The sequence below is a fragment of the Brachionichthys hirsutus genome, unplaced genomic scaffold (assembly GCF_040956055.1).
Source record: "Brachionichthys hirsutus isolate HB-005 unplaced genomic scaffold, CSIRO-AGI_Bhir_v1 contig_328, whole genome shotgun sequence".
In the NCBI taxonomy this organism is placed as follows: Eukaryota; Metazoa; Chordata; class Actinopteri; order Lophiiformes; family Brachionichthyidae; genus Brachionichthys; species Brachionichthys hirsutus.
In genome coordinates this window covers 86,299-152,042 of record NW_027180446.1, presented here as the reverse complement: position 1 = coordinate 152,042, position 65,744 = coordinate 86,299, and the positions used below count along the sequence as shown (strand labels likewise).

General features: G+C 42.0%; 4 protein-coding genes and 2 non-coding genes across 6 annotated transcripts; all 6 read left to right on the top strand.

Moving 5' to 3' along the window:
• Positions 1–1,732: 1,732 nt before the first annotated feature.
• LOC137914963 (transcription factor Sox-7-like) lies at positions 1,733–3,941 on the top strand. Its single transcript, XM_068758445.1, has 2 exons — positions 1,733–1,964; positions 2,950–3,941. The coding sequence occupies exons 1-2, from the start codon at positions 1,733–1,735 to the stop codon at positions 3,939–3,941; spliced, it is 1,224 nt and encodes a 407-aa protein (XP_068614546.1).
• Positions 3,942–12,883: 8,942 nt separating this feature from the next.
• Positions 12,884–12,966, top strand: trnal-cag (transfer RNA leucine (anticodon CAG)). The gene has a single exon. It is a non-coding gene; the product is annotated as a tRNA-Leu (tRNA).
• Positions 12,967–18,050: 5,084 nt separating this feature from the next.
• Positions 18,051–28,585, top strand: LOC137914969 (retinitis pigmentosa 1-like 1 protein). Its single transcript, XM_068758450.1, has 6 exons — positions 18,051–18,419; positions 20,494–20,659; positions 21,176–21,789; positions 22,708–22,847; positions 26,007–28,473; positions 28,568–28,585. Exons 1-6 carry the CDS (start codon positions 18,051–18,053, stop codon positions 28,583–28,585), a joined length of 3,774 nt encoding a protein of 1,257 aa, XP_068614551.1.
• A 4,422-nt stretch (positions 28,586–33,007) lies between these two features.
• On the top strand, positions 33,008–33,090 carry trnal-cag (transfer RNA leucine (anticodon CAG)). Its single transcript has one exon. It is a non-coding gene; the product is annotated as a tRNA-Leu (tRNA).
• A 5,515-nt stretch (positions 33,091–38,605) lies between these two features.
• LOC137914964 (tyrosine-protein kinase Blk-like) lies at positions 38,606–43,710 on the top strand. Its single transcript, XM_068758446.1, has 12 exons — positions 38,606–38,677; positions 38,811–38,841; positions 39,161–39,254; positions 39,360–39,461; positions 39,553–39,656; positions 39,743–39,892; positions 40,245–40,397; positions 40,494–40,673; positions 41,467–41,543; positions 42,302–42,452; positions 42,777–42,908; positions 43,508–43,710. The coding sequence occupies exons 1-12, from the start codon at positions 38,606–38,608 to the stop codon at positions 43,708–43,710; spliced, it is 1,449 nt and encodes a 482-aa protein (XP_068614547.1).
• An 8,202-nt stretch (positions 43,711–51,912) lies between these two features.
• Positions 51,913–65,037, top strand: LOC137914965 (fibronectin type III domain-containing protein 4-like). Its single transcript, XM_068758447.1, has 6 exons — positions 51,913–51,988; positions 56,817–56,932; positions 57,992–58,196; positions 61,267–61,356; positions 63,304–63,437; positions 64,996–65,037. The coding sequence occupies exons 1-6, from the start codon at positions 51,913–51,915 to the stop codon at positions 65,035–65,037; spliced, it is 663 nt and encodes a 220-aa protein (XP_068614548.1).
• Positions 65,038–65,744: the final 707 nt, after the last annotated feature.

The following is a 65,744-nucleotide window of genomic DNA, read 5'->3' as shown; positions in this document are numbered from 1 at the left end:
AAGGGAGTTTTGTTTCCGTCTCTCTTGGAAACAATTACCTGCAAATGTAATCTTTAATCTGAGATGTTCCACATTACAGGATATGTCACTTCAATTACCGGTAAAGTTTGTCTTCAGTGACCCGCGTCACTGAATAGGCTGTACAACTGTGTGTTTGTGGACAGTCTGCCCACTTACATCGAAATGTATAAAAGCACGACAGAGAAACACGATCTGTGAACTGGATTAAGGCTAATCTCTGTTTGACATCATGAATGGGCATCTCGTCTTTGACCCTGATCTACAGCAGGTTGATGCAGCCCCCCCCCCCCACCCGCACAGATCTATTCATCATCTCAGAGACCCCCCCCCCCACCCCGATTCATGCTGAACTCCGAACTGAACATTTTAAGCTGCCAGTCTACTGCGTCACTCTTGCGCCCCGCCGGCGCGCACCTGAGCGCTGCGGCCCAACATGGCACTGATTGGCCAGCTCCACACAGTGGTGGAGCGAGTTTCACTCACACACACACACACACACACACAGCCGGAGCTGCGTGTTCAGCCTGATGGCGTGGGAGCCACTGATGACAACTTTGGATCCGTGTTGGCTGAAGATGAACTGAGGAAATAAAGTGAATTCACAGAGTCTGGTCAGACTACTCCCTCTAAAAATATTCCAAAGCCAGATGACCTCTGAGCGGTGTGCGTGTGTGTGCGTGTGCGTGTGTGTGTGTGTGTGTGTGCGCGTGCGCCCTTCAGTGTGAGAGTGTGAGCTACTTCATGGCTGCAGACCAAGAGTATCCTGTCAACAGGAACTCCTGGATTTGATACGCACCGGCCTCTGGCCACAGAAGGAAACTGATTTGTTTGCAGTGTGTGCTCAGTGGGTTTATATCTCTGTTCACCCACAGAGTCAAAAATAAAATATAATGAAAAGGTCTTTATCCATTATTATGGCCCGTAATTATTGGTTTTGTTCAACAAAAATGATGTTCATGAAAAATACATCACTAAAACTGGTTTCTGTCCAAAGAACCGGAAGTAACGTGTTTCCATGTGCGTGCCAGCACACAGCGTGTCCGTGTCCAGCCTGTAACTGTCAGCTGTGTAACACAGCAGAGCAGGTTAGATCAGTTTGACACGTCAGGTTTTCCCTGTAGAAAAACGCTTTTGAATTATTATTTTTTTATCTGTTTAATAGTTTTGATCGAACTAAAACTTGGGAGAAGACAGAAAAACAATAATTCAGGGGGACTCATGGTGTTCTGTTCTGGGGCCACTAAAAGTAGCTCCTCCTGAAGAACCCCCCCCCTCTCTCTCTCTCTCTCTCTCTCTCTCTCTCTCTCTCTCTCTCTCTCTCTCTCTCTCTCTCTCTCTCTCTTCCCTTTCACGGGGCTCAACTTGCAATCAAGGAGGAGCCGCCGCCTCCTCCGGGGCTTCTGGAACCTGCTCCTCAAATATAAAGCGCTCCCCTCATCCACCAGGAAAGACTGAATCGTAACATTTGCAGGAGGAGCCGCTGAAACATCTGTGCTTTTCCCTTTCAACCTGCTCTCCGCGCGCACACGCACAGCGTGAGAGACTGGTGAGAGCAGCGTAAACTCTAGTGATCTTGTCAGTGAGTGTAACCGCTGGATTTTAAAGAGCAGTCTACTTTGGGGGGTTTTAATAGCTCAACGTACACTTCGACTAAGAAGCCAACTTTTTGAATACAGGCGCGCGTAAAGTTTGGAGAGAAGAGAGTGCGCAGATGGCAGCCCTCATCAGTGCGTACTCGTCGTGGCCAGAATCCTTTGAGTGTCCTCCAGGAGATGGGGACGTGTCCGACGGACAAGGACCTCACAGGACCCCCACGGACAAGGCACCGGAGCCGCGGATCCGACGGCCCATGAACGCGTTCATGGTGTGGGCCAAAGATGAGCGCAAACGGCTGGCGGTTCAAAATCCAGACCTGCACAATGCCGAGCTCAGCAAAATGTTGGGTGAGATGAAGGAGATTATTATTATTATTATTATTATTATTATTATTATTATTATCCTACAAACTGTCCACTTGTGTTTTACAAAAGTTTGTAACTTGTTTCAAACTCCAGGAAATCTTTATAAAACTTTAAGACAAAATAAAAAACTGAAAAATTATACTTAGTAGTCCAAATCACGCACTCACTCCACAGCCGTTACAGGATTTTCTGAATTTCCATTACTTGAAAGTGAATGTCGCCTCACCGTGAGATTCGTTACTTTATGAGCGCATAAGATGAGAGAAAGGTTCGTTGGATTTGGATTAGTTCTGAATATTAAAATTCAGCACTCTCGCTGCGTGGAAATCACTTTAAAGACAATTTCAGAACAGTATTACTTTAATAGAGATTTTAAAAGCCTCACTTGAATTTTTCCTCTAGTATCTCAGCGACGCTTGTACAATAAAATCAAAATCCTTGTATAAGTACACGTATACTTGTAAATAAAACTTTTCTGATTCTGTTTTCCAACTTGTGCTTATCTTGAAATTTTGCACGTCTTTTAAATCACTGAGTAAGCTGAATACAGTTTTAATAATTGCCGGATGTTTTTTTTTTCATTCGCCCTTTAAAGGTTGGAACACATCTGAGAGAGCAAATCTCAATTGTTAACTTTAAAAATATTCATATGTATTTATCATAATAAGGGAATACTTTTTGTGTTATTGGTTGTAGTCTATTTAAATCACTTTAATTTTGGAAAACAATGTAATGCCACAAATATTGATGTGATTTTAATATGTTTATGTTTAAGAAGATAAAGATTAAAAATCCCTGGGAACATTGATGTGTTTATTTTATAAGGTTTAATAATTTTTAAATGGGAGATGAAGAAAACAGTAAAAAAAAAAAGTGATGAAACTGCAAACTAGTTTTTTGAAGTAATTAAATTTTGAGAAATATATTTTTATTATTTTTAAATATCTCCTTCGCCTTTTTCTTCTAGGCAAGTCGTGGAAGGCTCTGACCCCCCCTCAGAAGAGGCCCTATGTGGAGGAAGCGGAGAGGCTGCGGGTGCAGCACATGCAGGACTACCCTAACTACAAGTATCGGCCTCGCCGGAAGAAACAGCTGAAGCGCATCTGTAAGCGGGTGGACCCTGGCTTCCTCCTGAGCGGCCTGGCCCCCGATCAGAATGCCCTGCCCGACCAGCGTGCCCTCTGTCACCCCCTCGACAAAGATGAGGGCAGCCCTGTCAGCGGCAGGTTTTCCAGAGCCAGCCCTGCCCTGCCGAGCGTCCGAAGTTTCAGAGATCCAGCGGGCTCCAACAGCAGCTTCGACACCTACCCCTACGGCCTGCCCACCCCCCCTGAGATGTCCCCCTTAGACATCGTGGATCACGAGCATGTGCCCCCTTCTTATTATTCAACATCTGGAAGTTCCTCTGTCTCCTGCTCTTCTTCAGCCTCCTGTCCCGACGAGCACCACCAGAATCAGACACACATGGGTAGCCCGCCGCCCTACCACGTTGACTATGCTCAGACCCAAATCCACTGTGGGGGCACACACATAGGTCACATCCCCCACATGTCCCAAACTGGTGGTGGTGGTGGTGGTGGAATGATCCCCGGGCCGCTGCTATCTTACTACAGTACCTCAACTTTCCCCCAGATTCACCATGGGCTCCATCAGGGTCACCTGGGCCAGCTGTCCCCCCCACCAGAGACACAGGGTCACCTGGAGACTCTAGACCAGCTGAGCCAGGCTGAGCTTCTGGGTGAGGTGGACCGCAATGAGTTTGACCAGTACCTGAACTCCACTGGGACCATGTTCCACCCGGATCAGGGCAGCAGCATGACTGTCACAGGACACATCCAGGTAGCGTCCGCAGCCACCGCAGCAGCTACGGCGTGTCCCAGCAGCACCACAGAAACCAGCCTGATTTCCGTGCTGGCAGACGCAACGGCGGCCTACTACAACAACTACGGCATCTCGTAAGCTTCGCCACGGCGTCCACTAAACATATGACTGATAGAGACACCACAAAGTCTAAAAAAGAGTGAAACAAATTTGGAAAATGTTGCACTCAGGTGCTAGGAAGGGAACATTTTTTGTGCTCTCATCTGTAATTTCAAATCTCTTCTTAGCATCTTTGAGTAACTTCCTGCTACCGTGATTTAAACCTGAACTGACTGCAGGGCAATATGATCGTCTGGAGCCGAGGAAAGAACAAAGAGCAGTTTGGAGGAATATGAAGAATGGAAATGGACAACTCAGGGATGCAGACGCAAAGTACTAAAGTATGCCACCTCCAGTTGTCATATAATTTCTAATACGCAGGAAAAATTGTTAAAGACTTGTTGTCCACTTGTAAATGTCGCCCGTCACCGTTGCCGCTGCGGCATGTACAGATGCGCCTTCAAAGCTTATTTAAGTCCTTTAATGTGTTGCATAAAATCTAATTGTAATGCTATTATCGACGATTTCCATTTGAACATTTGTATGATAGTTAGTTTCGGGAGTCTTTCCTCACTAGTTGTAATTGAATGAGGTTTCAGTTGGACATTTGTTTTTTTTGTTTTTATGCAATTTAAAGAAAACGGTGTATAACAAAAGAAAAAAGGCATTTATACTTCTTCTCAAGTACTTAATAATATATAATCATAATATCTACGATGAAAATAATACTGTAACTATAACTGTATGCTGATTTAGGTTTGTGAAAGACAATAATTTAAAATAAAGTTCAATTTTTTATACAAATTCTGTTGCGTGTTGGACAATGTGCTCACAGAGTTCATACCACAATAAAATACTTTCATTTATTATTTTATTTTGACACCTAAACCGAAAACATCTCTCTCTCTCTCTCTCTCTCTCTCACACACACACACAAATTATTTTTTATTTACGCATGTTTCACAAATTGGGTTTGCTTTCAGACGGCCTTCTATTTTGGGCTCTGTCTAGTTACTGTTGTGCGGCCCATTCTGACACCCACTCCCCCCCCCCCGTTTAGTTTTTCCACCCTCCATCAAATCATCCTTCTCCATCAGTCGCCTCTCGCTTTCATCCCCGTTCAGAGGATTAGTGTAAAACAGGCACAGCCGTCTCCGCCCACCTCCATCTCCACCGTCCTTTGTTTTTCTGGAGTCTTATTCTCGGTACCATTCTTAGGCACGCCGGACCCCCTTCCACCCCAGCCCCCTCGCCCCGCGTTCTATCTTGCTGATGCAGACCTTTCGTAATCTGTGCAAAAATAAATAAACGAATAAAACCGGAGACCTCGTTGACTGCCTTACACCCTCCTCATTTTTCCTCCCTCCCCCTTCTCTCCATCTTCCCTCTCACCCTCTCTGTTCTCTTGAATTTTTCTTTTTTGATAAAAGGAATTCAGGGGACTTTTGACAAATCCTGAAGTCTGGCTGGTCTTCCTGCATTTTTGGGGGGGAATGGTTGAGTCGTGCTTCTTGTAAAGAGGATGTGGCGGAGGAGCGGTGTTTCCTGACTGATAAGGGAAAAGCCTCTCTCCATCAGGATGTTTGGGCCTAGATGGGCCCTGCTTTAAAGCACCAGAGAGAGAGGGAAGGGAACTCACTGTCCAGCCAGCGGGAAGAAACACTGCTGTGTTGATTAGCATCTTACGCACCCACCATTTTTCAGGAAAGGCTTTATCATCGTTTCTTGTCGTAAATTGAACAAAGATGCGCCGTTAAAACGCTTGCAGTGAACAAATGCACCGAAAATGAAGTTTGTCTGCACCCACACTCAACCGTGATCGTGTATCTTTGTGTTGTGATTATGATTAAACTTACATGAGTGACAACATTTATCAAGCACCACTGTTCGCAACCCAGCTGACATGCTCATTTCTGTGGGGTTAGATCATTACCCTCTGGGCCTGCAGGGGTTCGAAACCCTACAGAGGGTTCCATTTAAACGCAACCGTATTTTTGGGCAGGTGGTGCCCCAGGCGTGGGGGTGAGAAAGTAGTCTGAGGTGCGGCATCAGCCCAAGAGGTTTCAGGGTCAACTCTGCATGGGTGCTGCTGCTGCAACCTCCCTGGAAAGAGACTCGCTGCACCCAACAACTACATCGACCACCTCAGGGTAGGACGCTGTAGCAGAGACAAGGACATGGACAAGGACTCAGATGTCAAAGCGTCATCACGCGAGACCCCAGATTCTATAATGGAGCAGAGTCAATAACAAGACTATATTCTTCTTTTATATTCGTGCAAAGTTCAACACACAGCAGACTAAAAAAGTTTTCATGATCACTGTGGCAAATATGACATGAATCAATAAACCAGAAATCTACAATTCAGCTAGTGTCACATTAAAAAGTGTCCCCCAAAAGATGTGAAATTAGGTCTCTTGCCAACCAATAATAATCCATCCATCCATTGTCTTGGCCGCTTTATCTGCTTTACAGGTCACAGGTGTTGCTGGAGCCTATCCCAGCTGACTACGGGCGTGAGACAGGGTACCCCCCCCCCCCCGGATGCATCGCCTGCAGATAATCCATAATCCATTCCATTATTTTTAATTTTGTCAAACTATAAATACAAATTCATTCTTCAAGATCATCAGCGTTATTCAAACAGCTAAAACTGCAGATAGAGAACTCAAAAGTAACATTTTCAGCAGTAAATACTAAAAACAGAGTTATAATATAAATGGATTTCCAGTAAAAACCATTCATTCTGGCACTGCTGCTTTTTAATGGCATCAACTTTCATATTTCACCATCTGGTCTTTATACATTAATTAATAGTGGTTAATAAGATGTTAACTTATGTTAGAAGGAACTTGTTTTTTATTGGCATATCAAAATTCGTTGTGTGGCATGTCTATAGATGAGCTCCGGAGGATATTTTGAAGTTGTCTAGATGTGAGGTTATAATCCGTGGAGGTCGACTCGTCAGCGCAACCTTTGGAACCCTCTGGGCTCTGGTGGAACCACGAGATGGCCATTCCTGCCGTTTTAGATATAAAATAAAATAGATAATATAAAATAGATATGCGATCAAATGTATGCATCATGAAACCTTGTGAACTGCGTGAACTGAACACTTGGAGAAATTGTCCATAAATACTCTCCCTCTCAAATCTCTTTCATTTGACTTGTCTAATCATTCATATATTTGCAGGATTATGAGATTTACAATATTTGCAAAAAAATATATAATGATATAGGTTGAACAAAAGACAAAAGAGCCTCTCCTTGTTTTTTTTTCGCTCTGATTGCTGACTGGCTCAGATCCAGTCTCAGGTCAAGCCTGTGGAACGAGTCTGTCAGGTAGTCTGTTATGTTTCCTATTTCCCCTTCTGCCGTCACGTCACTTCCTTGGGCAAACAAACAACTTGGCAGTGTAACTCAACATCAACTGTCAAGGTAGCGACGTAAGGCCCGCTGTGTGCAGATGAGGCGCACAGCTGTGCAAAGGATTATCTCTATGCTGGGACCAAAGTGAGCCGTGATCATTACAAATGTTGCGTCCTCCGGAGGTACGAAGGAGGCTAACTGTCTGGTTGGTTCAGCGTCCATTGTGTAGCTGGATAGGGAGCGCCCAATCACATCGTGCTATTTACTCGGGGTCAAGGGGGAAGGGACTGATTTGTAATAAATGACTGTGGCGTATTAATGTCTGAGACAGAGATGCCCTTTAAACCTTCCTGCTGTGTGAGCAATATTCCTTAATCCACCACTGTAAAACATATTTGTTCCTGCATGGGATTATTTGCAACTGAATGAAACGAGTGATGCTGAGCGAATTATCATGGCAAAAGCAAAACACAGTAAAACCAATTAGAGCCTCCTCATCGCTGCTAATGTAGTGAACTCCACACCAAATTAAACTACTCTGTGTGGATAAAGACACATTTACATCAGCAAATACTAAATGTTGTCGGAGTACATTTCCAGTTGGAGTGCGTAACAGCAGCATAATAACATGTTTACAATTTATACTTGGCCCTAAATCTGGCCAAATATGGAAAGGAAAGGAAAAGGGGGGGAAACACACACATCTCACAGCGAGGGATTAAGGGTGCAGCTATTCTTCATCTCATTGTGGCTCAACAACAGGCAGAGTATGGGGTGGCAGGCAGGCGTGTACGTGGCCGGATGAAGAATGGACCAGACTCGTCGAGGGACAGGTGCCATGTGGCAGAGGATGTGCAGGGATGCAGATGGGGACCTCTGGAAAACTCGGGGGACCATATGAGCAGCCAAGGGCCTCCCACTCGTACCTGTGCCGTGAATGCTGCAGCTGAACAGGATCCGGCACCTGTTCTCAGCAGATACAGGCGAGCGGCGAAAGCACGGAGGGAGGCCAGCACATGGCTGCCAACCCTGGGAAGGAGAAGGCTAGGTTTCCAGTTAGCGGCGCCTGATTATTGGCCTGAGCTTTACCGCAGAGTCGACCAAAAAAAAAGATTGAGATACGTGCTGTCCTCCAAAACAATTTGCATTTCTGTAAACTCCTCACTTTAACAAGAGCTTTCTTGTGGATTAAAATGTTTTATGTAAGGCTGAAGTAAAACTTAAAAAAAAGAAATCAAAAGGTGTTAAATATCAGCACATTTGGATGAATTAAATGAGCAGTTTATGTCCTATTTTTACAGGATAGTCTCTGTCTAACAGCACTGATTTTCTTTTGACTGCAGCAGGTTCTTCTGAGGATAATGCAACTACGTGTCTCATTGTGGAGGAGCACATTCCTATTGTGCTTCCTAATTGCGATGAGGCTGTTCCATGAGCTAGAACAGCCTTAACTGTTCAGTGTGTGACATGTTGTTAGGTAATGGGAGGAGCCATTACACAATTAAATTTACATTTTAATTGAGATGATTATGACTTTTAAATCCAATGTTTTCATCCTTTGACAGCTGTATTTCTTTAGGACTGATGTGAGATGTGTAATTGCAACGAATTAGGTTAATTCCTAAACTGTTAGAAAGCCGGTCATCTTTTGAGGTGTTGCTATTTTCTTTTCTTTATGTTTAAAACACTAATTTAGGCTATGTCCACACATTTAGTGAATTTGGATAATGCCTTTAACCCTTTAAAGCCTGCACCATGAAGGAATCGTCAGAACACTCAATTTTTTGGAAAATAAGGTCTTAATGGAATCTTCTGACAAATTTGTAAAGAAATTGTATGTGTGTATCAAATATGATATGACAATCAATGGTTAAAGCGCTGCCTGTCTTTGATCTCAAGTCAGTCTCGATCTCTTCCATTTTATCGGGCCCTCATGCTGCCCTCGTGGTTCTTGCCCCATCATCCTGCACCAACATCGTTTACTCAGCGTGCATCCTGAACAGCAGACGCACTAATGATTCAGATGAGTGATGCTATAAGTTCAGTGGTGTTGCTGGTCCTCTTTTAACAGCTGCTGGGGAGAACAGACAAAGCAAAGCACCAGAGCAGCTGATGACAGCTCATGGGACACACCGAGAACCATTACGTTTGCAGTTTCAGCAATCAGATCCAGAATCCAGGATCTCTTCTGGATCATCATCAAAAGGTTCTAAAGTGTTCTTGGTATCTTTATACACCAACCATGAAAATTAAAAGTGAATCGGAGTTGATGTGTATTTGTAACTGATTTTTGAATCCGCAAATGGGATTTTCAATGTTAAAATTGAATATTTTTTACTGCCTTCATTTTGGATCCGATTGAGATGAAATTCAGTGGTGAGATAGAGGCCCCCATCCTACATGACTGTGTCAAATTCCATTAACATTGTTCAATAATCAAGCAATAATCGCTGGTGATTACATAACCTCCTCCTGTAATAATAGCTGTCTAAATCACTAATTATTAAAAAGTATACCATTATTTGCTTGATAAAATATGAGTTATGTAATTATTCAGTTTATCATACATGAAACAAATGTAACTCTTAAAGTCAGTCATGGTTAAAAAATAATCTGCTGTCAAAACGTAGTAGCTATGATTGAAAATTTATTATCATCAGCAGTTGAAGTTTTCAGACCTAAAATCACATTATTATCATTGATCTTATTAGCGCATTTTTGCTTTACCTGCAGTTTTGTTTTTCACATTTTTAAATTTACTTTACTTTTCCTAGGTATCATTTGTGTCCACAAACAATAGATAAATAAACATCTTGTGTCTGTGATGAATGAAATATCAATAGTGGGTAAAATATGTTCCTTTGACAAGATGTTGTGATTTTTTTTAAACTGATATTCAGAAAAAAAAAGTTTTACACATACACAGAAAAAAAGCAAAGATAAACATATGTAACATTATAAAATAAATATTTAATCATTTAAATTGATTCAAAATAATCTGATATTTACATGGAGAAAGGTAAAAGATTTAATACATTTATATATATATTCAGTTGTGTACAAAATGGCATGTTTTCCCTCAGTTGTCCCACATGTAAAAATGAAGGAAGAAAGGATGTATTTTTTCAGTGAACTTCAGCGGAAAAAAATGCATCAGTATCATGAAACTGTTGTCATAAAATAGGTGCAGTTAATCCTCTAATCTCCTAAACTGTAGATAACATCTTGTAATGTCTGACTATTTGTCATCACATATGTATAAGATGCTGCATTCTATTATAAAAATAGAATAACACTAACATGACTGGCAAGCAAACTAAATATAGAGTCAAATGAAATGTAACAGCATTAACTAAATAAATTAAGCACCAATATTAAATTGGTGCTATGAATTGATCCATGTTAAATCAATCGGTGCCAAATTTTAAAGAGTTTAGAAGAGATTAAAAGAGTTAAAAACAGAATAAAATGACACTAAAGGTTTGAAAATATATGTGAGTGCCTGTAAAACATAAAATCACAAAATCAGCAATGCAAATTCCTACTTACAGGATCAATGGCTTGACATGTGAGCGCTTATTCAGAGCTGAAGTGCGTCAGTCATGACACGCAGCATTTCCGTTGCCTTGATGTTCACTGTTTCTGTGTAAGAGCTCTCCTGACCGGCCTTGTCAGCGAGCCGACCCTGCCATCATTTCCATGCCCCCTACCATTCCTCCAACCTTACCTTACGGGGTCAATATGCGGATTGTTGTTGTTGTCTGCGTTTTAAGGAATCCCTTCCTGCTGGATGTTCGCTTCTGTTTCCTTAAAGACTCAACATCAAAAACGAGAGCCGTGGAAATGACTCACACGGCGGTCCCCAGAGTCCAGGCACTTCAACTATAAGCACCATGCTGACAGCTTAAAAACAGGATATGAGCTGGATATACGTCTATGTTTATTGCAGATGGTGGATACTTCAGAGCAGTCATAGATGAAAGCTCTGATAAGCTAATCAAACAAGAACAGTCACGTATCCACTGTGGGTACAGTGTGTGGAGAAGCTGACTGATCGCACCAAACATCTCAACTCAGAGCGTCAGTCCTGTTCTTTTCAACCACCATCCAAAAGACTGATAACAGACTGGATTATTTTCACATTGAGGCTGACTGGACTCTTCAAACAGCTTTCAACTTCAGAAATAGCGCCATTTCATCATCCATCCATCATTACACCCCAGACAAGACGCCATGCTCATTGCGGGGCACTTCCTCATATGTGGGCAAATTAAGTTATATCAAGCTATTTTGTAGAGTTACAACTTGCTATGGACACACTGTAACCACACTTGACTGTGTACTGCAGTAAATTGTGCTTCTGCTAAATATTACACCGTTTGCACTTTCACAAGGAGCGTTCCCCAGATGTTGGTGTTTGAATGCAAAAACCTATAAAACTCATTTCTTACAACAGCCAATGACCTTGTAGGCTAACTTATGGCATTACAAGATGACCAGTTTCTGCTTTGGTGCAGGATAATTGCACCACATCAAATTATACTACTATACTACTCAAATATATCGCTGCTCAGGGAACGCAATGGTATCCGTTAAATCAAAAAGAAACTTAAACTTTGTCATTGCATGGGTCTGGTGAGAACTCATTCACTTTTCATACGAGTTGTTCTTGACCCACAAAAGCAAGCACTTTGGAGACAGAGGCAAGGAAAAACTTCCCTTGAAACCTTGAACAGAACGACTCATAGTGGGCGGCCATCTGTCTTGACCGGTTGGGTTGAGAGAGAGAGAGAGAGAGAGAGAGCGCAGGGGCAGACAGAAACATAATGTATTTACACTACATCCAGTGATTTACAACATATAGGCTGCTGAGCAAAACCAAAACTATAAATGTTACTGCTAATAATTTAAAACTGTAATTCTACAAATGTATGTAGTTAAGACTACTTTATTTTATTTTAGATGTAATTAAAAAAAAAGCTCTGCTCAACATGTATATGGAACATCACTCTAGACTTGACTAAAATCATCCTTGCTTTGCTTGTGGAGCAACAGAGCAGTTTTTAAAATGTAAAAATAAAAAAGCTACTTATGGCATGGCATCAGGTCACCATTGTTTTATTCACCACAAACAAAGGTGCCTTCGACAGGGGTATTCTTCTGTGTATGAAAAGGACGAACAACTAACGACTGATGCAGAAACATGGGAGATAAAAGTAAATTATTTCTGGTTCAGAAGATGATCGAATAAACAATTATATAATAGTTTTATATTGCGGTTAATGTCCATTTACAATGATGTAGAACAGTAACAAAAGCACAAAAAGGTACGAGACATAAGAGCTAAAAAAGAAAGAATGACGTCAATGGGTCGCACGGAATTTTTGGCCAATCAAAAGTTTGTGCGTTGTCTCTTAGACTCAGTGACTCATCAGTCGCACGTGTGCTATGCACAGGAAGCCGATATTTTCGGCTAAGCTTAATTAAATGTCTGCTTGCACTGAGGGCTTGATTTTATTAGAAAAGTAAAAGCGCGTAAAATATCCTGTTGGAAACGAGAGGACCTAAGACGAAGCACAGTACAAAGGGCACGTGGAAAGCGATGCGAATAAGTCAGGATGGCCGAGCGGTCTAAGGCGCTGCGTTCAGGTCGCAGTCTCCCCTGGAGGCGTGGGTTCGAATCCCACTTCTGACAAGTTCCTTTTCGAAAACAACTTCAGTTACGGTACGTCGTGATATATGCTATCGTATAATTCTTTGATAATTTATCATGTAAATAATTTTTAATTCTATATATTTCTATGATCATCATCTCTGATTTCATGCAATAATATCAAACAATATATGCGCTTCTTCTGACTGAAATGTGTCAAACATATTTAGTCAGATGAGGCAAATTCATTAAATTCAAGTCAGCTGCTGTCAGAAACAAATATTTATTTTCCAGCAAAATATAAATGGACAGGGCTAATCACAGATTTTCAATATTCCCATGCACAAGCATCAGGGAATACTGTACACATGCACTGACACCTACCACACACACACCTACACACACCTACACACACACACACACACACACCTACACACACACACACATATATATATATCGCTTGACACCTTAGAAAGGAAAAAATACACAAAACTACAGATGAATAAATAGAACTTGACATTTAAATCTGCAGGGGTCTGCACAGCAGGATTTGTGCAGGGTGTGGCTTGCTGCTGGAGGATTGTGTAATTCCGCTTCATGTCTAAATCAGTCTCATTCACTCGGTTATACTTGTACGTCCCTCTCTGTGAGTTTTAGTGTGACCTCACGCTGACAGGTAAAGGTTAAAGAAAGAACAGCAACCAGAGGGAGTCTGTCTGGACACACAGGTTCCTTCATTTATAGAACAAACAAACATGATTTTTTTTTTGTTTTTACCTTCTTTCTTATAGAAAAAGAAAAAACATTGGTACAAGAAAAAACGTTTCCTGCTATTTCAATGCCTAAATTAATGAATTTACATAACAGTGTTAGTATTTGTAAATTCATCCTTTAAGTTTTTAACCTTTAACTTGGTTTTAAACCTGCAAATTTCACCCTTTAATTGGAGCCGTATATCAGGACCTCCACTTCCTTGGTGTAAAACCTTTATAGGATTTAACATTGCAGGAATCCTGCTGCACAGCCGACCGCACACTAATTATCCCAGATATTTTAACTACAGTCAGAAGGGGGGGAGTGCTAAGCCTGAGTATCAGTGCTCACGTGTGAGCCTGACAGACGATGAGCTTCAAGGCATCCCACTGTGATGGTAATCCACCTGCAGAGTGGAGCCTATAGAGGGGACCAAAATGTCCATTAAGCATATCAATTTAATTTAATGTAACATCAGAATTTCGGGGAAATATTTTCTCATGGCTTTGCGGCTGGCAGTGAATTCCCCAATATGGGAAAAAAAGAAATAATTGTTTTAGAATTCGGACATTTAATTAAAAGATAAATCACCTCTTCATGATGACTCAAACTGATTGTGGCCTCTTTACAAGGGGAGTGCAGGGAGGTACCTTCCTTGCACAGGAAAGACCATGGTCAGAAGGACAAAACCGTGTTCTCAGCAGTTCTCTTGAGTCACTCGCTCACTGTCATGAATCAGCAGTGGGGGGTCTTTCAACTATTTTCTCCCATGAGTCAGGACGCAATAAATCCACCCACCTCGACTCCACCCCGCCGTGACCCATCAAGCTCCTGAAGACATATGGCAGCGTGAGGGCTCGCCTCACTCTGTGATCATGTAAGCTCAGTGGGAGTGGGTGCTCTCGTGATGAAGCACTTCTTGATACTCCCAGCATCACAGGGAGGGAATGGCATGCAGGCTGCGAGCCTCTGATAAGAGTAACTGCTCGCATATTCTGTGGCCATTCCTTTGTCCTTGAAAAGAGCGAGCTGACCCCAGGTGATATTTAGACAGGATATTCTCTAAACTAGCTTCATTCTCTCTCTTTTACAACAAACGCACCTTTCTTATACTTTATGCAAAATCGTACCTGCTGTGCATCTGTGTTGTATTAGTGTGAACTGTCACGCAGCACTATACGTACCTCTAGATCACATGCGTCAAACTCAAGGTCCGAGGGCCAAATGTGGCCCTCCACGTTATTTTTTGTGGCCCGCAAGGGCTGTGTGCAGCCACTTGTTTTTGTAAAATGCTGCATCTGACACATATGTTCTTAGCAGCTCACAATTATTGGTTGTACTGTAGTTCTGCAGTAGTAGTTACATTTAACCCTTTGAGGGCAACAATAATGCCCATTAGTTTCAATGATAGTTATACAAAGGTGAAAATATAGCACAAAAAAAACCTAAAAGACAACCAGACTAATCTCAATTTCACCATTTTATTAAACCACTAATGTTTTAACCTAGTGGAAGTCATCAGAGCCACTTTTACTTTACTCTTCCTCGTGGTTTCCTTATTCTTATATCGTGATTTAAAATATTCCCAGAGCTCTAATGCGTCTGGGATGTAACACTGTCCAACAAACACACATGAAGACGTCTCACACACAGAAACAATGGAAAGGCTGCTCTGTTCAAGACAGAAGAGCAAAGATTTCTGTTTCAAGCTTGAGTTCTGGATCCATTCTAATTCAGGTCCAGATTATTACAAATATTGAATCCTTTCTAGCACATATCAAGGAAATGCAAAAAAGCATCACCCTAATTATATAAATGTTTACCATTGGGAGGGAAGGGAAGGGAACATAAATTATATTGCTATTGCTACACTATTAATTAATATGTAAAGCCAAAGATCACAGCAATGCCTAAATAAGATTAACAAGTTCTAAGAAGAAGGGTCAGCTTTGTTTCTTTTTATACCAACACGATTATTGCATAAAGAATCATACCAAGATGCCTGAAGGGAATATACCTGATAAATAACTAATCTGCCGAGTCATAGATTGTCACTGGTCACATCAGGTCCTTTCTAAAAGTGTGCTTAACTCCTTTAATGCAGTGTTGAAGTCCAAGTCATGTGTCCAAAGCCTCAGCAGATTTCTGTCCAATCTCAAGGTGATTAGTGAAGCTTTTTATTCTATCCTTAGCTGCTCATGTGATTAGCAGGTAGACCTGCATCTGGAGGGAGGCTTTGGAACCGGCATCTCTGTTGTAATAGCTCTGGTGTTTCTTTTGGAGTACACGTCTTGCATGCTGCTGCTTTGGGACTATTTTCATTTAGGTTCTTTTATGATTCTGGATCCTGTGAGTATACATAGTTGGATTATATAAGAACTGTTTAATCTCCTCATTAAATCGAATGCATGAATGTTTTTTTTGTTTTTTGCATAGTAAGAAAAATATGCACATGCAGCTAACTGAAAGATCAACCCTGCAAACTGCACTTACAAAAGATTAAGACTAAGTTAGACTCTGTGTCATGTTGGGTGGTGGTCTGTGGGCTTTGCACAAACAAAGGTTAAAATAATCCACTTGAAACTGGGTGAACTCATGCTGGCCTGCATGCAGGATGATTTATTCTTTCCTTGTTTTTACTTTTTTTTAGGCATCTCAGTTGGCAGACAGGACACCTTAGGGATAAATAGCATTATTTTACAGATCCAGGGCCATAAATGTTTCCTGGTCATTGTGAGTAAAGAAAAAAACATTTTGCATATGTAATAATGCCCTGAAGAAAAGAAGAAAACACATTTATTATTAGTTTGCAGATGAATTGCTTCTGGTGTGTTTTTGTCTGAACTATGCTAAAGTTAACTTAAAAATTATTATCTCATTCCTATATATTACCTTCATCTTACATCTTTATTTTTTGCATCCTGGAAAAGCAGAATACCTTGGTTAGATATGGTGGAGAAGCCTGTGTTGTCATTTCTGTCGACTTTAGTTTATATTGTTATGTGTTGCTCCTGGCATCATGAAACCGCTGATGGTACAGATAAGACTGAATGTAACACTGAACATGCATTCAGAACACTTAATTCAGTAAAGTGACCCAGAATCCCCTGTTGTAATCCTGGATTATGGTCGACAGAATAATATCCTCTCCAACTATATTCAAGCAAAATTCCTTTTAAACTATTTGCATCCACCAGGTTCGACCTCTGATGTTACCATTATGACATTGACCAAAACACATCAGTCAATGTTTAACATAAAGTAAACACTTGCAGATTCACTTGCGAAATTATAACACGGCTAATAAAAGAATAAACACAACAGCCAAACCTGTTCTTTACACGTGTCAGTCAAGCTTGGCCTAATTTTGAGACTCAAAAATTGACTCATTTTAATTTGCATTTTCACAGTGGGCTTGCGTCCCCTTCCAAGGAGCAACAATACATTGTCACATTGTGCTTATTACAGATATTGCTGCTTTTTATAGGTAATCCTTGCCTTACTGACTGCTGGAAAAGATGGCTAAGACGGTCTTTTCTTCAGCAGTGATCGCTGAGGTAATGTCCACTTTCACTGCGTGCAGAGTCTTAATCTCGTTATTTAAAGTCAATTGGGGGATTTATTTGTTGCTGCATCCTCGGTATCCTCATCCTAATGTCCTCTGATCTTCTCAGCAGTGTGTACGTAAAGTACGTGTCAACTAAGTCACGTGTTTGGAATGATCAGTGATTTTCTGTGACTGAGTTTATTTTTAGCTTCCATTTATTTGTTTTTTTTTTGTTTAGCATATATATACACACACACACACACAAGTATTTACTTATAAGAAAAAGTGTATGAAAGCATGTACAAGAGCATGTTAACCTCTTAATAGCAACAAAATTTCATTGCATCACTGTGTGGAATGACAATAAAGTGCTATTCTATTCTATTCTATTCTATTCTATTATAAAAGAACCATTTACAATTTCCAGATTGTCATTCATCTAGATTTTAAAATAACCAGAAGTAGTATGAAGACAGCAGTGCAATGTCTTCAAGAATAGCAGACAGAAAAATAGTTTCTTTAGTTTCCAAGTCTTCATCCCATTCTGTTTTTTTCTACCTCACCTTATATTTTCCCTTTCAGCCTGCGATGAGTGGGAGCGATGAAGATGTGCTGTATGACCCCTGACACGACTCGTGTGACCTACCCTCTATGTCTGCTCACCTGAGCCCGTCATTCATCCAGAACAAGCACCCGACTGTCCAAAATGTCATCCCACACACGAAACGTCCAGTGCTTTAGCACTGTAGGTGGGGAAAACTCACACAAGATTTCTCCACCCTTCAAGCATCGCACCAGCTGGTTGCCCAGGATCCCCCAACATGGCATGGTATCCCATTACAAACCCCTGGAGGAATGCTACCTTTGCTCCGAATACAGACATGCTCAGGCACTGGAAACATTAGAGACACTGGCCAAACCTCCATGTTACTCTCATCCACAGTACCACAGCTACGATCCACACCTGTATGGTCACAAGAGACCTACCAGGCCCAAGGAGGACCCATCAGGCCACAACCTTTGTCACCACAGGTACAATAAGAGGGTGGTGCTGCTGAAGAATAGTGACCCCTCGTTCAGGAAGACCATCGTCTTGCACCGCAGGAGTCTGGGCAGTTTCAGGCTTTTCTTGGAGGAAGTTTCTGAGCTCATGCATTACCACACCAGGAAACTGTACACTCTGGAGGGCCACAAGGTGAGGCCATGCACAGCTGGAACCATACATGTTAAATAATAGGTATAGGTCATATTATAGATTTGTTTTTGGGAGTAAAGAGATGGGAGATTTTATTCTGTGTTCAGGAAATGTGTTTTTTAAAGAGGAAGTGGTTGTTCTTGACCCCCGGAGTCTGTTGTAAGGAGTTGAAAAGGATATGACATTAACAGCAGCACTGTGAGTTGCTCTGGTCTATATTAGTTTATCGTGAAAGGACTTCCAAGATAAATTAATGATATATGTTTTAGACATAGTTGTTATTTATGTCGGCAAAAAGGAGAGGTCTCTATGATGACACTGATTCTAAAGTCCACTTTGGAGGTTTTGCCAACTATCATCCCCACAGTACCTCAAAATCCTTTGGAATCTATTTGCATCTTTTCCACAATGCATCAAATAATTTCTGTCTATTGTTCTAATATTATGCAATATACAATAGCTTTCTAAAATTGAAATCCATGTGGTATTTTTTGTTTTGTATTTGTTCAACTTTCCAGCATTTTATTTTTATCTCAGAGTGATAAACATTTATACAACAAACACACTCATACCAGGTCATTTTTGTTTCCTTTTTCACTTGTTTAAAATGCATATTTATCAGGATGGTGTGCGATGGGATGAAGCGGGGATTTTCCTTCACACATTCAGATTGTGGCTACCGTTTTGAAACCCATTAATCTTGGTCAAATCAGAGCTATTTATGAGAGAAAACAGGTCAATGTTGGAACTCAACTTCCCCTGCTTTGATGCAGGAGTATTTGAGAAATGTATCTTCCACACTGGCAATTAATTATCTTCACCCAGGTTTAGTGTGACCATGGTTGCAGCCATTCGTCTGCCTTCATCAGCAGATATAGAATCCAAAACTGCAGCTTCATCAGAACTGCGCCCAAGAAAAATTTAAGTTTCATATCTGTCAATTGTGAGCAGAAGCAGAAGGGATAAGCAAAATGCAAAGATGTTTAGTTAATTAAATAAAAGTGGACAACAGTATTTGGCCTATTGATTACTTCACCATACAAAGAACTAACAAAGCAGGAACTCAACAAACTTTCATCAAAATCCACTGTTTCAAGATGGATTTTCTCAACCCAACTGGTCAAGATAGATGGCCACTATGAGTATTAGGTTCTGTTCAAGGTTTCTGCCTGTTAAAGGGACAAGTTGGGTTTTGTCTTTCCCTGCTACAACTGTAGAGTGACATGAGATGACTTTCTGTTATGATCTGGCGCTATAGAAATAAAAATAAAGTGAATTAAATTTAAATTCATTTCAGTGGTGCTAGTAAAATATTTTTGTTAAAACAATAATCTCTGTGTATTTACATTTTAAAACCACCCAAATATGAAATGATCTTCTTCTTGTTCTTCTTCTTCTGGGTTGTCCCACCAGGGGTCGCCACAGCAAATTACCCTTCCAGCACACAGTCACTCCTAGATTAGCATTCAGGTTGATCACTTGTGAGACAGGAGGTAATTAATGATGGTCATATTATGGTAACCAGCCTGCACGACTGAATGCTGTCTTTCTGACGAGTGCCTCTCTACAAGCATAAAGGGATTCAAGAGTAGAATGTGTAATGTATCCCTGCCTAAAATACACCTCCAAACATCTTTCTTTTAAATGAATTACATAAAATGCTCAAACCACTGTGCTTACAAGCCTTTGTCAGTCAATCTGCTAAATTCACTGCTGAGCAGTAGTTTTACAGGTGAGAACTCACCGTTGCAAGAATGCACCGTCATCTATTAAAGTTTACCCAAGATTATCCCGGATTAGGATATTAATCTGGCTTTGACTCAACGCTTGACTCACAGCAGTGACTTCATTCTGTGACACAAAAGCAAGGACAAAACCGTGACCCAATTCTAAACCCTCATCATAGTACCTATTTCTAAACCTGACACGGATTGATGGACTGAAATGATTTAGACTGTGTTTATTTTGCGGCATGTCTATTTCTGGTAAATGATCTGTTCCAAATCCAACATACTTCTCTGTTTTTCTACCAGCTTCATTCACTAACCAATATTGCTCTTTCTTTCTGTTTCAGATTGACAGCATTCAGAGTCTCACCCTGTGTCCCAGTGTCCTCATCTGTGTGGGATGTGAACCCTCTCATCCTTCCATTGTGGAAGCAGTTCAGAAACTGTCTGACGATAAGCTTCCGAAGCTGAGCATGATGTCACAGTCAGATGGCTGCGGTGACGGACAGGAGGGTACACTTTATTGACAAGGATTTCATTTCTAAATCACAATTTTAAAATAATCAGCTACACAGAACTCAACTATCACCAGTCTTGTGAGCCCTATAAATCTTTAGATTCCATATTACTTTATTATTACTTGTCTCAGGATTTTTGCGGTCGACTTTATGGGGACGTCATAATTAAATTTTTCTGCAAGCGTTATAGGATATTTCCATTACTTTAGCAGCAATACTTGTAAAAATATGACCTTCTCGGAGGTCGCTAAACAATCTAAGCACTGTTTCAGCAGTACACAGTATACTTTCATTATGTATTGCAAGCTAAAGAGATGAATGTCATCTATTACATTTTCTTTTTACTTCTGTCTTTTTCATGTCTGAAACCAAGGACAACCAACAATGAGAAATGCCACAACTTCAAAACTAGAGTCTGAAAACAGATCCACCAGAGAGTTCGTGTCGTCTGATGAGTCGTTACCGGATGGAACTGGATCTCCGGATAACGTGGATTCCCGCCCTCAAACAGATGATGGGATGAGAGATGATGATGATATCGAGAAACGGGTTCGGGTTAATAAAGACGGCAGTTTGTCAATGGAAATGAAAGTGCGCTTCCGGCTACAAAACGATGAGACATTGCATTGGTCAACAGAGGTATTAAGGAGAAAGAACAGCAAGTGTCTCCGTGGAAAACATAAACCAGATTTAGCCCATTGTAATGATGTAAACGGCTCAGAACCTGAGAACGTCTCCGCTGGTGAGTGCAATGAGGCTTACATCAACAGGTGCTGCCAAAGACATTCAGAGGAGATGTACCGTCCTCGCTGCTTTTCCTGTCGATATCATGACATTTGGAAAAATGCTACTTCGACACAGGATGCGAGTCGTTGCATTCAGTCTTCAAGCTCAACAGCTTCCTCAAGTACTATGGTTTCTCGAAGGATGGTCATTGAAAGACAAACAGCGCCTCGATCAAGCGAAGAGCATACAGATGAAATGGTGGAGAGACAAACTTGTGTGGAGGCAGCAGAAACTGTTCAGTACTGTGTCCTCAAAAGTGAGACTTGCTCACCAAAGTGCAAGGTGAAAGAAGACGGAGGAGGAGGGGAAGCAGCTTCTTCTCCTAGTGGTTCCTCTGAGGTATTAACAGGCCATGTTGAGGAGAAGGACATCCCACTAAGTGCTACAAGTGCAGTATTGGAAACAGAATCATCATCTACTCAACGGTTACCTCTGAGCTCTACAGCTAGAGCCAGTGCTTCAGAGGAGTCAAGCAAATCAAGAAGGTCATACACGTGCAAATGCAAAGCATCTAATCAGCCTGAGGAGGATTTAAAAGGACAGATCCAGACCCAAGATGAAGATGGTGATGCACAAAATGATCAATCAAGTGCCATGTTTCTTAAATCAAATCCTTCTGAGATATCTGAACCAAAACAGAACACAGAGTCTGGAGGTAGAGAACAGAAAAGAGCCCAAAGTGCCAAGTCATTTAATTCAAATGCCTCAACATCCAAAAGGGATACTTCAGATGTTACAGCGGAAGAAGTACAAACACAGGAGGGCAAAGAAAGTGGGAAAAGACCGTTAAGTAGCATGTCTGTGAAATCCTCTAACTCGAAAAGATCAGTGACAGAAATGGCCGATGAGAAACAGAAGTCAGAGAAGAATGTTGATGAAGCGTTAAGTTCCATGCCATCAAAATCTAAAGCCTCAATGAAATCCAAAGGTTCAACAGTTGCTCAACCAGAACAAGCTGAAGAGGAAACTGAAGAGAGGACATCCCATGCTATGTCAGCTACATCGCATGCAGATTCTAGATTAGAAACAGAGAAGGGCATTCAAAGCCTGCCTGAAACAGGTGAGAATATAATCGCACAGAGAGCACAAAGTGCAATGTTGGTGAAGTCAAAATCTAAACATTCAAGACCTTCCACTCAAGACCTAGCCACACGTTCAAAAGCATCTAAGCATCGAGATGAAGAACGTGCTGTGGAAGAAACCCATGAGAGAGTGTCGAGTGCCATGTCAACCAAGTCTAAAGCCTCTAAATGTCAGGTGAAACAAAACGCAGAAGAAAGGCACGACGACGGTGCTTCGCCAGGAGTGCCATTAAATGAAACTGAGACGGTGGCAACTTTGGAGAGAGCTGAGAGTGCCATGTCTGTAAAATCCACCAAGTCCAATGTGTCGGCGAGGTCCAGAAAATCACACAAATCCAATGCATCTGAACAATCAGTGGCTTCTGATGATACAATGACGTCAGCGAAGTCGGATTCATCCACATTGTCTACAAACGCAAATGTTTCTCAAGTTCTTTCTAAACACGGTGATGATTTTTGTGATGGAGATGCCGTGCAGGACACTTTTAAGAGCTCACCAAGCTGCATGCCAGATATATCCTGTAAATCAAATATTTCGGCAAGATCGCAGCAGGAGAGGGTGCCGAGCGCACCGTCAGCGAAATCAGAACAGTCGGCTATGTCAGCTCAATCATCAAAATCATCAGTGGTTTCTGACAGATCTAAAAGTTCAAAGCACAGGGATGTGCCAGCTGTTCAAGGAAATCCTGCAGATCGCTCAGAATATGAAGAAAGAACTCCAAGCAATGTCTTGATTACATCTGTGACATCTGAAAAGTCAAGTATCTCCACTGCATCAACAAAATCGAGGGGTTCTGAAATTCCTCCTGAAAGCTGCAGCAAGGCTTCTGAAGAAATAGTTATTGAAGGGGAGAATAATGGGAGATCGGTGAGCGCAACGTCAGCGCAGTCAGTGGAGTCAAGAAAGTCAAAATGCTCTACTGTTTCAAATGAATGGCTTGAGAGCCACGAAAAAGGACGTATCAAAGAGCAAACTGAAGACAGAACGCAAAGCTGCAGCTCCATCAAATCCACCACGTCTGTTGAGAGAGCACCAAGTAGTGGGTCAACCATTTCTGCCAAATCTACAAAGTCAAAAGGACTTAATGAAAATAATGTACAGCGATCGCCAAGCATTTTGTCAGCCGGATCGGGAAAATCGGCAAAGTCAAGAATTTCCAAAGGAGAGAGTGACGCGAGAGCAGGTCGTTCGACGTCAGCCAAGAGCAATATTAGTAAGTCAAAATGTTGCGCTGATGTTCCAGCGATCCCTAGCTCCGACTCATCTGATGGCAAAAATAAACAAGAGCAAAATGGAGAAAGACCAGCAAGCTGTGAGTCAGCTGAATCAGTCCAGTCACATGATTCTGAAATGTCAGTTAAATCAGCAAACTCGAATCTTTGTGCAGAATCTGTCCAATCAAATTACTCCACTCCTGGCGAAGACAATCAGGAGAGAGCACACAGTTCCCTGTCTGACAAAACTGCAAAGTCAATTGTATCTGACAAATCCTCCGAGTCAACAGAAATGTCTGCCCAGTCAGCGAAGTCAAATATTTCTACAAGATCAAATAAGTCAAATTGTTCTGCACGCGTTTCGTCTGATGGAGGCTTTGAGAACCCCGAAGAAGAAAACGACAAAGAGGAAACTGAAGACGGAGCGGCAAGCTGCTCGTCATTAAAATCAGCGCAGTCACACTCTTCCACTCCTGATGTAGAAGATGGTGAAGAGAGAGCACACAGTGCCACGTCAGCCATTTCTGCCATATCTACAAAATCAAAAGGTTCAACGGAAGACAGATCCCAAAGTAATATGTCAACCAGAATGGCAGACTCAGAAAAGGCAAGTATTTCAAGACTACCTAAGAATTCCAAAGCGTTTCACAAACCTGTTGACCACCTTGCCGATTCTCCTCAAGAGACAGATGAAGATGAGCACAGTAAAAGCAGTTCCTTAAGTTCAATGTCACTCTGTTCATACAAGTCAGATGTTTCTGTGAGGTCAAAGTGTTCAGCTGAAGAAAGTAATGTAAGTTCTAAGTCACATACTTCTACACATGCTTGTGAAGTTTCTGACACAAGTTCCGGTAACGACAGAAAGGACGAGGGTGAAACTCGAGGCAGAGCAGAAAGTCCAAAGTCTGCCAAGTCAACGATCTCAGTAAAATCAAAAGAATCAAAGGTCTTCCCTGCCTCAGAAGAAGGAAAGGCTGATGATGTGAAAAGGGCTTCAAGCAATATGTCAGTCAGATCAACAAAATCAGCAAAGTCGGATGTTTCTCAAATACCCAAGCAATCCATAGCTTCTACTATTCCCTCTGAACACGGTACCGAAAGAGATTATTCAGGGAACACAGGGAGAATGAGCCCAATGTCAGTCAATTCAAATATTTCTGCAAGAGCAAAAAAGTCCAAATGTTCCACTGTTCCAGCTGAAGAAAGCTTCAAAAGCCCCAGTGAAGGTGGCACAAAGCAAACGCAACAAAGAGCTCGCCGTGTGTCAGCCAAATCAGTTCATGCTCATTTTACTGAAGGCTCTACCGAGTCACAAGTCTCTGATGTCACTACTGAAGATATAACAGAACATTTGGCACCGGAAACAGCTTTGAGCACTTTGTCAGCTAAATCAGCAAAGTCACATGTTCCGGAAGTTTCTGAAATGAATGGTGACGTAGAAACGGAAGATTCAATGCCAGTTAAATCCCCACATTCTTCTTTGTCTTTAAAATCAAGCGAGTCAAAAAAGAACATCCTGGAGCGCGCAACAAGCGCTGTGTCAGACGGATCTGCAAAGTCAGTCGCACCATCCGAGAGGTCAGTTGGATTTTCAAGTCAAGGAGGCAGTGAAGATGAAGAAAAAGAAAGATTACCAGGTGAAGAAGAGGCTGAAGCACGGCCACCAAGCAACGCAACAACGACTTGGTATGTTTCTGCTTCATCAAAGAGTAAAGGATGCGGCCTTCCTTCTGAGGAACACGCTGGAAATAATGGCGCTGCTGTGCAAAGACAACCAAGCACCATGTCAGCTAAATCAGGCGTGTCTGCCAAGTCAAGAAAGTCAAATATTTCAGCAAACTCCTGCATTGCGGGCAATGATCCAAGGGAACAAAGCACCGATCACACTCTAGTTCAAGCAGCAAGCAGATCCAAAAAGTCAAATGCTCCATTACCAGTTTCTGAGAGTCCTGCTGAAGAAGGAGCAGATCTCTCTTTGAAATCTGAACAATCCAAAGCGCCTGACATTTTAACAGATGAATATGTGGGAAAGGAGGTGAACTATAATATGTTCGCAGCCAATGGTATTACTTCAGAGAAGACAGGTGGGTCTTCAATAAATGGAGGGGAAGTTGGGAATCCTAAAACCAAAGCCACAAAGCCAAAGTTGCTTCCTTCTGTGTCAGAAAACTGTCGGGATGAACAACAGTCAAAACTAAATCAACAACATGCTTGTCACACAGAGTCAAATGAAAGTGATTTGTCCCAAACCATGTCCAGTTCAGACCTTATCAAAGCGATCGGTAAGATTCCACCAACTGGGCACTCAAAATCGACGGAGGCTGAGAGGAGAGTAAATGGTCATTTGACAGCTGCAGACATTGATGCTCGTGTCACGGATGCCAAAAGTGACAAAAGCAGCAAACAAAGATGGAAGAGCACAAAAGTCGATGGCTTTGAGGCGGTCCCATCTAACCTACCGACCGCGTCTCCCACTGAAGTTGTGAATGATTGGTTGAAAATGATATCAGCAGATAGCGACATGTATGTTATAGGTGAATTTAATGGAGACTGTCATGGACAGATCGCTGACCGCACAATAGACAAAATGAAAGGAATTGGAGAGTCTGCAGCTGAAGATCAAAGAGAGTCAGATGTGAAAAATAGTGCGTCTCCTAATGACTGTCAAAGAAATCCAAACGCACCAAATTCAGATCAAACCCATGCTGAGAGAGAAGCTCCCACGAAAATATTCAATTCCTCCATACAGGTGATGAAAGTCCTCTTAAATCCAAAGCATGGCAGGTGTAACAGCGTACCGGAGATTTCTCCAGTATTTGGACGTAAACTAAGCTCTTCGGCCCAAGGTCTTCTGGATTGTCTTGTGAAGTTGCAATTAATAGACAGTAATCCCGAAAATGCAAATGAAAGAGATGCAAGATACCAAGAACTAACCAATATTCTGCAGTCTCTTTGGCTTCGTGCTCCGCAAGAAAATGAGACCGTTATACAAAAGGGCAATTGCCATTTTGTGGATGATGAATTTAATCATGCGTCATCCTCTGGTGTGGATGTAAACAGTGGCTCCACGGGATCTGGGAAGAGCAGCGCTGGCATCAATGCGGATTTGTCTCGACCACGTGCCAGTGTGGATACGATACAGAAAGCACAAGACGTCCGTGAAGGTCAAGCAGATGCAGCATCGAAACAGACGAGTGAGAGAAACTCGGAGGCAATGCGTGAAGAAAGTCAAAAGGATGACGATCCGGCAAAAGATGACACACTCAGAAGCAATGACGGTCCAAGAGAACTACCTGAAACTCCACAACCCCCCAAAACGTGTTCGGGAAATGACAGCAGTGGAAAGAAACTGGAAGAAGAAGTCAATGCGGAATGTCAAGAAGACAGTAATTCAGAGAGTCCTGCTCTCCATCAAAGAGAACAATATACCAAAGTGATTACTCAAGGTCCCGATCCTGTTTGGGTCTTAAGCTTATTAACTAAAATAGAAGAGCAGTTCATGTCTCATTATGCGAACGCAATGAGAGACTTTAAAGTCAGGTGGAACTTGGATGGCAACGAGTCGCTTGAGACAATGATGGATGAACTTACGGCCGAGCTCCACCAGAGAATCCAAAAAACTATAGACAGGGAATGGAAGAAAATTCAAGGTCAGGCAGGCCCGCCGAGACCTTCTAAAGATGCAATGACCCGCTCAACGTCGGTACAAACAAGCGAGAGACTGATGATGATTCTGAAACAGTCAGGCGATCTACAAGCAAACCAAAGTGATGGTTCAGCAACAGGCACACCATACAGTGACCAGCGTGGTGAAAACGATGACGACTACTGTCCATGTGAAACATGCATTAAGAAAACATTTACATCTCGGCCACCAATTCCTGCAGAAGTTCGAAATACCGCACCAGTTGCCATGGACTTTGACCTAAAGAAAATTCTGGTGATGAAGAATCTTGATTCAATTAAAACATGGGCTACCAAGTGTAAAACAGAAGTGCATAAAGATGAATGCATGATACGAGATGCCGAGAAAGCAGACACAGATGGAGATATGTTAGAAATGAAGGATGAAAATGCAGAAGAAGAGACTACTGTGGAAGACACGAGTAAGCATGGATCTGACAATGAGCAAGCCGTGGAAGAGGGGGAGGATTTTGATGAGGAGGAGGACAATACTGCCACCAGTTCTGAAGTGTCTGCAGACAAAAACAATGAAAAGGCAACAGCTGATGAAACATCTAAAGAACCGGCACAAAGCGAAACAAAGGAAGAAGCTGTTCGAAATGAAAATGAAGAGACAGCTTTAACTGAGCATCTGTCAGACAAAGATTATGCCATGGAAGCAGGGAAATCTGGTGATGAAGATGAGATTGAGGCCACCAGTGAAGATGAACTGCATGTAAATGCTCTTGAAGCCATCCCAGCAGAAAATGAAAATATAGACGTAGAGACAACTTTGGGAGCCACAAGTGAGTATGAATCTGACAAAGAGGAGACTATGGAAGAAGAGAAAGTTGACAAAGATGAGGACAATACTGTTACCAGTTCAGGTGAGCCTGCAGATGAGATCAATGACAACGCATCAGCTGAAGAAACAACTGATGCAGAACATGAAACGAAGGAGGGAGCATCTGAAAATGAAACTGTAAAGGAGGAGAACTTTGATGACGAGGAGGACAATACTGCTGCCAGTTCTGACGAGTCTACAGATGAGAACAATGAAAAGGCAACCGCTGATGAAACATCCAAAGAACAAACTGGAGCGGAAACAACGGAAGATGTGGTGAGTGTAGAAAATTGGGAAACGGATTACACTGCAGCTGAAGCGACAGGTGTGACGCCTCTAACTGAGCATCAGTCGCGTGGAGATGATATCATGGAAGCAGTGGCACCTGATGATGAGGATGAGATTGTGCCTGCTCGCAAAGATGAAAATGCAGCAGGAGAGGCAGATGTGGCATCCCCAAGCAGAAAAGAATCTGACAAAGAGGCATCTGTAGTCAAAAACAATGCAGCGGCCAGTGAACAGAAATCTAAAAATGAAGAGGTGGGTTTGGTACCAGGAGCAGTTCAAGGTGGGACGGAGGATGCTGCCACGAGTGACGATTGTTCCACAGAGGGTTCAGACGCCACCACAAATGAAGACGCCGCCGAAGAGGAGAACGATCAGCCGACAAAGGAAACAGCTGAAGATGAAATGGTTGTTGAAAAAGAGATTGCTTCCACGAGTGAAGAAGTCGGGGCTCAAGAAACCACAGCTGAGGGTGAACTTGGGGAGGAAATCACCAACGGGGAACTGGAATCAGACAAAGAAGACTTTGTGCACGAAGAGACAAGCAGCGATGAAACAGTCATCGCTCACATCCGTGCAGAAGAGTCACATGACAACACAGACAAAGACACAGCAGACGAACTGGCTGAAGAGGCAGAAACTGACATTGTGATGGCTCCAGAAAAAGAGATCTCAAATCAAGAGAGTGGTGACCAAGAAGAGGCTTTGGAGGCAGCGATTGTTGATGATGAGGAAGCGACTGCTGAGGAAGAGGACGAGGGCTCCACAGCAGAGGACAATGAGGCAACAAGTGAACCAGCTGAAGAAGCATCAACGGAAGATGAAACCGCTGCAGGAAAAGGCAAGGCCGTAGTAAATGACGAGCCTGCAGGCACGGCTAATGCTAAAGATGAAAATACTGCAGGGGAGTCTGATGTGGCAGCGACAGCTGAAGATGAATCTGACATGGACGGGACAGTCAAAGCAGGGATGGATGAAGATGGAGAAGGGTGTCCTGTAAGGAACAAGGAAGATGAAACTGTAGGAAATGAAAATGCTACAGAAAAAGATGCTGCTACAGAGGAAGCTGAAGCTGACAGTGATTCAGACGGGTCTGCAAGTGAACATCAATGCAAGAGAGATGGAGCTGTGGAAGCTCTCAGCACAGACAAGTCTGAATCAGATGAGACAGGAATGAGTGAAGAAGCAACAGCTGGAGGTGGAATTGCTGAAGATGAGAGGATTGCTGTCACAAATGAAGATGGGTTTAAGGAAGAACCTGTTGAAGCCACTGCAGTTGCACAAGAATATGCGACAGAGGAAGCAGCAGAGGTAGAGACCGATAAAGATGTGGCAGCAGCAACTGATGATAAAACTAGTGACACAGCCAAAGAAAAAGACATTTCGGATGAAGACAAAATCAGTGATGCTGATAATGGATCAAATGAGGATGGGATGGAAGAAACCACAGGCGGAGAAGAACTTGTATGTGAATCTGCCAGGGAGGAAAGCACCAAAGCTGTGACTGATAATGCATCAGTGAAAGAAAGTAAAGCATCAACCTCAGAGGAGAATGAATCCGGAAACAAAGCAACAACACACGTAAACAAGAGCACAGATGAAGAGGATCCTTTAGAGTTTGCAAGTTATGCTGAGGAAGAAAAACAACTTTCAAAAACCAAGCCTGGCAAAGGGGTTGGAGAGGATGAGAGTACAGAAGACGATGATGAAGTGACTATTGCTGAAAAGGAGGTCAAACAGGTTGTAGCAGCACCAGCCGAAGAGCTTCAGAGGAGCGAATCATCTGACAACGCTGCAGACAGTGCCACTGAAGAAGAAGAAAATGAATCTGAACAGAGTGAAAACGATGAGGTCTCCATTGAAAGTCAAATTTGTCAGGAATCCAGTGCAGCAGATAAAGATTGCAAAGAAGCTGGAACGACAGGAGATGAGATTGAAAGACATGGAGTAGAAGATGAACTGGGAAAGCCAGAAATGAGGGGGAATGCAAATACCGAATCCTCTGATAACAACAAAGATGAATCTGCAGAAGAAAACAAGCAGAAACGTAAAAAAGGAGTTGATGACAAAGCTGTGAAAGTTGACAGTGAATCTGAGACTAATCCTGACATTGTCGTAGGAAAAGATGGCCAAAGTGACATGGTGGCAGTTGGATTAGATGAGACAAGCGGTGACCCAGGGCACACTGATGATGCGGTGGACCTCGAGCCAGAAAAGGATGAGGATGAAAATGGAAAAAATATAATGGACGATGTAGATAACGGTAATGATGAAGAGTCAAAGACAAATTTAACACGGTGTGAAAACAATAATATCCCGAATGGAAGCCACGAAGATGAAGACAATGTTGAAACCTTGAATGAAGAGGAAGACAAGACTGAAGCAGTCAAACGAGACAGTACTGGACTCCTGGGAGATTCAGATGATGGAGAAGACAAGGAAGAAGAATCATCAGATGGATCAGAGGATGAAACAGATGAAGAGGTTGAAACTTTTATTCAAAGCAAAACAGATGATCAAAAGGAATCTAAAAGAGCAACATAAATCCCAGCAGATACTTCGATCTGAGGAAGGCCCTTATGCAGATGTTCAAGATTCGGACACGGAAGGAAAAGTTCAAGAGTGAAAGCCTCAGGAAAGGGGTTTGTCTTTTATCGATCTAATTATAGTTTAGAATACAAAGAGTATTCCAGCAGTAAAGGAACCGGTAAAAACTGGAATGTATATTCTATAAGTACAGAAAAATATCATTTTCACGTACTATGACTAATTTATGCAATCTACTACAACTCTGAGCCTCAAACAGAACACGCCATGAGGGATACCTTTTTCTTCACGGCACTTGATAGTGTATGACTGTTAGACTAATTACATTGAGAGGCCCTTGCACACGTACATTTACTGTAAACATTTATTTAAAAGTTCAAGTCTCAGGATGTATTTTACCAATGTTGAATGTTGTTTTGTTTTTGTTTTTACTTTAAATTACACAGATCTATATATTTAAATATATATGTATGATGTATGAATATATAAAATGCATATATTTTTGTAGTTAATGTTCCATTATTCTGGAAAGCCAGAATGTTTTAATATCATTCTATATAATATGTTAAATATACTATTGTACAGATGATTTGATGAACATGAACATATTTTGTAAAGATCATTCGCCAGTGTTTATCAGTAAGAAAATACTTATTATTAGTATTATTTCTGTTGCTGAATGTACTGTACTTATTCTCTGAAATTAAAACGCACTTTAAAGTCATTTCTATTAATCTTTTGTTTGCATGCATAAATCAAACTCGTGCTCCAAGTTAGATGGCAACGGAAACACGAGTCAGCTCCACAAACGCGTCCCGCCCCACCTCTTTGGACAGTGCTGGTAATATTGGATTCATTTTTGAAGTGGTTTAATAATCATACTTGCAAAGCCGTTGATACAAGCGGGAATACGGTACAATTGAATGAGCTGTCCAAAATAACTGAAAGCATTACAGACGTCAGGGTCCGATGAATGAGTGCAGGAGGCTTTCTAGTGAGACTTAAGTTATTCTCCTTCAACTGTGCGTCCCATCAGACAGCACTGATGGATTTGCCCCCGTCACCCTTTCCATTCGCAGTCTCATGAGGTCATGTGACTTACATAATTGGTGCCACTCTGATTGACTGCGTAAAACCACAGTGAGGTGCAGATCACTTCTTCTCCAGCCTTCTTGGAGAAGAAAATTCGAATCCTTTGTTAGCTTGAATGCTACCAGCTAATAAACTATAAGGGATTTCTGTCAGCCTCTTTGGACTTCTTCTGCTCCCTTTCAGTAAAAATAATAAAAGTAAACCTGTGAAGAATTTCACAAAGTACTCCAACATGCTTGTAATGCCTGAAGGTTTTGGGCAGCACAGATACTGTTGCCTCACAGCAAGAAGGTCACAGGTTCGAATCCGACTTCCGGCCTCTTGCATGTTCTTCCCGGCTCTGCGTAGGTTTTCACCGGATTCTCCGGCTTCCTCCCACCACACAAAAACATGTAAATTAGGCAAATTGCTTTCACTAAATTGTCTGTAGGTGTGAGTTTGTGCGTGAATCATTGTCTGTCGATGTGTGGCCCTGTGATGAACTGGCGACTTGTCCAGGGTGCATGTTCCTCTCGCCCGTAGCCTGCTGGGATAGGCTCCGGCTCTACACACAACCCAGTTACAGATAAAGCAGTTGGAATATGAATGAATGAATGAAAAACAAATGAAACTCTCCTCTTGGCTTCGTGTGGGCTTCTGTGATCTGTGTGTGGATGAGCTCCAATGGAACAATCCAGCACTGCCGTCACACAGCGCCTGCAGTTGGTGGGCATTCACCAACATTAGCTTTTATTTAAAAAAAGTGATTTTTCTTTTATAGTTGTAGCAAAATAAATCAAACGCTGAGGGCGATGATAATCACTCACACATATCAGCGGGCCCACCTTAAGTCAGGATGGCCGAGCGGTCTAAGGCGCTGCGTTCAGGTCGCAGTCTCCCCTGGAGGCGTGGGTTCGAATCCCACTTCTGACAAGGAGTTTCTTGGTCTCGCTCGAAACGGCCCTAAAAATTCACCTTTCAGGGGGGCGGAAACGGAGATAGTCATCACGACTCTCTCCGGATCAATCCCCTCCCCCTTTTTTCTCCACCTACGTTGTACATATTATGTGTCTTTTTAAGTTATTGTTATTTTGCATCTGTGGAGTAATTTAATATTAGTTTTATTAGTATTGTTAAATATCGATGATTTATGTACTAAGGACTTTCAACGGAAACAAGACCGCAAGGGCTTTTTTGAAATGCTCTTCTTAGACAGGATGTTTGACTGTACTTGTACTGTAATACATACTACTGTTTGACTGTACTTGTACTCTAACATTCTATCTAATAAATACATTCATCATCATCATCACCTGATTGGAGCAAATAGATTTTTGTTCTTTGGGAATAATGACCTGCTTTATGTTTTAAAGATGCTCCTTCATTCTCGTTTTCAGTCTTGGTCGAGATGTTTCTCAAGCAAATCCGTAAGAAAGTAGAGAAAGTTATAAATTTCAGTTTTAGCTGGCGCTGACGACGGTGATCTCTAGATGTGACCGGAGTACCGCTGAAATCTGTTCTAGTGTTTTTTATCTAAATGATGAAAAAATGATACTATTCATCTCATTAATATTTATCATGCTGCCTTTCATAATCATCCTGCACTGTTCTCTATGTTTGTTTGATTGAGATTTAAGTCAATCATCAGATCTTTTGGAAAAGCCGAGTTTTCTGAGGAAGCACCTGATCGCTGGCACAGAGCTGGTTCCACGGCAAACACTGGAAGAGTGTGGAACGTCATCCGGAGCACAATAATAAGGGGCTTTCCTGCAGCCATGTTTACCTCAGAGCAACTTACCCCTGGAACAGCTGCATAGACGTTTCCCCAACTGTTACTGCAGATGTGTCTCACAAAAGACTGACAAATACTAGGGAGAGGGAAGTTTGTGGATTTTGAAATGTCAGGATCATTGAATTTAAAGGTTCAAGGTAAAACAACATGCTGGTAATGAATCTAATGATTTGACAGTGAAAACTTTTGCCCCGCTATAAATTAACTAAAATATAAAAAAAACCCAAAGGAATTAATGTTGGCAGTTCAGAAAACCACAAATAAAGGATTAATAAAGTTTTGAGGTCTAGAGATGGACAAGCAACAGTAAAAGTGAAGGTTGAGAATCACTTTGTCTTGAAGACAAAAACGGCCACTTCATGTGTGACAGAGAATGAAACCGGTTCCCACACAGACAGGAAGTCAAAGAGTGGCCTCTCGTGATGTAGTGGGGGATCAAAAATGAGCAGTGTGTGTGTGTTCTATTTGTGTGGTGTAAGTGGATGCCCAAATAAATCAAAGCTTTTCAAATTTTGTTGAATAATTTGCATGTATTCCTAATTCGTGATTCATCATGTGCATTTTACATAATGAACGTCCTGCTTAGCAACACACTCACACAGAATGCCCACACAGAGGTTTTCAGTTACACGCAAGACACGCTCACGCTGATAAAGGGGAATAGAAAGTGCCGGTTGGCAGTGGCTCGCTGGCCCGGGACAACGTTAGAGTCAAGGAGACCCACGCTCCCTGTCTTTCCCACCGTTGTTCAGGTTATCCTGTGGGGCCACTTATGACCCTTCTGCAGGCAGGATACAACGTCTGGGGACCCCGACAGAGCCGTACACAAGCATCCGCCAAGGCCCTGGGAAGAAAACAAGGGCTGATGGAAAACCGGGAGAAGAGAGTATAAAGAGAAACAGCAGTTAGCAACTGGGACACACTCAATAACACTCACCATGCACCTGCAGCCTGTGTGTGTGTGTGTGTGTGTGTGTGTGTAGTAAAGTGAGAACGTTCATTTAGAGAACTACAGCATAGCACAGTCCCCACACACAGCACAGGTGGTCCAAACAAAATGTGTGAAGTGTTGCCCAGAGAGTAATATCCCAGGTTGTGTGATGTATAAAGCCCCCCCCCCCCCCCCCCCCATAGGAAACCGACACTTCCGGCGCTGTAAGATTTAATGCTCCCTGCACTTACAGGTTACACCACACTCTGAATGATATCTTCCTCACAGGGCTCTTTGATTGATGCTTAGTAACATCTAATAGTGATATCGGCAGGAAATCGAAACGAAATGGTTCCTAATCATTGTGCGATAACTCAAGGACACATTGTCCCGCGCTTATTGTTTCAATCGCTGAAGAAGAGGGGTGAATTCCCTCTTCAGTGCATTGTGTGGTGAGAAGAGGAAAGACCTGCTTAGCTGTGCTCTATGGTGTGAAAATACAAAGCATTGTTTTTTACTTTGACAGACCGACCACACACCAGCTGGAAATACGTTTCCTCCCCCCCCCCCCCCTCCAACGTGGTGGTCTTTGCATCTGCATTCACATCCTCACCCTGTGCCATGGCACCCGGCGCAGATGCACAAGCATCGCACGACAGACGTACCCAAAGTGAAATACTGCACTGGCTCTTTTCTACAAAGGAAGGTTAATGCGAGTTCTCTATGAATGCAAGCTCAAGGGTGTTTGCATTGTGTCCTTGAGGCAGTGTGTTGCACGGGAATCGGCAAAAACAAACAACAGAAAATAAGATTCAGGAGGGGCACGGTGGCGCAGTGGTTAGTGCTGTGGCCTCACAGCAAGAAGGTTCCAGGTTCGATTCCTTCCTATGCGGAGTTTGCGCGCTTTGCTTCCCCGTGTCTGCGTGGGATTTCTCCCACCTCCAAAAACAAGCAATTTACCCGTGACCCGGATTAAAGAAGACGAGACGATCAGTAGTAGTCTCGTCTCCAGTCGCTTATCCGAACCAATATTGAGTAGTGAAGTAGTGAATGATTAATGCTGCCTCATCGGTTTCACGGGTAGCGTCTCTCTTGAGCCGGTCCCAAGCCCGGCAGAGGGTTGCAGCAGGACCGGCATCCGGCGTAAGACTTTACCCGAATTAAGCATCAAATCGACTAGAAGGTTGATTTGCTGTGGCGACCCCTGATAGGACAAGCCAAAAGCAGAAGAAGAAGAAGAAGTAGTGAATGAATAAATGAAGATAGTTCAGTAGAGAAAATAAAATTCATACACATGACAATGAATTGAGTGAGGGGCCTGTTTGTCCGGCATATTGTGTAATTGTACCTGTGGATTAAAATCATTGGACACTAGGAGGTTTGGATTAGCCAGGATTCCTCCTAATATTACCACGGTTTTAACACATTGATGCAGACAAAAGGACGACTCACCCCGGCCAGCAAATGCTGACTCGCTGCAGAGCCACAGTAGGAGTCATCGCCTCTGATAGGAGACTGAGTCATATGCCTCACATTTAACCTTGTCCAGTGTTGTTGTCCTCATTCATTCATTCATTCATCTTCCTGACCGCTTTGTCTGGTTAGAGGTTCAGGGGTCATGCTGGAGCCGATCTCAGGAGTCAGAGGCGGGGCTACACCCTGGACAAGCCGCCAGTTCTTGTGTTGTTGTACTGTATTTAAAAAAAGAATATGTGAGAGGACACACCCTTAAGGTACACAACTTAAAATAAAAAGGTCATCAGATAAACCGACTTTAAACCATGCTAAGAGCAATCAGTTGACAAGTCAATCAGCGAAGAATTCAGGCCACTCACCATGGCGACGACGATGCTCGCATAACCTCTCTGACAAAGTAAAAACAATAAATAAATAAAATTCCCCTACAACTATCGGAGTCATTTTTAAAGTATCTGAAATCAAAGCTTATGCTTAGCTGAGATTTTAACCACCAATGTCATCAGGGATGCGACTTTTCCTCTCCCCTTTCCTTATGGTCTGGGCCAACACCTTGCCTTTGTCAAGCTGCGCACAAACTGCTCCAACGCAACATGCAACATTAAAACATGACTGTCTCTGCCCTCTAGTGTCCAAACTGGGAAACAACAACAAGTTGACAACTCGCTGTCAAGGGCAGTTCACCTCCAGGCTGTGCTGGACGTGTCCAGTGTTAAATACAGAGATATACAGTTTACATAGAACTTAAATGCATTTTACAAGTGTTTGTAGCTCATATATACACTTACACGAAAAAGAAACATTAGAAATATGAATAAACACATTTGTGTTTTACAGTATGTCAGAGTCCTTCTGAAAGTCGGAGTCGGACTCAGTTCCATGAAGAACAAACCGGCAGAGACACTGAAAAATAGGACAGACGAGAAGAACGCCCGACACCTGTTGTAAACACATACCGACACGCACTGCACATCTCGTTTGATACGCAAGGACATTTGCATTTTACAAATAAATATAACTGTTACATAGTAACAAAATGATGGAGACACATTCTGCTACAGACTTCCTTCTCATTGTAAATTGACCGATAAATATTATGAGGTTTAGATTAATAACGTTAAAATATGCAAGTTTAATGATCGGGTGAGGAGAACAAACAAAAAGAGACAAACTACAATTGTAACTGTAACTGTGTCAAAGAAAGAGAGAGAGAGAGAGAGAGAGAGAGAGAAACATGAAGGAGTGAAAGTGACAGACAGACGGTTGGTTTTCAATAAGGAAACAGAAGACAAGCTGCGTCTGTTGGACATCTGAACACACAAACAAGTTCCAGGTATTTATATCTTCTTGTTTGTCTCTTCTTAGACTGCTAACAGGATGATGACTGCAACTATTACACCAAAAACCTGTTGAGTTCAGAGTTTAAAAGTGATTCACTGTAAAAAAGAAAAAAGAAAAAGATGAAATCCTTGAACGGTGAAACAAGTGGTTGTGTTTTTAAATGGTTAATTTCTTGGTGAATAAATGAGTGAATGAGTAAGACGCAAGCTCATCAAACTACTAAACATTTTTATATCATTAAAATAATGTTTTAAAAACACGTCATTGGATATAATTCCATCATACAACAGTTTTATGTTGATGTTGTTGTCAAACATTGTGAAAGTGATTAATATACCTTTGTAATTTCGTGGTGCATTTAAGGCGTTTAAGTGCTAAATGTTTTCAAAAGGTCAAAAGTCATTCAGTGAACGGCCAAATAAACACAAACTTCAGCGTCCATGACTAACATGAATCCATTCGGGTTGCTGGGCTGTTATTTAGAATGATTCTCACAGCTTTTTTGGCTCCGCTGATGATCAGAGGAAGCGAGTTAAATGAGTCATCATCTAACTGAAAGTTTAAGTATACTGTATACATCTCTTAAAAGTGTCTCTCCAGTTACGACTTCCTCTAATGGGAAGCAGTGTGCTTTGTGTAAGAGCACTTTTGACCAAACATCGAGGGACTCTCCGCTTTTGATGCAACGTTTAATTAATTTTTTCAGTGCCGGACATGAACTCGCGGACTCGCAGGTCCAGTGGCGGGACCGCCGGCGACTGAAATCTGCTTCAGTGACGATCATCTTCTTCATCAGGTCGGACTGAAGATGCTGCAGCTGTCTTAGCTTCTTAGCAGGAACAGGTAACGCGTATAGCTCTGTCAGAGGTATGCTGTTTAACCGATGAAAATGTCCTTTTGCATGCAGGATGGGCTGCAGCTGCAGCAACGAGAAACAAGTCAACGACAGAAAGTCCCACAAAGGAAAAAACTCTCACGTAGTAAGTTGCTCAAGTCAATAATTAGTGTCACAATTTACTGGGACTTCACATTATTCTACTTTAATTCATTTAAATGATTTAACATTTTTCTCACTGAATGATTTTTTTTTGGGGGGGGGGGGTTATTTCTCAGGCCCGAACTGGAAACACCTATCCAGATAACGGTAATCACTGACCACACCGCATACAGATGATTATTTCCTGACGGGCAGCAGGGCCTGTGCCCGAGCAGCCGACCGCTGCAGCGCAGCGAGGGGATCCTACATTATACGATTAAGATCTCTCCTGGATTTCCTCCATTGCCTTCTGGGAGCGAGATCATGCTATTCAACACACAACTGGATGAGCACCCTTGAACTTTTTGAATTCAGCTGCATTACTCTGCAGCATGCTTCCTCTATATATTAACTTGTGGTTAGCATGCCATTGTGCTGTTAATGGAAGGTCGTATATACACTGAATTAACCTCGTCTTCCCTTTTAGAGGATGGCGTATTTGTGGCACAGCACGATTTCAAGGCAACCAATGACAGCGATCTTCCTTTTAAGAAAGGAGACAGACTTCGAGTTTTACAAGAGTAAGCAGTGCCAGCGGTTCATGGTTGACATTGTGCATCCAGCAGCAGTAAAAAATTAAGCACTTCTAATGATATGATATATAAAGATCTGCTATGTCGTGTTTGCAGAAATGGAGAATGGTGGGTGGCTCAGTCGTTGGTGACCGGAGAGGAGGGCTTCATACCATGTAACTATGTCGCCAGGGCAGACACACTGGAGGTGGAAAAGTGAGAAAAACATTCATATATTCTATTACATATTCTTATCCAATGTCCTGAATCATTATATCAAGTGTACTTTGTGGCGTCTTATCCACAGATGGTTTTTCAAGGACGTAAGCCGGAAAGAAACGGAACGACTGCTTTTAGCCCCTGGAAATAAATTGGGGACCTTCCTTGTCCGTGAGAGCGAGACCAGTCAAGGTGACCATCAGGCAGAATTTCAAATGCAAACCTCATGGCATTGCGTCCAACACATGTTGGTGCTGTCTATATGTCATTCCTTGCAGGGTCCTTCTCCCTGTCAGTCAGAGATCATGTGCTTGAGCAAGGGGATGTGGTAAAACACTATAAGATCCGCTGTCTGGACAAAGGAGGGTTCTACATCTCGCCGTCAAAGACGTTCCCATCCCTGCAGGAGCTGGTGAAATACTACAGCCGTAAGAAACAAGCAGAACTCATTCTATTCTCTGCATGTTTGTGGAAATCATAAATTGGCCGCGCACTGATCAGATTTGGATGCAGATTCGGTTTACTTCTGCGGATGATAATATGGCTGCGCTGAGTGACACGAGGAAGTAAGACTCTTGCTATGAGTCGTGCATTTCCTGTGCGAAATGTGATAGAAGTTCCTCTCCTGTGACAAAAGATAACAGAAACAGAAAGAAGTAGAAATAAGCAGCCTTCAAAATGTATGTAACAAGAACCCATCATGCCTTCATCTCAGTAGTTTACGTCAGCACCACAGAAGAAGAAAAAGCAGGTTTGTTTGGTGACAACGTTTGTGTGCAGGCAATGCAGACGGATTGTGTCGGCGGCTCTGTGCCACATGCAAAACCAATACTCCCCAGCAGCCGTGGGCTCATGATCAGTGGGAGATTCCAAGAGAAAGCCTGAAAATGATGAAGAAACTGGGGGCCGGGCAGTTTGGGGAAGTGTGGATGGGTAAGAGGAAGGAAATGTTCTATTTCTGGCTTTATTACAGAAGACAAAAGATTAGAATACAGTGGATTAAACACCTGGTTTCAATTCATACTGCAGGTTACTATAAGAGCACCCAGAAGGTCGCCATAAAGACCTTGAAGGAGGGAACGATGGCACCAGCGGCCTTCCTCCAGGAGGCCAACCTGATGAAGAAGCTGCAACACGAACGGCTGGTGCGCCTCCACGCTGTGGTCACCAAGGAACCCATTCTTATAGTCACCGAGTTCATGGTCAACGGTAGGACGAAGAGAGGAAGGGAACGACTGATCATTGAATGTACCTCACCAGTCAGAGGTGATAGATTAGGCTATCAATAGGGCAGAAACTAATGAATATCCAGCAAAAAAAATACAACATGCTCAATTTACTGTGATGTAAAACACAACTATATCACGCTCAGAAGCGGAAACCAGGATCAAACAGAATCATTTGGTGTCCAATTGATTTAGCTCTGCAGCTCTGAATCAATCTGAATTGGTGGAGAAGCCCTTTATTGTGAAATGTACTGTCACTCCTTTGTTACGCAAGCAATGCAATCATGTAAAAATGAATTAAAGGTGAAGCTTAAGATACCAAAATCATTATGAGAGAATGAATGTTCAGTAAGGCTGCAGAAAGCAGAGGGCCACACACTGAAAGCTTCACAACAGCATGTCCTTCTGGGTCGTTGGGTTTATTTGATTGATTGAATGGCATTGGGCAGGTGCATTGCTGCGTGTACTTGCTTTAGACTCCAATGTGACATCCAACCATTCAGACGGCCACAATCGTCTCGTCTGCTGCAGCCTATCTCAGCTGGCTACAGGCAAGAGGTGGGGTACCCCCCCCCTGGTGGAGACGCCGACCTCCAATGTCAAAATTACACTGTATTGCAGCAGCAGCAGACACGCGTGGCTGCTTCCAGTGAAAGATCAGTCTAAATTGTGAAAGATCAGTCTAAATTGTGAAATATCAGCGTCACACATTTGAACATGTTTTGTTGTCATGCCTCGTGGTGATGGAGTTGTGCTTCTCCTTTTCTTGAATGCAGGATGTCTTCTTGACTTTCTAAAAACAGATGAAGGGAAGCGGCTAAAAACGAATAAACTAATAGACATGGCGGCACAGGTGCGGAACATCTTTCTACTAACAAAAGTGTAGAGGCAGACGGTTTACAGTATTGTGTCTTTGCATGGGTTATTTTTTACGACACTGCTCATCCACGCTTTTTCCATAAGTTCAGCAAAGTATAAGAAATGTTTTTCTATTGGCCTGCAAAAGCTGCTCTATGTCTTTTTTTTTTTTTTTTTTTGCTGCTTCTGTTTGTTTGCGAGGGCATGACATTAACGCTTCATTCACCCAGTAAGACAGACCAGCTGCAGTAAAAACCAGTCCTGACGTGGGCACACATGAAAACTGTCAGCGGCCGCTGTGTGGGACTTTTTCTCAGCTTGGCCTGAAAGCCCCACCCAATGTCAATTATTAACATCCGGACAGGAAGTCACTCTCTTTTTCCATCATCAGCAAGCTCCCCCACAACTCATTTGACCCTCCCCCCCCCCCCCAAAAAAAGCGTTTTCACTTCCTGAAAGTTGGCACATCCTGCTAAAACCACTTTGCTGCTGATAGCCACAGCGCATGGGTTTAAAACACATTCTTCTTCTCAAGTGCACATGCTCAGCTGATACCGTGTGCAGCAGTCAAAGGAAACACATCTTGTCTATAATTATTCTATGTATTAATTCAGGCGTTGTCTATGAAAGGAATCATTGTTTTACTTTCTGCTACAAACCAATGAATGAACTTCATTTCCTCGTCTTCTAGCTTTTCATCTGAAAACCCCTCCGGAAGCCAATTATCCCCCTCTTTCATTTCATACGTGACAGATAGCCGAAGGCATGGCGTACATCGAGAAGAAGAACTACATCCACCGGGACCTGCGTGCGGCCAACATTCTGGTCAGTGACGCCATGCACTGCAAGATAGCCGACTTTGGCTTGGCCAGGATCATCGAGTCGGAGTACATGGCCCAAGAAGGTGCGGTGTGGTGATCTGACAATAAATGCGTCCTTGAGGACAGCCAGGACTTTAGATGTCCTGTCCACCTAAGAGTCTGATATCACCCTTTGAGCAGACAATATGAAAGTCTAAATTAAAACATCAAAATTATTTTTTGTAGATTGTAAACCTCCCCAAGTCCAAAACATATTGAATGCATTACTGTCTCAAACAGTCTGAAATTGATGACGTATCTCTTATATGTCATTTCATATTATGGCAGCAGTACATATTGATGGTCGCGTAAAATGGTCGCGTGGCCAACATTGCCAGAAAATGATCAATTCTCTTTCTGACAACCAGGTGCTAAATTTCCCATTAAATGGACGTCGCCGGAGGCCATTAACTTTGGCAGATTCAGCATCAAGTCAGATGTCTGGTCTTTTGGGATCCTCCTCACAGAGATTGTCACCTACGGAAGAATACCCTACCCAGGTATGAGAAGGGAGGAATGAATTGAGGAATACATTTTTAAGCTCCATTGACTACAATGTTATCGAACATTTCAAAGTGATCCAGAATCCAGGATCTCATCTGCATCATCACCAAAATTGAATCATCTGTTCCTGGTAACATCCCCAACATTTTCATCAAGATCCGTCTGTGACATTCTGAGTTATGTTGCTAAAAGACAGACAGACAGACCAACGGCGGTGATTACATAACCCCTGCCTCGGCGGAGGGAGGCAGAATGAGTCCGGTGTGTGGGATCCAGAGGGATGTACGTTTATGTTCATGTCTGAAACTGATAAAAAATGTCATTGCCTTTGTGTGAGCTGTTCATAGTAGGACCTCTTTAGAGAAAAGCTACCAGTTTTGTACACTAGCTCAAAAAGGACAAACCAAACCAAACACTTTCCTCAGCTCAGATCTTCTTATTAGGAAGGTGTTTGGTTCGAAGTACAGGTGAGGTTTTGCTACAAAGTCTTCAGAATTAATTTCTTACAAAAAACAACAACTGAACTGTAAAATGTTTGAAAGAGCCATCAAAAGCTCACACATGCTGCCTTTGTTTTTCTTTTTTTTATCATCAGGAATGACCAACCCAGAGGTGATCAGGAGCCTGGACCGCTCGTACAGGATGCCGTGTCCAGATGGATGCCCCGAGGAGCTCTACGACATTATGAAGATGTGCTGGAAGGAGACCCCTGAGGACCGGCCCACGTTTGAATTTCTGCAGAACACTCTTAATGATTTCTTTACTGCCACTGAGGGACAATATGAGCTGCAGCCGTGATTAAAGACGATCTTTGATCACAAGCTGTGTTTCCGCCCGGTAACCTGAAGACAACAACGTCCAAAAGTGAGATGTGAGAGTCTATGGATCAAGGATGGGAACATCCTCTCCATACAACGTCAAAATCAGAGAGGAAATATTCAGAACTTCCACACAAAGATTTTAAATATATATATATATATTGTACTGGCTTTCCAAACATGGAAATACAAATACAGAAGAAGTGAAAAGGACTTTGGCCCCGAGGAGGCTGGCACACGTACAGCAATGGATGGAACATTTGCATGGTACAGAAATATCAGTCTGAGATTAAATACACACCATTTTGCACTTTAAAAAAAATGTCAACATTGTTTCAGAAGACACATCAAAAATATAAGAGAAATGTCAATGCCTACATGTTGTTAAAATAAACTAGCATTATCAGTTGTTGTTGGATCTATTCAGATCATTTAATCACAGTTCCATAAAACATTCTTCTCATTAATTCTATGTTTTATACAGTTACAATTATATTTTATGGTGTGCTGTTTGAAAAAGTGACTGCTGCATTTCTCATAAATAGTTTAAAAATTCACCGAAAAATTGAGAGATTTTGTGCTGCATTTAGTGAGCCAAAATATTAAATTTAATAAGAATGGATTTTTATTAGAAGATTTTCTTGACTGGGCTAAATGAAGATGGCACTTTGGAACAAGGACAGTGAGGGTTGCCTTGAAAATAATAATAATAATAATAATAATAATAATCTTTGAAGATCAAATTAAAGTCTGGAATTTTTAGTTACATAACGGACGGTGACGACAGCAGTCTACACAGGAAGGTATGACGAAGTAACAGCGGTTTGGATCGGCAAACTAAACCATCCCTGGGGATCCAAGACGGTATCTAAACGATAAGGGTGTGGAATGGCCAGGGGTTAAACTTTGCTGCTTCCTGAATGACAGGAAACAGGAAACAGGAAACGAGTGTCAGCATTCCTCAAATGCCACACACCTAGAAGTCCTATCACTCCAAATATGTTAGGGACATTCTTCTCTTAAAAAAAATCCTTTTTGTGAGACATTCTAAGGCAACGCTAAGTGATTATTATAGACTGAGTGCATGTTCATGCACCACTGGCAAGCGTTCCTGTTGTGTCATCAAAAGAGCTCGGTGCTGATTCACAGTGAGTGAAGTACTTTCACTTAAAATGTATATACAGACTGGACAGGATCTGCCTGATTCATCTATAGATGCATCAATATGTTTCCTTTAGGGTAAATTAATTCCATTATATACACCACTATTCTACACTGGCAGTCAGTGTAGTATCAATCTTTATTGTGAATGTTAGCAAAGACAGATTATTGGCACTTGTGTACTTTTAAGGCTTGTGGTGGCTTGGTTGTTTACCTTCAGTGAAACGTTTGGTTTCTTTGCCTTTTCTTGAAAGTGCATATAAATTGTATGGTGCAAAAATATATGTACGATCATGAGGAAAGGAAAACTGAAACGTTCACGTTGTCATCCTGCAGGGGTCAGTGTTTCACGTTATGGAACAAAACATTTAAAAGAGTCAGATTTCCTTCCTTCAAAGCAAACTGTATGATATCATGCTTCAAAATATGACTTAGACAAATAGACACACTAGTTACTTTCCCAGCTGTTTCAGGGCCATAAAACATGACTAAGCAAAATAAACACCCAAAAACACTATATGTTTGGGATATATTGCAGCAGTTTTCATCCAGATATCAGGTGTGATCGGAAGCCGCTGAACATTTTCCCACTGCTTTCCAGAGGCTCGCCGACAGTTGGAGGTCATAACAGCAGCATTCTATCTGCTGATGAAAGGAGAAAATTACCGCTAAGTGTCACACTGTAGGTAATTGATGAAGCAGCCTTACCTTGGAATTAAGCATGATGTTGACACAAGATGACAAGACATGTGGGGTAAAGGCTGGGAGATTAAATTCCCCCCCCCCCCCCCGCCCCCATCTGTTTATCACCACTACTTTAGAGGACTAATGACAGGAAACAGTGGCTTGTTTGCAGACTGATGGCCGATCCCTTCGAAGGCATCGTATCATTAGCATCTTGTGGTGATAACCCCAAAGAGCAAAACCACAGAAGAGACGAGATGTGCTTTCATCTTCTGATTATGGTTCTGGTTTCAGATGTGTTAAATTGGGATTATGTTGCTCATAAGAACATTTTCTCTCCGAGTCTTTGATGTCTTCAATTTAATGGAGTCCATCAATCAGGAGCATTTGGTGCAATAGCTCTTGAAATGACGACAAAAGTATTTTCACAAATGAGAATTTGCAGCACACATAAATCAGGATTATTGGGGTTTGAAACATTTAGCAACTTTTTCTTCACATTATCAACAGGATTTATTGATTAAAATGGCAAGTAATGTTTTATGAGTTTGAATTTGAAACACAAACAAAAAAAGGCAGTGATTTGCAGATCAATGAAACCTCATACGTAAATAAAGTACTGGAAGCACAAAGTAATGAAACTTAATAATGAAAATAAAATATGTGAGTTATATAAACAACAATTATATTTATAAATATATATATACACAAAAGCACACGCAGGTTTTGAAGCAACAAATTCTGCCAAGCAGACATCTTTGCAGCTTGTGCCTATAATAAAGGAGCTGAACCGGTCTGGCTGCACCAGTGACCCCATCCTGATCACTGATGCCGGTTCATGAACTGTGTGCTCATAACATAACTCTTTAACTCATAGCTGTTTCATCCGGTGGATTCCGCGCTCCATGATTTCTAAAATGAATGTCATATTTTCACTCATCAGAACACAGTAGAGTTCAGGTCCAGTGAAGTCCGTGACGTTTCTCGATCCGGTTTATACAGTTTCCTCTTTGCATTGCGAGAATGTCAACTGTCATTTGAGGAGCAGCAACAAACTTCACAATGTCTTTTGGAAGTGTTCCTGACGTAATGCAGAGATGTCACTGGAGAATCATATCTGTTTTTAATCTAGTGATGTCATTACAGAATCATGTCTGCTGTTAATCTAATGATGTCATTACAGAATCCAGTGATGTCATTACAGAATCATGTCTGCTTTTAATCCAGTGATGTCATTACAGAATTCTGTCTGCTTTTAATCCAGTGATGTCATTACAGAATCATGTCTGCTTTTAATCCAGTGATGTCATTACAGAATCCTGTCTTCTTTTAATCCAGTGATGTCATTACAGAATTCTGTCTGCTTTCCTCATGCAGTGATGTCTGAGGCCCAAAGGTCGTAGCCGTCCAATATTGGTTATGATTTCTTCTGATAATCTGAATCTTCAAATTATATAGATGATTAAACAAATTATTTGTAATTTTATTTTTGGAAACAATTTTCCTAAATTGTTTGCACTATTTAACAGAGTGGAGAAGTCCTCCCCCGCTCTACTTCAGAAAGACTGAGCATCTCTGGAGGAACGTTTTATTTCATATTTCTAACCTGTTACCAGTTAAAATAATACATTTCAACAGGATGTTTTCTATTAGCATTTCATGATGTTTCTAGTATATTGTTGGCACTGCCCAAACTTTATTTGAAATGTGTGCTCACAATAAAATTCAATTTGGACATACAGTTTTCAAAAGGCATTAAATTGGTAATTTTCAACATTTGGTGGCTACAGGCGAGAGGTGGGGATGGGGTACACCCCAGATGAGACGCCAGCTCATCAATGGGCCACGTGGAAGAAAGGCCAGCATTCACTCGCTCTCATGGACAATTTACAGCAACCATTTGGCCTAAGTTCCACGTTTATGGAAGTGGGAGGAAGCCGGAGAACCCGAAGAGAACCCACGCAGACGTGGGGAGAAAATGCAAACTCGGCACAGTAAAGCCCCAGGTGGAATCAAACCTGCGGCTCGAGGCAACAGCGCCACCCTGCTGCCTTATGGGGTTTCAATGTTTAGCAAATCGTTCAATTCTGTTGAGATTTACATTTCAGAAACCATTCCAAACATTTCAGAAACAGGGTTGTAAAGCCAATAACCAATGCCAAAGGCTTTATCCTTTAACACACAAGCTCTGTTTACCTCAACATTCAAAGCCTGCCTCAGCATTAGTAGCAGAACACGCGTTACAGCGCTGAGCCCTTGATACTGATTATGAAACAGGAAAACATGTCCAGAAAAAAAAGAACACAGCAATTTCGTATTTGGCTTATGTTATACAGATCCATGCATCAGAGCGATTATATTTTCTAAGCAAAATTAATTCTTATGTGAAGTCAATTTATGCTAATGTATTTTCTTTTATAGAGCCAAGCCAAATGAAATCTGCAAAGTGAGGCGCAATTTATGCTACCTTTTGTTGACTGGGATGGATTTAGAAAACCATCTGCAAATTGATATTTTTTTTCTTGATATGCAAGTTCTTGTTAGTTAATTTACTTTATGAAGCCTCAAATTCATGATGCAGCAGGAAAGAAATGCATCAACCCCCCACAAACGTATCTGTTGATTGACCACTATCTGGTAACTACACTGAAATTCAATTATATGTGCCCTGGTGCGGTAAAAAGTACTGGAAGATACTGCTGGCTAAGAACAAGGGGGGCTGAAATGTAACCATCCGAAGCTCTGCTAGACCTTCTGCCGCCACCGTGAAGCATATAAGTTGAACGTGATCTTGTTATCTTTAAAAGAACGACCACCAATGAAGAACAAGATGAAGTGGGTTCGAGTGAGCATCTAGGTCTCTGTGCAATCACAAAAGCCTTCACTGGAAGCGAAGCTGCGTTGCAGCTACATTTCACACAGCTGCAGACCTAAGTGACATCCGATATGCCGTGTGAGGGGACAAACGAGCCTTTTGTTAGCTCTCCAGCGAGACAGCTCCCTTATCAGTATGCAGCACGGTGCTCCCACCCAGTTTAAGATCCCTGCTGTCGCCATCTCCCCTTCTCCTGATGCCGTGTGCTCCAAATGTCACCGTACATATTCATACATGTGGATTTGACCTTGGATGGCTGTCTCTACCAGCTTGCTTCCCTTCTGCCTGTGGTTGAAACTCACTGACAAAAAAAGAGGAAAATCAAGCAGAACATGATGTTACAGTGGAGGCGAAGTGTCCTGTGAATGTATTATTATGGACTGTACAGTTTCTCTGACATGAGATGCAATTGATGTGCAGTGCATGATGGGAAGTAGATACCGATTGATGCATAACTGCTTCCTCTTCAGCTGAAACTCCTCAGCAGTCGAGGAGCTATTTTTTTTCTTCCATTTTTACACTAAGCGCACCTGAGCATCATAAAGGAGATGGGGAAAGTGAGCTCCAGTCATTTGGTATATGGTATTTTGCTATGTTAACCTTGTCTACATAAAATCTTTGGATATTTTTTTTTTCAAACTGAATGTTAAATGTTAAGAGTAGGGGGGAGGGGGGAGTTGGGTTCAATCCCCAAATAAGGTTTGAAGGTAGCCTCTTGTCGTTATACAGAGCCTCTGTAATTCTACTGACTTTTCATTTATCGGATATGAGAGATATATGTGACCCTGATGTAACATCACACAAATCATGCACAAACTGCTCCAACAGTGAGTGTAAAAACCCACCGACTGTGGTGAAGCTGTGCTCAGAGCTTGCCTTTACCCAGCATGAAATGAAGGACTTGTTCTCCCTCATGCAGCAAACAGCAGAGCAACGGGGGCCACTTGTGCTGCCAGCAATTACTGCACGTTGAAAATAAATAACTGAATTAGAGGCAAAAGTGAAATAGCGAGCAGGTTCTATGCCTCTATGGAAAATTAAAAATCCATATGCCTGAGTGCTGCTTGTTTAGATCATTTTAATCCTTGAGTATGCTGGTCATTTAACCCCTTAGAGCTCAGTTTTCAGCACGAATGAAGCTTATATTTCCTTCCCAATACCCTCTGTTTAGTGCTGATATCACCACTTTAACGGATTTGTTGCCCCTGTTCCTTTGTTTGTTTGAATGGATGGATGGATGAAAATGTATTGTTCTATTCTATTCTATTCTGCTGTGTTAAATTCTCTTCTCTGATTAGAGCTTATTCATGCAATGCTTTAGTCTGTAATGTGGGATCAAGGATGGCAAACTAAAAAGGCTGCTGGAAACTTCTTAAGGGATGAAGAACATAAATCTGCATTGTTGTAAAGCTTTGTGATTTTTAGCTGTGTGTGTGAGCCAAGACTGCGCTTTCTCCTGAGAATCATCACCATCTACTGGAAATAAAAGAATTACAATTAAGCTATTTGTACAAACATGTCAGCTGTCCCAGTATTTGATTCCAATTTTGAGTCACACACTGAGGGGTGAATGGACGCTGAAGACCAAGTCCAGCTGTGTTTGATGCGTCACATGACGCAAAAAATGTTTGATACACAGCACAGCCTCATTCTCACCACGGAGACGCTGTAATATACCGACTTTACATTGAGTAAACATCACACAAAGTAATTGCAGCACTGCAGCGAGTACGAACCCCAATAGCCCTGTGTTGCTGTGTCTCTGCTCAGGTAAATGTCAGCAGGAAAACAGGCAGCTGTCATAATAAGTCCTAAATTGTGTGTATATATTGCAGACCTTCTATTTATTTGGCTCTTTCTTTTCATGAATGTCTCTATGCCTGTTCCATCTTGCAGAGGACAGCAGAGCACAAATAAACTGTGGCAACACCAAAGAGAACAAGTGAAAATAGAGGTTTGAGAGGAGGCAGCATACACTTCTGTCTGAGGCATATCTTCTCCTTTTCTTGTGGTGTTAAACTCATATTAAAAAAAAAAATCAAATTTCCACATACTTTAATCTCCTGGTGTTTAATAAGTAATGCCTCACACATCTGATGACTTGAGGACTGCAGTATGTGCTGGCCCATTCCGTGTCGACAAGCAATCTAAAGTGAAACGCTTGCCCCATGAGGCAATGCACTTGACTTATCAGCGTGATTCATCTTCCCGATAACGCTCTGTGTCTTGGGGGAGGCTGTAGGACCCGGAATAGACTGACTGCTGGGGCCAGAGGAATGGTTGCATCAAACGTTTGAGGGGGGATCTAAAATTGCAACAGCATTTCTTTTAGGTGCAATTAAAGAAAGATTTGTCTATTTTAAAAGTGCCTGTGAATTTACTGTATGTGAACAACCAACTATGGGTGAAAATTCTCAACAAGGTTTCATTGCATTTGACTGATCCTTGAGATGAGCCTTGAATCAGATTTTAAAGAAGCTACAGCACCATCATCCAAGTAATCCAAGTACTGTGCCACTGTTTCTATGGTAGTGTGGCATAGCTTGGGATCTATGACAGACCCCGCCACTCCCCACAGAGTCAGAATGACATATCCACCAGCTGCACTTCAACAATGATCCTAATCCCTATAGAAAACATGGTTTGATGAGTCTGCAGATGCGACAGCACGACAATCCTCGACAGACCAGGATGTAACTTTGGGCCACTCTGACTGCAGTGTAGCCCACCACCCCACAGGATGACATCATCAGGTGGTTGTGCCGTCCATGAAGGGGAGGATTACTGCTGTAGATGGGAACCGCTCTCTTTGTCTGATTTTCATACTGTTTTCTTAGCCCCTGTGTGTATTGTGTATTTCTCATCGCAAATTGCGCAAATAAAAAACAGATAATATTGCACAGCTTTATCTGATGACAGATTATAAAACATTCTCCCTATCGTCCAACGCAACATGCCTACAGGAACATCAGCACTCGCCACGTGAAAGAATGTCCCCGTCATTGCTCCTACTATGACGTGGGCGGCGGCTGCAGCTCAAGGGGGCGTGCCGGCGTGTTGCCCCTCCCTCCTCTCGCAAACACGGCGCCGCCGCGCGCGCCGTCTGAAAACTTGAGTCGCTGTCCGTGGTGCTGGAGTCGCCTCCTCCGCCCGCCTGCGATGAGACCGGCGAGCCTGTGAGCGGCGTCCTTCTGTCCGCGGCCTCTCCAATGCCCCCGAGCTGCCCCGGGTGCGATGGGAAGCGCGAAGGGCTGGTGGATCTAAAGCCCGAAGACGGAACCCGTCACAGCGCGACAAGAATGTTTCCGACACCGCTTGTTGCGTACTTTCACCGGCTCAGCGACTAGGCGCACGTTTTCAGCGGAATTCCAACATACTGTCGAATATGAGCCTCCGCTATTTAGTTCAAGCATAGGACGTTCTGCGTTTTAACCTCTGAGGAGCAGCGAACCCCGAAGAGACATGGCTCGCCTGCTTGTTCTGCTCAACTCCGCGGTCCTGTTGCTTTTTGCCAGCGACGTGTTCTTCGTCGGAGCGAGTAAGTGTCGCCCCTCGAATCAGCGGATAAAAATCCATTGGGCACTTTACAGCCCTTTAAAACGGAACATTAGTCGTATTAAGTGTGAGTAAACGTGAAGAAGTCACTGCTGTGTGTTATTTTTATTTTATCTTGGCACCTCATGCATTTCATTAAATAATTTATGAAAACAAGACGTTGTTGAAAATATCCTCCGTCTGTTACATTTAAATGCATTTAAATGCATTACAGTGAGGATAAACCTAAATCTAAATCTAAATAAAACAATCTGACCTCTTTTACAGTAAGAAACATGGTAATATTGTATAATGGAGATCACCAGCAGCAATAACCACATTCATCCAGCCCTTCTCCATTATGTGAAGACATATTTATGGAACCCCTCACTGTGGGGTAAAATACACATTCTGGCATATATTCACTTAGAATAACGCACAACAAAAACTGACGCAGATCCAACTCCGCTTGCAGTCAGACAAAGCATCAGTCAAAAAACAGTTTTTTGTTAAGTATATGATTTAATTAATTCGCAGAATTCATTTTGCATTCTTGGAAGCTTCAGACTGTTCAGGAATTGTTCCACATCTACATAACAGATATATTCTTTAGCTGTATCTGCATGCATCTCCAGTGCCTCTGTCTCTTTTTCTACCCGTCTACCTCGATCAGACCTCCTTCACTGCTCAAGGGAACTGAGACCTACATGTGATAGAGCCCTGAGATTATCGAACTGGCACTGCGGGTGTGCTCTGCATGTCAAATCCGGAGGTATTCAGAGCTTTTGATCTTGATGGAGCTTTGCAGGAAGAGCTGCTATTAGACTACTAAATATAGCAGTCATAGATTTATAAATGATAATCAGTTGACTTAATTACCACTGGTTCTATGCATGGTATAAGATGATGGGATTCACCGTGCCATGGCATTCAGAGGAAGGTCTCCATGGACTGTGACTCATGGTGAGGTCATCTATCAACACAGCAGGGAAAGCATTTCAGTGAAGCTGAAAGGTGGTACATTGAAGAGAAAATGCTTTGATATTTTAGCAAGTGTTATCAAAATGATGTAATGGTGAATGGTATCTTATAATAAAGCCATTGTACCGGTATTCACTGAAAAGCTTCTCTCTTCCACGAGAAGCCAAATGTTGTTTTTTTTATTAGAATTGGTGAAACTGCAGATCGTAAAATCAGCATAAACAACAATCTTGTCCAAACAGTCATGAATAATTCAAGTCTGAACTGAGGCTCCAATATTTAAATGCTATTGCGGAGAAATCCAATAAGACCCAGTGTTTCCAAGCTACGTATTAAACTCACAGAATGTACTTTTCTTGCTCCAAAATCACAAGAACAAATAGTTTAATTACCTGAAAGTGGGTGCCAATATTTACCTTCACACAGATTGAAAGCGAACCTGCTAGAAAATGAATTCCTGAGAGGCTTAATCAGAGCGTTAGGTAGTAAGCAAATGTGAACTGGAGTTTATTGGACTGTTTTGGATGCTTGGGCTCATATCGTTCTTCAAATTGGCAATATGCTGTTTGTGAACTCGGTGAACATTCTTTACAGATGGATGTTTGTTTGTTTTTATTAGAGCCGAATCCAGCAGTGACAATGTTTGCTCAAATTGTCATGATTTAATCTACAGTTACATGGAAAACGTTCACAAATACAGACAATTAGTTGGCTAGATTTTATTCAGCACTATATTTTATGTCTGTGTTCTGTGCCATTCATGGTTGTCTCTCAAACAGTAAAAACCCACTTTGACCAATACATTTTGTGCCACAAATTCTGAGTGTAAACACTGAGCTCATAAATCCTCCTTCTAGCCTTCCCAAGTTTTGGATGGTTGAGTGACATTAGACTGCATCCAAAAAGCTTCAGGGCTTTGGTCCCCTCTGGTCTCGCTGCTCTTTCACTGGATCCTATAGATTGAGGAAATGGGTGTAGAGAGTGTGCATAAAGGACTACACAGTAAATACCCCAACAGCAGGGAAGCTCTGAACTGTATACGAAGAGGATTTAACCACGCATGTATCCATCTACTGAACTACTTACTGCTGTAGCTTCTGCACTGGATATTGATGCAAAGAAGGCATAAAGTCACTCATCCCACATGGCATCACATCTAAGAGACAGACATGATCTCAGTGGGATTGAGCGGTCCTCAAAAGGAGTCTGGTAGCACGGCAGGTGAGCACTTTTAGACTTCCCATAATCAGGTTTTCAGACAAATCCAGATGAAGCTACTTGAATACTCGCTGGTACATCAACATTCAAGGCACTTGTTGTGATTTGTTACGTTTATTTGTAAGATGTCTATGCAAGTCTATTTCATCTGCCAGGGAACCAAGACATGATTAGTATTAGAGAATATTATATTACCAGCCGTCCTTCATGCTGTCACCGGCTCAGGCATAATTGAGGCTGAAATATGATCGATAGCACAGGAAGTCCGAAGCCAGAGTAAAACAGCGGTTTGCCCATCAATGAATTATTGATTGATGCACCTTTGAGAAGAGGGCGCAGTTGTCAGCACCATAACTTCAGATAAATGAATGTATGAATGAATGAATGCACCTTTGAGAGTTTGATTGAGTTGCTGGTGAACAACAGTGACCCTGTAGGACCAAATAACATAACCTCCTTGTTGGAGGTAATAACCTACATGTGCTGATGCCAAACACTAAAAGACAGCTATATTATTCATAAACACAGACTTAATTATTAACCTCAGGTGGCATCAAACTAAACACAGAAATGGCTCTTGGAAATTCTAATGGCGATGAAATGCTATGTGGTAAATTATGTTTCTGATCATTTCAGCAGGTGACATAGAATCCGGTTGTTGTTGTTTTTTGACTCATGCCTCACTTTTCTATTTCTGTTTGACGTGCGTCACCGTCGTCCAGACGCGTGATTAAATGCTGCACAGGTTCTTCCACTGTGCTAAATCCAACTACTTGACGATTAAAACATCAGCAGTAAATTTCCGCTGTGATGCTAACTATACATAAATCAGCTGTATTATACAATTCTGCTTCATAGGCAAATAGAGCGGAACATAAAACACGCCGTGTGACTTGTAAGCCATTCAGAAAGTCGCTGCACTTTCAACTATCTTGGTGCAATCTGGAGAGCTTGTGCGTCGCTGGGCTTTGGCAATGATTCATCCTGGCAGCGTACCAACGCAGCCAGAGGGTCTTATTTGTTTGCAGCAACGCTCACTCCCGCTGTGATCTATAGCTGTTTGATTTCAGATCTTACATAACACATTCTTTGGAGTGAGGTTCCCTCTGGAGCACGTGGTTAACAAATATTGAGGTATCCACAATGACAATGCAGAGGAGAACATCAAACAGGCCAGAAGGAATCTGGACAGTCGGCCTTCGCAGCATTTGTACTAGAAAAATCACGGTGTCTGTTGTTGGTTCAGTTGACAACAATCATTATGAATTTTAGACAGAGACCCCGGTGGGACTTTCAGTTTGTGTTTCCCAGAATCTAAAATTATTTCTCGTTAGCGCCACTATTTCTTGTTGTGGATTTGTTTCGCAATTAAGTGAAAAATACACACTTTTAATATTTTTTTCCCCTCGTTCGCCGCAGCTCAAAGATCAAGGACACTATATGTGACCTATCCCCCACCACCTACTATATCCTGACCCAGTCGCGAACCTAAAGAACCTACCAACATGCCTATGTCTGACCTTCAGCTCCCTGTGTTCATAACGCCACAATGACTGAGAGAGGGATATTGATAGCCTCATTTTATCTGAGGGTCTTGAAATTGACCTCAATGGCACCTTTAACGTGGAACACAGAGACCGTCGCTGACTGTCTCCAAGGTAAAACGGGAAGAAGTGCAAGAAGACAACCGGTAGGTAAGGGTGAGAGAGATAAAAAGTGATACGAGCAGAGGATTGTCGGAGGGACTGATACTAAAATCATTGATAACTGCTCCCAATTCTCTTCTTTTGTCTTTCATCTTCTCTCGAGTGGCCGTTTTAGCTGCAGCATTGTCCAGTACATACCCGTGCCTGTCCTCTCAAACAACTGTGTTATGGTTTATTTCTCCCAAAGCTCAAGCAGTTTGAAATACAAGTGCTCATTTAAAATCATAAATTTAAAAGCAGCTGTGAACCTGTAATTAAAGCTTCGCGAGGCGTAGTGTCTTTTATTTGTTCTGGTGACGTTCCCATAAGAAACCTTTTTATTTTTGGGGGGTTATGGTTGGTCACAACTGACAATTCAAGACCGTTCCACCCACTTGACTCTCTCAACCTGCCATCACATTTTTTCTGTGACAACACACAAGGTCCATCAGTGCTCTGTTAACCACAAAAGCCCTCAGGATGGCCCCCCCAGGTCCCGATCTGCCCATCGGACTGAAGAGATTTCTAGGCGTCTGTGAATCCGTAAGGGGCCCTCGATAAGATCTGTCACCCTCTGTTCCTTCTGGCTTTTGCTTTCCAAGGCTTTTATCCAAGGCTTTTGCAATCAGTGCCTACAGTCAACCGAATCGTGATAGCTGGCTGCAAAGAGAATGGGTGAAAAGGTGTAATCCTGTCTGGTAGAAAGAAACATGAAAGAGAAACTGGGAGGGAGGAAGGATTTGTGTGTTGTATAAAGCCTGGGGTCCCATCCCATTGCTGAATTTTGAGATTACAATTAATTTATTAAGTTTTTATTTACCACTTTAAAACCTGCTCTGTCGGGAAAGCTGGATTCCCACATGCATTTGAGGACACTGGAACCCAGATAATCTAATACCCAAAGAAGTGAGTGGATTAACACCTCAGTTTCTGTTTCTTCTCCGACAGACCGGCCACCGGCTCCAATCAATGTGTCCGTCATGCATCTGAAAGCAGACTCGGCAACGGTATCCTGGGAGGTTCCAGAGGGAGATATAATAATTGGTTTCTCTATCTCACAACAGGTAAATCCTAATGTAAATCAGTGACGCTGTTTGGCAGGTCACCAAAAAAGAATCACATAAAAAAAGTACGATGCTTTATTTTTGGCTGCAATTTGTGGTTTGACATTTGGCCTTCATCTTGTCCAGCTGAGACAGTATTGGCACCCAGCCAGGAGGGGAAATGATCAGTCAATCTTTTACTATGTCACATGTCTCGTCTTCCTATGGACAATATTGGGAACTGATGGTGATTGGTGATTGAGGGAATATTTTTTGGGTAATGAAATCATAGAGGTTGATCGGGGAGCTGTTTCGAGGTCAGAAATCACCTCGGAGTATATCATGCGTGTCAAGCATGTAGAATCATATGCACAGGATCTTGATGGAATGAAGATGTGTTTTCGCTGAACCTTGAACGGATATTCTTAGCAAGGCCTTAAAGCTTAGCTTTGCATGCAGGAAAGCAGACTCTATCTTGGCAATAAAAATTGCCACAGCCCATTTGTTAAGAGAAAACAAGCGTGCAGAAAGAACGCACCGAAGTGCTTGAAGCATCCAAACTAAAAGATTTCAATGTTCAAAATAGGAAATCAATTTAAAGCTAAACTTGAAGGACAAAAAATTTCATATGCTGATGTAATCATGCTTGCGATTAATGCACCACAAAACTATGAACCTCATTCTTGGCTGATGAGTTGTTTGTTACAGACACGTATCTCTCACAGTGCAATTCAAGGTGATTTGTGTTTTTTGTAATGGCAGTTTAATTATGATATCTCTCATCATTAATGGACATCATCAGGCTTTTTAAAAATCAGATGTCTATGTCAAGAAGACCCATTAACATACCGGTAAGTGTGAGACATCTGGCCCAAAGACACTTGATTAAGTGTAAAGAAAGAAAGAAACCATCAATGCAGGCTGCTTTATAATGTTGAGGAGTGATAAGTCATTACTGCAAGATGCACTCAGAGGAGATTCAAAATATCCAATAACAGAATTTTATATACAAACGTGTCTTCCTCAGGGATACACTCCAACGATAAACAGATTGTGTCCTGCATTCTTTTAAATCCCCAGAGGCAAGAAGGACACATGCAGCGATTCATTCGGGAAGTCAACACCACCAGCCAATCTTGTGTTCTGTGGGACCTAGAGGAGGAAACAGACTACATAATCCAGGTCCAATCAATCGGCCTCTACGGGGAAAGCCAAGCCAGCAAAAAGGTGCATTTTAAGACCCTCAAGAAGTCTGACCTCTTCCCCTCCAACAGCTCCAATCAAGGTGAGCCGCTTTGAAATGTGGGCGCCAATAATTAAGCTGCAAAAGATTAAATATAAAGAGTGTTTATGGTTTGCATTCTCAGATGCCATTAGACCTTTCATAAATCCATTACAATTAAAATAATAGCTGGAAACATTCATTCTCATCCAGTCTTAAAAAGGCCAAATCCAGCGATCAACCTATCCTGTTAAGTATCATTAGTGCAGCCTCAAATACAGGTGCTATGTAGCTAATCCATAATGCTCAAAGACTATTGATTGGTAGTCATATTAGTATTGAATATCCCATCCAGGGTGCGCCTGTGTAGTTCCAACAGTGTATGGCTGTCATATCGGCTCTATGAGGACCCACTCAATGGAGTGTTGTCAGGGAAGGAGCCCTGATCCCTTGATGAGCTGAACATGGCTGTTTGAGTTACAAAAAGAGGCAACCAGGGAAAAATTATAAGTGATTTTTTGGGGGGGATAAATACATATTTGCTCTTTAATGTGGCTCTGTTGTGTGATAATGTAGTTTGCGGATATGTCAGGCTTTGGATGCACAAGCGGTACTTGTTAAGTGTGTTGATGGGACTTGCACACAATGAAATAGTTCCATTTAATTGTCAGGTATTGTGTTAGTTTAGAATCTGTCCTCAAATTAAGATATTATAAACTTTGCATAGTTAAAAGATCTGTCAAATAGCTAAAGTTAAAATAGATCTATCTATTATGCAATTTTTTTTGAAATAGCATGGTACAACCACAGACCTTTTTCTAGAGGCACAAGCAAGAGCAACCCATTACAGATGCTTTTCCTGCTGTTCAGTAAAGCCTCTTCTGAATGTTGAATGAATTTAAGCTCCTGGACTTAAGAATGAGGTAAAGTAAAGTTTAGTGCTAACGTAAGTACGAATAAACCGAAGCCTGCTATCACAGAGTCTCTTTGGAATCTCTATGTGCTTGTTGAAGGTTTTTTTTTTTTTATCTCCTCCACACAAATTCATTATTGACAGACCCTCCAAGCGTGGATGCAGGCATGCTTGTCTGAATGCATGCAGCTCTATATCACTCTGGGTTTCTACTCAGGATGCCGAGACACGCTCTAAGACACTTCAAGATAGTGTCAGTGCTGCCCGAAAGGGCCGGAGGAAATATGAAGACCGTGACCAGTTGAAAATAAGTTTAAAAGCTCTCAGCAAAGATGGTGAACGAGCTTTTTCATTGGAAGCCGTACGAAAGAGTCAGGATGCAGCTGTATTATTCATCCATTCTTATGGGATGAAGTCAACGTATCTTACATTCTTACGCTTTGCGGGTCGCAGGCGTTGCTGGAGCCTCTCCCAGCTTGCTATGGGCAGAGGCAGGGTATATGTTGAATGCGTTGCCAGCGCATCGCGGGGCCGCACACGTAGACACACAACTGTTCACGCACACACTCATACACTATGGACAATTTGGGGTAAATTGCATGTTTTTGGAATCTAGCGTTATAAATATCAAACATGTTTGCCTATTACTGGGGGTCCCTCTGTGTCCAAAAGCAGATCAGGACCAGACCCACGAACGCCTCAGACTACCAGATAATCTGTACTGAACATCACGACCGACCGACGTTCCTGAGCAGATTCCTTCTTCAGTTTCAGTTTTACGAAGATGCTAATTAAAGCAAATCTAGGGGGGTGACCGATCACTTGTTCATCGATCCATAACTCTGAATTTGTTTTTATTTATTCTTAAGGATCCGTTAAGCAGCAGAGAAACATGTTTAATAAGTTGAACAGTTTCTTCCAGTGCTATTAGACAGGAGGTATTGCAAGAATAAATCACACAATCCGTCTGCGACACCAGCGTAGCACCTCTGGTCTGTTGTTACAGTTTCCTGACACACTCCACAGCCACGAAAACATCCCGCGGCTCGGGCAGAGCAGAGGGAAGATCTATTAATTATCTCAACACAAATTCCTTGGCACTCTTCCAGTTGCTCGCATAGAAATACAGCTGCAGATTTACAGGTTAATTGGACATTCTGCGTACTATTAAACCTGTTGAGTCAAATGGACAAATACGTAAATACACATTATTATGTACATACATTATTCCAACACTTCTTCTTGTAGGTTATTTATGCATAAACAATAAATACTCTACCAAGCCCTTGGACAGACAGGAGATCACAGGAAGCAATGTCCTGAGATTATGAGGAATTTATATGGATTATGGATCCTGATATCAAGTCGAGAGTCTATGAAGTCCAACATACATGGATTAGTGTCACATGTGCAATCATTGATCATCATTTCAAAAACTGGAGTCACTTTGCACCCAGGCCGAGGACCTGTTACCCGTGGAAGCAGTTTGTGTAATAGTAGCCAACAGCTAATACAGACAGCAAATTTTACTCAACTTCAAAATAACAAGCATGGTTATGTGATCCTTTTTTTTATATACATATACGAAGAGTTTTATTACAGATATTCGACTACTTGTATTCATTCATAATCCCCATTGTGATATCCTCCCCTCCCCTCACACACCAACACACACTACTGCACTAAACACAGTCGTATAATTAACCCCATTTCTTTATAGCCGTGTAAAGAGAGCTGACTGTTGGGCATTCAGAGATCTTGAGTCTTGACAGATTGATTCACTAAAAGAGGTAATTTGGAAGAGTGGACCTCTGGAAAACTTCCACCCAGCAGGTAAAGAAAGCATTGGGGGCATGGAAATAGGGCCATAAATGATGCAGTAAAGGACGATTAATGCTGCAGTGTTCACCTGTGTGAGATTCATGTCCTCCGCTGGGTTTTTTTTTTTTTTAAATAGCTTAACAACCATCAACCAGAGGTAAAATCTCCTGACAGAAGCGATTGTGATCAAGCTCTCATATTTAACGAGACAGATTGTTGATTCAACTCCACAGTAATGTCTGAGACCACTGCTTGCTCTTTTGGATTGCATTTTACACATATATTGTGCCTTTACTACAAGGATTAAAAAAAAATAAACAATATTCAGCACATCGTATTTAGCATTTTGTGTTGAGGATTCTGTATTCACAGACAGAAATCCTCTCTCCCGTCTCCTAGATGACCCCACCGTGCAAGGCCTGGACAAGTCCCGGCATCTGCAGACAGGAGAGATGATCATAATAGTGGTGGTCCTGGTCATGTGGGCAGGTACGTATAAAAGCAGAATGTTTAACTCATTCAAACATATTTCCTCAATCTTACTGAAATGTTGGAAGAATATTTTGTATCCTCCTTGTATAAACATCGAATTCCTTGATTTGTTACTGGTTTTAAGATGCCGTGTCATTTAGAAAACAGATATTAGCAACTTGAATTTAAACGTCATTTGCTTGTGTTTCCAGAAGCCTCAATCGAATCCAATCAAAATGTTGCTATGAAACGCTTTCTGAATAATAACCAAGGACAATTTTCTTGACTTCAGCCTTTACTGTTGCATATTTATTCATAGATAATTAATATCATAGAAAAGTACAACTTACTGCAAAGATTAAAAGCCATGCAGAGAAAGAAATATGACGTCGCTGGAGTTCAGCCTATTACACGAGAAAGTGCAAAATAAAAACTCCTCGTCCTTTGAGGTGATGGAAGAATACAATTTCATCAAAGGTTATTAAAAGGTTTATTAAAGATCCAAGTGATGACCGAACTTCTCACACTATCTCTAAGGGACAGTCCAGCCACCCTGCGGAGGAAGCTCATTCCGGCTGCTTGTACCCACGATCTTCTTATTTCGGTCACTACCCAAAGCTCGTGACCATAGGTACGAGGGTAGAATCTCCCCCCCGAACCTGGAGGGTACTCCCCACCCTTTTCCGGCTGAGAACCATGGCCTCGGATTTAGAGGTGCTGATTCTCATCTCGGCCGCTTCACACGTGGCTGCGAACCGATCCAGTGAGAGCTGGAGGGCACGGCCTGATGAAGCCAACAGGATCACGTCGTCTGCAAAAAGCAGCGACCCAATCCTGAGGTCACCAAACCGAACCCCCTCAACGCCATGGCTGCGCCCACCCTGCCGAGGGTGTAGAGCTGGTCTACAGTTCCATGGCCAGGACAAAAACCACATTGCTCCTCCTGAATCCGAGGTTCAACTATCCGACGGACCCTCCTCGCCAGTACCCCTGAATCGACCTTACCAGGGAGGCTGAGGAGTGTGATCCCCATATCGTTGGAAAACACCGTCCCTACCATACAGTGTTGCAAGAAAAACTGGTCACACTGAAGAAACTGAAAAGTAGGAGTGAAAGAAGAGAAACACCTCATGAGATGCTCTTAACAAACTTAATTTTATTAGTTCAGCTTATTCATTTTGTGATACATCATGCATATTTTCAGGTTTTTTTTGTTTTTACTTCATTCATTTTCCTCTATTATTCCTGTTATTTTCCATCATCTGAACAAAGATACCGGTAATTTAATTATAAAGCCACTGCCGTTTCTTTGATGCAACGCAGCGATGCTTCTGCAAGCCAGCTGGTTACTTCTTAAAGTAAAGGCCCAACATGCCAACAAGCTCGAGTTGTTTCTTATATCTTTCAGAAATGTATGAATTTCACATTAAAACATTAAAATAAGCTGCGGTGTAAACCGTTTAAAAGCAGAATAATTACTTGTAATTACACAAATGATTACAGCACCCCTACAGCGAATGAATCTCTCTCCTAAAGTTACAAAGACATGTAGCTGCTAGATTGCAGAGCTCTTACAGGATGCACGGATATTAATTCATCCATTAAATTGATTGCACATACTCCCCACAGCTGTCATTACCAGAAGTGCATGTCAGTTTCTGAATATTTACTGATTGCCATAGACAGTCACTGAAGGAAGGAAGCTCACTGTGCGCATACCGTATCAATTTAAACCGGGGAAGAACTGCATCTGGGCCATGACAGAACAGAAGGAAGCAAACTGGAGAATTCCTTTTCTCCAAGTGTTCAGATAGCGTCCTCCCTCGGGAGCAGTGTCCCATTATCCACATGGCTTTTCAGTGTGCTCAGTCAGAGGCCATATTGACATACGAGTTAAGAGTTGCTGCCTCATGACTTAATTACCATCCTCTTTTATCTGTGTGTCTGACTGTCACTTCCCTGCAGCCGTTATTGCCCTCTTCTGCCGGCAGTATGACATCATCAAGGACAACGACTCCAGCAACAATAAGGAGAAGGCCAAGCCATCGTCTGAAATGAGCACACCGGAGCACCACAGTGGAGGTCTGCTGAGAAGCAAGGTGAGCACAATGCCTCGACTTGGAGTAAGGAATAGCAATCGATGACGCCAATGATTCTAGAGTGTCAGTAAACCATGATGCAGCATGCCAACAGAAACAGCCACATGGAACCCAGCCAATACATGTGTGCTTTTACTGTTGAAACATGCTTCAGTATCTTCTGTCAGGTAAAGCATTGATGTTTGGTGTGTTGAAGGATGCACACATGCAGTTTTTTGTTCTGCATTTCTACATAAATTCTGGTTGATGGCATTTTTCCTGGTGAATAATAAAGGGACTGCATCCAATCCTTTTGCATTGCCTATTTCCATGAAATGCAGTCACCGTTTGGTACTTTCATAGCTACAAGATCCACAACAAGAAATGTAAACATGATTAATAGTGGAACGCAGGCTCTGGTTTCTGGCACCTGCTCCAGGTAATGGAAAACAAAAACGATACCATGTCCCATTCTTCTGCATGAATTCATTGTGTTGATGCTCGATCAATGGCTAAGATATCCCATCATGATAGCAGGTGTTCGCTTTATTAAAGTGTTAGACACAGACTGATCAACTAATGATATGAGGACATCGAGATGCGAAATAACAGACAGCAATTAATACAACAATAATGATTTTATGCTATGTATTAGAGTACATATTGTTCAAACTGTTGTTTAAATCTATTGTTTCCGTTCATATATTTAAATGTTTTTAACTGATTTCATCGACAGATCTATTAATGAACATGAATAAGTAAAGACACCTTCTGGTGCCTCATCCAGTTTTCATGGAAATCCATCCAGTGGTTTTTGCATAGTCCTCCGGACAAGCAAACCAACAAACACAGATGAAACTGTCCTCCTTGTCGGAGGCGAGAGGGTTCAGATTAATCTTTATGTATTCTTGACCTTCTATACTTGACAGTAATACCTTTTATCCTGTTCAGAGAGGAATTCTTGTAAGCAGCCCTGACGCGATCATTCAAAATCGCAGGATCCTGTCTCCAACTACCGCCTGGAGCAAAAGAAAAACTCACTCACAGACAGATAAAGAAATCGTGGACTCATTAGAGCTAAATGAAAAGAACTGATAGGATGCGTAGATAAAATAAAATAAAAAAGTCACTTAACCCTTGATTGCCAAACATATCATATTTGATACAGATGGCCTTTCAGGATTTTGACCCTTCTACTTCAGAAGTTTGATTCCCCCCCCCCTGAAAAATCAGGTAGATACAAGCCAACACATGCATCTGCATTTTCCATGAAAACAATTCAGGATATTGCAAAAGTTACATAAATTAGAGCACTTGTAAAAAAATATGTATAATTTTTTTAGACAAATTTGTCAGAAGCTTCCATTAAAGCCTTATTATAGATGAAATAGAGATTCAATATATCTCACAACTAAAACCTCCTGCTGATATGATGGATGCATATTAAATATGTTGTTGGTACAGAACAGAGAAAAGATTTTCAGGCTTGACAGGACTAACAATTAATTTGTCTTCTATGATCAAAGTTTTTGCAGGAAGTAATGCAGTAACTGATATTTCTCTGCCTTGTCTGTTGCAGTTTCATCCGTCTGTGCCGTCGATCAACATCATTGAAGTCTGAGACTTTAGCGTCTCTTCTATCATTAGTGCATCTCAGAGCTGATGAGGAAGACTCACACCAGCTCGCACCAGTGAACGAGGTTGGCGAAGGCTGTCTTCATAGCAACGCACATGCATGTACAAAGCATTTTAGAAGAACACAACACACTCTCAATCTCAGCCACAAACCCGTCTACGCAGACGCACACAGTACTTTAGCAGCGACACACAGAAACTCCTGTCTCCTGCAGGTTTTACTAAAATTAAATTAATGTTAACCTTTGGTGCAGTTAACATTGATGTGTTTTCCAGGTAAGCATTGCAACACTCAACACACACAGTACAATAACTTACAACTCTGGGAGGCCTGTCTTCATGGCAGTAAAGGTTCAGCGTATTTTTTATATCAGCATGTGCATTTAGACGCCTGATCACCCCTTATAACCAACTAAGCTTTAAATAAACCAAATCCTCCCATTGCAAACTGTGTTACTATGTCATCGGATCATAAATGTATATTATCTGTATGTTGCAGACAAATTAGTATTAAGGAGAGACGTGTAATGTATGTATTTGAAAGCTAAGCGTAGCCCGCGACCAACATGTCATGTTTTTTTTATTATTGAGAGTCAACGACCATTTTCAGCATAATATTGTATTTTTTTCATGTTTCCTAATCATTATATTTGTACATATTTCATTTGTCTACTGAATGAAGTTGCATGCAGG

Coding starts and splice junctions, on each gene's coding strand:
- LOC137914965 (XM_068758447.1), top strand. CDS start 51,913: ATGGCTCGCCTGCTTGTTCTGCTCAACTCCGCGGTCCTGTTGCTTTTT. Junction 51,989..56,816: donor CGTGTTCTTCGTCGGAGCGA/GTAAGTGTCGCC, acceptor CTTCTCCGACAG/ACCGGCCACCGGCTCCAATC. Junction 56,933..57,991: donor GTTTCTCTATCTCACAACAG/GTAAATCCTAAT, acceptor TTAAATCCCCAG/AGGCAAGAAGGACACATGCA.
- LOC137914964 (XM_068758446.1), top strand. CDS start 38,606: ATGGGCTGCAGCTGCAGCAACGAGAAACAAGTCAACGACAGAAAGTCC. Junction 39,462..39,552: donor GACACACTGGAGGTGGAAAA/GTGAGAAAAACA, acceptor TCTTATCCACAG/ATGGTTTTTCAAGGACGTAA. Junction 42,909..43,507: donor CGGAAGAATACCCTACCCAG/GTATGAGAAGGG, acceptor TTTTATCATCAG/GAATGACCAACCCAGAGGTG.
- LOC137914969 (XM_068758450.1), top strand. CDS start 18,051: ATGGTATCCCATTACAAACCCCTGGAGGAATGCTACCTTTGCTCCGAA. Junction 20,660..21,175: donor CTGCGGTGACGGACAGGAGG/GTACACTTTATT, acceptor GCCCTCAAACAG/ATGATGGGATGAGAGATGAT. Junction 22,848..26,006: donor AAGTCCAATGTGTCGGCGAG/GTCCAGAAAATC, acceptor AACCATGTCCAG/TTCAGACCTTATCAAAGCGA.
- LOC137914963 (XM_068758445.1), top strand. CDS start 1,733: ATGGCAGCCCTCATCAGTGCGTACTCGTCGTGGCCAGAATCCTTTGAG. Junction 1,965..2,949: donor CGAGCTCAGCAAAATGTTGG/GTGAGATGAAGG, acceptor TTTTTCTTCTAG/GCAAGTCGTGGAAGGCTCTG.